Here is a 60948-nt window from a genome sequence, read left to right on the forward strand (position 1 = left end):
TTACCTTTGGTTTTCTGTTTTTCCAAAGTTCATAAGGTCTTTTCTTTATAATGGGTCTCAATAAAACTCTATTTAATATATGACAAGAGGTATTAATGGCTTCTCCCCAAAGGTACTTAGGGAGGTTACTTTCACATAACATAGTTCTAGCCATTTCCTCTAGAGTTCTATTTTTCCTCTCCACAACTCAATTTTGTTGTGGTGTCCTAGGTGCAGAAAAATTGTGAGTTATTCCCTTTTTACTACAAAACTCATCAAATAAATGATTTTCAAATTCGGTACCATGGTCACTTCTAATAGCTATTACTATAGTATCTCTAGCATTGGTTACTTCCTTATGAAATTTTTTAAATACTGAAAAAGCTTGATCTTTATGTGCTAAGAACATAACCCAAGTGTATCTAGAATAATCATCTACAATGACTAGACCATATTTATTTCCACCTAGGCTTGTTGTTCTGGTTGGTCCGAATAGGTCCATGTGTAATAATTCTAGAGGTCTAGAGGTAGAGACACATTTTATGGATTTAAAGGAGTTCCTAGATTGTTTGCCATATTGACAAGCTTCACATATTTTATTCTTTTCAAATCTTAGTTTTGGCAAACCTATCACAGAATCTCTTTTAACTAGTTTAGATATTGTGTCCATGCTTGCATGACCTAACTTACGGTGCCATAACCAACTAGCATCATTGTCCTTAGTTTCATTAACAACTAAGCATGGGTTGTGTTTGGCAAGATCCTCAAGATCTACAACATACACATTCCCACGTCTTATTCCTTTAAAAACTAAACTATTATCATTTGGGTTTGTTATGATGCATAGTGATGGTTTAAACATAACATTATAGCCTCTATCACATAATTGACTAATGCTTAATAAATTATGCTTAAGACCATCAACATATCGAACATTATCAATAAAAGTAGAAGGGGTAATTTGAACTTTACCTATACCAATGATGTGACCTTGGTTATTGTCTCCAAAAGTCACAGCACCTCCCTTCTTAGCTTCAAGGGTGAAGAATTGATCCTTGTCACCCGTCATGTGTCTTGAGCAGCCACTATCCAAGTACCAGCAATTTTTGTTGACCTTGGCTGCAAGACACTCCTACACAAGCAAATCATGTAATCTTAGGTACCCAAGTTTTCTTGGGTCCTTCATGGTTAGTCATGTTGGTTCCTTTTGGAACCCATACCCTTTTAATTTTTTCTTTTATTTTTCCTTTTCTATAATTACACACATTTGCCTTATGTCCTAATTTTTCACAACAAAAACAGGTTATTTTCTTAGTTTTACTTTCTCCTGCTTTAACAAAGAAGTTACTAAGAAGTTTTTGCTTATTTTTAGGTTTATATCCTAAACCTGCTCTATTGAATACTGCACGTTGACTATTAAGTATCATATTTAATTTTTCAGAACTATAAGTAAATTTCTCAACCAAAGGTTTGTATTTTTCAAGTTCTTTAGTTAGAGTTTGTTTTTCCGTTTTTAGAGTATTCAAGTCTTTTATGAGATTTTCGTTTAAGATTTGTTTATTGCTTTTTAAGTTCTGAAATTTTCTTAGTTAGTTTTTCATTATCTTTACTTAAGGTGTTAGTTTTTTTAATTAAGAGTTGGTTGCTTGTCTTAAGTTCTAGATTTTCTTTGGTGATACAGTCCTTATCCTTAACTAGTTTATCATATTTATGTATGTAAGTTTGATTAGCTAGTTTTAGCTCTTTATTCTTAATGTTTATAGCCTTATATTCAATCATTAGTTCATTAAATGCATCATAAAGTTCATCAAAAGTAAAATCTAGATGCGTTTCGGATGTTACCTCATTTTCGTTGGCCATGAAGCAGAAATTGGCCTTTTCTTCTTGTTCCTCATCCGATGATGAAGATGATGCGTCGGAGTCCGATAAGGTGGTGACAAGGGCTTTCTTCTTCTTGTACTTGCTGCCCTTCTTAAGTAAGGGACACTCAGCTCTGATGTGTCCCGGCTTCTTGCACTCATAGCATCCAATCTCCTCATTTTTCCTTTCCTTACCTTTATCCTTGCGATAGAAATTTGAGGGGCCTCTCCTTTGATGATAGGACTTCTTGTGGTTGATGAATTTTCTGAACTTGCGCACAAGAAGAGCCTCATCATCATCTCCCTCATGATCTTCTTCTTCACTGCTGCTACTGCAAGACAAATCTTTGTTAGATGATGTAGATTTAAGAGCTATTACCTTTTTCTTATGTGAGGACTCTTCTTCGCTGTGTTGCTTCATGGTTAGCTCGTGAGTCATTAGGGATCCAAGGAGCTCTTCAAGTGGAAGCTTGTTCAAGTCCTTAGCTTCTTGGATTGCCGTCACCTTGGCTTCCCATGACCTTGGTAGACATCGAAGAATCTTCCTGACAAGCTCACTGTTAGTATAGTTTTTGCCAAGGCTTTTTAGGCCATTGACAATGTCAGTGAATCTAGTGAACATGCAAGTGATTGTTTCATTAGAATCCATTTTAAATAGTTCATACTTATGAACCAATATATTTATTGTGGAGTGATTGATTAAAACCCCATTTGATTTTGATGAGCTCAAAGCATTTGAGTATATCTTGTGATTACTAATGAATTCAATTGAGTGTTTCAGTGAAAATCCTGTCCAAGTGTCTCTAGATTTGGTTCATAGTATTTTGGATAAGTTAAAAAGTCTGCTGAACCAAAGTCTGAGACTCGAGTCGACTCCCGAGTATCACGAGTCGACTCCAAGCGTATCAAGTTCACTGGCACGAGCTCGAGTCGACTCCAGACTAGTACGAGTCGACTCCGACTGAGAACAGAAAGAAGAACAGAAAGCCTCATCTCAGAACCTGTCAACGAGTCGACTCCTGAAGTGCGCGAGTCGACTCCAATGATCAACGAGTCGACTCCAGGGTAGAAAGAGTCGACTCCAAGAGGTACACAAAGAAAAGTCATAGAGCAGTTTTCGAGTCTGAGATTCGAGTCGACTCCCAGACAGCTCGAGTCGACTCCAAGACAAGCTTCACATCAAAAGGCAGAAGACCAACTTTCGGAAACTGAGAGCCGAGTCGACTCCAAGGAAGTTCGAGTCGACTCCAAGACTGGATGAGCCAAAAGACAGAGAATCGGAAGTTCGGGCTCTGAGATTCGAGTCGACTCCAAGGACAGTCGAGTCGACTCGAGTGGACAAAATTCAAAATTGGATCCACGGACTTCAGTGGATGAGCCGACTCCAAAATTGCCAGGTCAGCTCCAGAAGTTGGCAAGTCGACTCCGAGTCAAGACGAGTCGACTCCCAGTCGTGACGGCAACTTTAATTCAAATTTGGAACAGTTGCCGAGTCGACTCCGGAAAAGCTTGAGTCGACTCCCGCTACAGCCGAGTCGACTCCTGATCGCGCGAGTCGACTCCAACCCACCAACGGTCATATTGTCAGGCTGCGCAGAGTGTGCAGAACGGGCAGAAAAAGGCAGTGTAACGGCTAGTTTCCGTGGGGGTTGGCTTAAATAGCCACAGAAGACTGTAGCAAGGGAGAGAACATTCATTCCACTCCAACTAATCAAGGATTCAAGCTCTGCAACGTGCTCTTCAACGAAAAAGGGAAGATCTGCATTTACAGCTCCACCTACATCTTCCCAGCAATTAAAAGCCTTCTCCTCCAGCATTCAAGTCGACTACACATTCGAGAGGAGACCGGAGTTCAAGAAGCCATTCCTCTACTTCAGCTTAAAAGCGTTTGAGGGCTTCTAAACTCCTCTTTTGATTATATTGTTTTACATCTGCTTTTGAGAAGCTTATTTTCCTTTCTTTCTATAACTTGTATTTACTTGGTTCAATCGGGGGATTGAATCAAGGGGATTAAGGTTGGTTGGTGAGCCAAGTTAAAACCAACGTGTGTAAGGGTTTGATTGTGAGCCCGGAAAAACAATCGGGGTTGGTTCTAGTCGGTGAGCCTGGGAAAACCGACCGAGTTCGTTGTGAGCTCGTAAAACAACAAGTTTGGTTGTGAGCTTGCAAAACAACCAGCTGTAATCCAAGGGGGTTATAGTGAATTCCCAAGAGAGACTTGGGAAGTGGACGTAGGAGCAAGGGGTAGCTCCGAACCACTATAAAACTCTGTGTTTGCATTGGATTGTCTCTTCTCTTCTTCCTCTCACATCACTCACAGCACTTAGCATTAATTAAATAACTTGCAATAGTTTTTAATTAATCATCCTTAAAGTTTTAAATATCTAAATTAATTTAAAACCCAATTCACCCCCCCCCCCCCCCCCCCTCTTGGGTTGTCTATCTGGGCAACAAGTGGTATCAGAGCCAAAAACTCTTCCACTCAAGAGTTAAAAGATCAAAATGACAACCCCATTTGGATCTTCTCACATTGAGGGTCAGTCCACCCAAAGACCCCCTTTCTTCAATGGATCCGACTACTCATACTGGAAGGCTAGGATGAGAATATTCGTCCAAGCCCAAGACTATGAGATGTGGACCATTGTAGTGAATGGCCCATACATCCCATCCACATATGTAGAGGGTGTTAAGGTACCCAAATTAGAAAAGGATTGGGATGAACATGACATGAGGAAGGCACAATTAAACTCTAAAGCTATGAATGTGTTTTATTGTGCCTTAGATAGAAATGAATTCAATAGGGTCTCTACTTGCAACTCTGCAAAAGAGATCTGGGATAGACTTGAAGTGACCCATGAGGGCACGAATCAAGTTAAAGAATCCAAAATTAATATATTGGTTCATAAGTATGAACTATTTAAAATGGATTCTAATGAGACAATCACTAGCATGTTCACTAGGTTTACTGACATTGTCAATGGCCTAAAAAGCCTTGGCAAGAGCTATACTAACAGTGATCTTGTCAGGAAAATACTTCGCTGTCTACCAAGGTCATGGAAAGCCAAGGTGACGGCAATCCAAGAAGCTAAAGACTTGAACAAGCTTCCACTCGAAGAGCTCCTTGGATCCCTAATGACTCACGAGCTAACCATGAAGCAACACAGCGAAGAAGAGTCCTCCCATAAGAAAAAGGTAATAGCACTTAAATCTACTTCATCTAACAAGGACTTGTCCTGCAGTAGCAGCAGTGAAGAAGAAGAACATGAGGAAGATGATGGTGAGGCTCTTCTTGTGCGCAAGTTCAAGAGATTCATCAACCACAAGAAGTCCTATCATCAAAGGAGAGGCCCCTCAAATTTCTACCGCAAGGACAAAGGTAAGGAAAGGGAAAACGAGGGGATTGGGTGTTACGAGTGCAAGAAGCCGGGTCACATAAGAGCAGAGTGCCCCTTACTGAAGAAGGGGAGTAAGTACAAGAAGAAGAAGGCTCTTGTCACTACACTATCCGACTCCGACTCATCATCCTCCTCATCAGATGATGAACAAGAAGAGAAGGCCAATTTCTGCTTCATGGCCAACGAAAACGAGGTAACTTCCGATACGCATCTTGATTTTTCTTTTGATGAACTTTATGATGCATTTAATGAGTTAATGGTAGAATATAAGGCTATAAATCTTAAGAATAAAGAACTGAAAATAGCTAATCAATCATACCTACATAAATACGATAAATTAGTTAAGGATAAGGACTTAATCACCAAAGAAAATATTGAACTTAAAACAAGCAACCAACTTTTAACTCAAAAGACTAACACCTTAACTAAAGATAATGAAAAACTAACTAAGGAATTTTTAGAACTTAAAAAACATAAACAAACCTTAGATAAGGATCTTACAAAAGAACTTAATGATCTAAAAGCAGAAAATCAAACACTAACTAAAGAACTTAACAAATACAAACCCTTAGTTGAAAAATTTATATATAGTTCTGAAAAATTAAACATGATTCTAAATAGTCAACGAGCAGTATTTAATAAAGCGGGTTTAGGGTATAAACCAAGAAATAAACAAAAACTTCTTAGTAACTTCTTTGTTAAAGCTGGAGAAACTAAAACTAAGAAAATAACCTGCTTTTGTTGTGGAACTATAGGACATAAGGCAAATGCATGTGACTATAGGAAAAGTAAAATAAAAAGGAAAATTAAAAAGGTATGGGTTCCAAAAGGAACCAACTTGACTAACCATGAAGGACCCAAGAAAACTTGGGTACCTAAGATGACATGATTTGCTTGTGTAGGAGTGTCTTGCAGCCAAGGTCAACAAAAACCGCTGGTATTTGGATAGTGGCTGCTCAAGGCACATGACGGGTGATAAAGATCAATTTTTCATCCTTGAAGCTAAGAAGGGAGGTGCTGTGACTTTTGGAGACAACAACCAAGGTCATATCATTGGTATTGGTAAAGTTCAAATCACCCCTTCTACTTTTATAGATAATGTTAGATATGTTGATGGTCTTAAGCATAACTTGTTAAGCATTAGTCAATTATGTGATATAGGATATGATGTTATGTTTAAACCATCACTATGTATTATAACAAATTCTAATGATAATAGTTTAGTTTTTAAAGGGATTAGACGTGGTAATGTATATGTTGTAGACCTAGATGATCTTGCAAAACATAACCAATGTTTAGTTGTTAATGAAACTAAAGAAAATGATGCTAGTTGGTTATGGCACCGTAAGTTAGGTCATGCAAGCATGGACACAATAACTAAACTAGTTAAAAGAGACTCCGTGATAGGTTTGCCAAAATTAAAATTTGAAAAGAACAAAATATGTGAAGCATGTCAATTTGGCAAACAATCTAGGAACTCTTTTAAATCCATAAAATGTGTCTCTACCTCTAGGCCTCTAGAATTATTACACATGGACCTATTTGGTCCAACTAGAACAACAAGCCTAGGTGGAAATAAATATGGTCTAGTTATAGTAGATGATTACTCTAGGTACACATGGGTCATGTTCCTAGCACATAAGGATCAAGCATTTTCTGTTTTTAAGAAGTTCCATAAGGAAGTAACAAATGCTAGAGAGTCTTCAGTCATAGCCATTAGAAGTGACCATGGTACCGAATTCGAAAATCAATCATTTGATGAATTTTGTAGTAAAAAGGGGATAACCCATAATTTTTCAGCACCTAGGACACCACAACAAAATGGAGTTGTGGAAAGGAAGAATAGAACACTAGAGGAAATGGCTAGAACTATGTTATGTGAAAGTAACCTCCCTAAGTACTTTTGGGGAGAAGCCATTAATACCTCTTGTCACATATTAAATAGAGTTCTATTGAGACCCATTATAAAGAAAACACCTTATGAACTGTGGAAAAACAGAAAACCAAAGGTTAATTATCTTCATGTTTTTGGATGTAGGTGTTTTGTGCATAATAATGGGAAAGACAATCTAGGGAAATTTGACCCTAAATCTGATGAAGGAATATTCTTAGGTTATTCTACAACTAGTAAAGCCTATAGAGTATTTAATAAAAGAACCTTAGTCATAGAAGAATCTATACATGTAGTATTTGATGACTCTAGTGACATCTCCTCTAGTAAGAAAGTTAATTTTGATGATGATGTTGAAATACTTGAGGAAAAGATAGATGAGATGGGATTACAAGATGATAATCAAAAGTTGATTGAAGGAGAATCATCAAGCCAAGAGGCTATTGTGGATCATGGGCTAACAAAAGCTTGGAGGTATGCTCACGGGCATCCTAAGGAACTCATTCTAGATGATCCATCTCAACCGGTTAGGACTAGAGCTTCACTAAGAAATCTAAATAACCATCTAGCTTTTGTTTCACACTTTGAGCCCAAACATATAGAAGAAGCCGAAAATGATGTAAATTGGATAAATGCAATGCAAGAAGAACTAAATCAATTTACTAGAAACAAAGTGTGGGATCTAGTAGAGAGGCCTTCTGAATATCCAATTATAGGTACAAAATGGATATATAAAAATAAGCTAGATGAAAATGAAATTGTTATAAGGAATAAGGCTAGACTAGTGGCAAAGGGTTATAATCAAGAAGAAGGCATAGATTTTGATGAAACCTTTGCTCCCGTAGCTAGACTTGAGGCTATTAGACTATTATTAGCATATGCATGCTCTAAGGATTTCAAACTATTTCAAATGGATGTAAAAAGTGCATTTTTAAATGGGTATATAAATGAGGAAGTGTATGTAGAACAACCTCCTGGTTTTGAAAATCATCAATACCCTAATCATGTGTATAAACTGAACAAAGCACTTTATGGATTAAAACAAGCACCTAGAGCATGGTATGAGAGACTTAGTAAATTTCTATTAGAACATGAATTCTCTAGGGGAAATATAGACACAACATTATTTTTGAAAAAGCAAAACAAAGATATGTTATTAGTACAGATTTATGTTGATGATATCATTTTCGGTGCTACTAACAATCGCCTCTGCGAAGAGTTTGCTGATTTGATGCAGAGTGAGTTTGAGATGAGCATGATGGGAGAGCTGAACTACTTCCTCGGGCTTCAAATCAAACAATCTGAAGGAGGCATCTTCATCAATCAAGCAAAATATGTCAAGGAGATGCTCAAGAAGTTTGATATGGAAGGAAACAAATCAATCGGCACCCCCATGAGCTCATCATGCAAATTAGATCAAGATGAATCAGGTAAATCTGTAGATCAAAAACTTTATAGAGGTATGATAGGATCTTTACTATATCTTACTGCAAGTAGACCTGATATTATGTTTAGTGTTTGCATGTGTGCTAGATATCAGGCTAATCCTAAAGAATCACACCTAGCTGCAGTTAAGAGAATTTTTAAATACTTAATAGGAACTAAGAACATTGGGCTATGGTACTCTAAAGAATCTAGCCTAAACTTAATAGGGTACACAGATTCAGACTTTGCTGGATGTAAGCTTGATAGAAAAAGTACCAGCGGGTCGTGTCAGTTTCTAGGAGAAAACCTAATCTCATGGTTTAGCAAGAAACAAAACTCGGTTGCATTATCCACTGCTGAAGCTGAATATGTGGCAGCCGGAAGTTGTTGTGCTCAAATCTTGTGGATTAAACAACAATTAGAAGATTATGGCATTAAACAAGATAAAATTCCCATTAATTGTGATAATACAAGTGCCATAAATCTAACTAAAAATCCAATTCAACATTCAAGAACTAAACACATTGAGATAAGACATCACTTCATAAGAGATCATGTATTGAATGGTGATGTGACACTCCAATTTGTTTGTACTGATAATCAATTAGCAGATATTTTTACAAAACCCCTAAGTGAAGAGAGGTTTAGCGTGCTTAGGAGGGGACTAGGAGTGATTGATCCATCCTAGTGGGAGTTTCCACTAGATTAATTGATTTTGATGATTAGAATGCGGTTAAAATAGAGTTTACATTCAATGATCATCAAATCAGATCCCAATTAGGTGATTTTCCCTCATTTGGCACGGTTATAGCATGACTTTTAGGTGCGTGCCAAGGTTAGAGACGACTCGAGTAAGTTTCAGAGCCGGCTCCTAAGGGGGAGTCGACTCGCGCATTTGCGGGAGTCGACTCGCAAAGATGGCAGCTGAGGGGGAGTCGACTCGCACATTGTCGGGAGTCGACTCGAAGTCTACAGGCGCATAAGGAGAGTCGACTCGCGCATATTCTGGAGTCAACACGAGGTCGAGTCGACTCGCGACTCAGGGGAGTCGACTCGCAGTCGGGATCCGACTTTTTAACCCTAGGTTTGTCGTTTCGCAAACACTTTTCTTTCAAGCCGCCACTGTTCAAAAAGCCCTAGAGCCGACTCCTAGGTCTTCCCCGATCGTCTCCAACCTCTGTTCGGTCGATTTTTCACCGGTTCTTAGGATTTTCGTCCGTTCCTAGGTCGTCTCCGGTCCGTCCCGAGTCTCCTCCGTCGACCTTTCTCCGTCCTCTAGGTGTTTCTTCCCGTTTAGGTCAAGATGCCTCGTAAGACCGTGGTTAGGAAGAGGTCCCGTCCCGAGGCCGGTCCCGAGCGGCGCTCCAAGGCGCGGCACGATCCCGCGAGGCAACCACTTCCGGCTCGTTCCCCGCCTAGGGCGGTTCCCGCGAGGCCATTGGCCGGGAAGGTCGTCTCCACCGGGAGGTATGTCGATTTCGACTTCCTCTCCCGGGAAGGGTTCACCATAGGTGAAAGACTTAGGGTCCAGAGCTTAGAGTTCTTCCTTACATTGGACCTCCCCACATATCCAGGGCTCGTTAGAGAGTTTTACGGTACCGTCCATCGGAGAGATGGGGGTATCAAGGGCACAGTAGCCGGTGTCCCTGTGTTTGTCACGGAGGATCTTATTGGCCACATCCTCCACCTTCCACTAGTTGGGGTGGCTCCCGCACACCCTGAGGATAGAGTTGAGGCCCTTACGGTCGTCTTAGGGCATCCACCTCAGTCCCCCCTAGACGAGGTATCTGCTAGCTCACTTCCTGTTGAAGTGAGAATCCTTTTGAGTATTCTGTCCAGGTCTGTCTTCCCTAAGACAGGAAGATTTGATTTTGTAAATGAGAGGGACCTAGCTATTATGTCTTACATTCTTCAGGACACCCTGGTCAACTTCCCCAAACTCATATATCGGTATATGTGTGAGCCCCTAGATAGACCTAGGCTCACCCTCCCATACGGCATGATTTTTACTCTTCTCTTTAGGGAGTACGAGATTCCCATTCCTGAGAGGGAACCCTCTCGTGCATTGCGATGGACAGATCGCTTGTGTACGGGGACCATGCACAGGATGGGGTTTCGGAAGAGAGAGGGGGTATGGGTTAGGAAGTCTACCCTCACCGCTCAGACCACCAGACCTTCACCCAGTCCTGAGCCCGATTCAGACTACCCAGACCTTCCAGACCATCCAGACCTTCCATCCACTCCTCCTGCTCCTACCACCTCCGCCGGACCTTCCTCCTCGGCACCACCCTCTATGGCGGTCCGGATTGATCCTGAGCAGCTCTGGGAGCTGCGACAGGAGATAGTCAGAGAGGTGAGGGATGAGCTGCTTCGGGAGCTCCGAGGTGCGGTGCCTGCTCCCACTCCTGCACCCGTATCTTCTCAGTTGGTCCCTTCCTTGACAGCCGTGACTGACATGACGGCTCATGTACGGGAAGAGATCTACAATGTCCGGAGTTTGGTCCAAGCCCAGTTCCACAGCATGAGTGAGGTCACGAGCTCCACTCGACAGATGCGAGAGGAGATAGGTCGTGACATGCACACCACCACCGAGGGGGCCGAGCGCTTGGCGAATGTACTCATCGACAAGCTGGACGCACTTCAGACATCGGTGACTGGGCTTCAGGCGTCGGTGACAGAGCTCTCCACTACACATAGCAGAGCCACCACGTCTATCATCACACAGCTTGGCCATGTCACAGATGCAGTCACCCTCCTCATGGAGCAGAGCCGATTGAGAGGAGGAGCACCATCCTCGAGAGGAGGAGCCACATCCTCGAGAGGAGGAGCCACATCCTCCAGAGGATGAGATGCATCATCGAGAGGGGGAGATACATCCTCGAGGGGGGGATCTTCATCCTCGAGGAGACCATAGATGTTCTTTTTGCTTTGTTTTGTATTGCTCTGCTTTACGTATTGTATGCTCAAATGTATTCACATTCATATCAATACAATGAGTAGACATCTTATCTTCATTTCTGTGCCATTTGATGATTGGTTGTGCCATTGATTGTGTGTGATTACCTCCTTTTTGGTATGATGACAAAAAGGGGGAGAAATATGTATACAATATGTAAAAGGAGAGAAATATGGATGAAATATGTAAAAGAAATCAATGGAAATCAATAAAGGAGAAATATGGATGAAATATGTAAAAGAAATCAATGGAAATCAATAAAAAGACACACAAATTTGTTCTAAGTGGATTCGGTACCTCGAGGCTCATTATCTCTCTTTTGGGGCTCCTAATGGAGTAATCTCCAGAATCTATTCAAGGAATATTCGGAGATTAGCTGAATCCTACTCAAGAACAAATTGACAGATTTTCCCTCTAAAAACAAAAAATTCAGTTCAAAAACTTCAAAGCATTAAAAGGAAATTCAGAGAATCAAAACATAGTTGAATGCATATGTTGAGGGGGAGAATCTGAATTTTAATCAAGCTAAATCATTAATGACATATAAGCCAAACAATTGATTGCATAATATGAAGGCTTATATAATTCCAAATGAAAGGGGGAGCTTTAACTCCGAAATTTGCTGTTTCACTCCTTTCAAACTTGGATAAATTAAATTATCAGACATTTGAATTCATTTATGATTTTTGTTTCATTATTTATTGAGCAAGTCATTTTACATATACTCAAAGTTTTGTCATCATCAAAAAGGGGGAGATTGTGGAGTGATTGATTAAAACCCCATTTGATTTTGATGAGCTCAAAGCATTTGAGTATATCTTGTGATTACTAATGAATTCAATTGAGTGTTTCAGTGAAAATCCTGTCCAAGTGTCTCTAGATTTGGTTCATAGTATTTTGGATAAATTAAGAAGTCTGCTAAACCAAAGTCTGAGACTCGAGTCGACTCCCGAGTATCACGAGTCGACTCCAAGCGTATCAAGTTCACTGGCACGAGCTCGAGTCGACTCCAGACTAGTACGAGTCGACTCCGACTGAGAACAGAAAGAAGAACAGAAAGCCTCATCTCAGAACCTGTCAACGAGTCGACTCCTGAAGTGCGCGAGTCGACTCCAATGATCAACGAGTCGACTCCAGGGTAGAAAGAGTCGACTCCAAGAGGTACACAAAGAAAAATCAGAGAGCAGTTTTCGAGTCTGAGATTCGAGTCGACTCCCAGACAGCTCGAGTCGACTCCAAGACAAGCTTCACGTCAAAAGGCAGAAGACCAACTTTCGGAAACTGAGAGCCGAGTCGACTCCAAGGAAGTTCGAGTCGACTCCAAGACTGGATGAGCCAAAAGACAGAGAATCGGGAGTTCGGGCTCTGAGATTCGAGTCGACTCCAAGGACAGTCGAGTCGACTCGAGTGGACAAAATTCAAAATTGGATCCACGGACTTCAGTGGATGAGCCGACTCCAAAATTGCCAGGTCAGCTCCAGAAGTTGGCAAGTCGACTCCGGGTCAAGACGAGTCGACTCCCAGTCGTGACGGCAACTTTAATTCAAATTTGGAACAGTTGCCGAGTCGACTCCGGAAAAGCTTGAGTCGACTCCCGCTACAGCCGAGTCGACTCCTGATCGCGCGAGTCGACTCCAACCCACCAACGGTCATATTGTCAGGCTGCGCAGAGTGTGCAGAACGGGCAGAAAAAGGCAGTGTAACGGCTAGTTTCTGTGGGGGTTGGCTTAAATAGCCACAGAAGACTGTAGCAAGGGAGAGAACATTCATTCCACTCCAACTAATCAAGGATTCAAGCTCTGCAACGTGCTCTTCAACGAAAAAGGGAAGATCTGCATTTACAGCTCCACCTACATCTTCCCAGCAATTAAAAGCCTTCTCCTCCAGCATTCAAGTCGACTACACATTCGAGAGGAGACCGGAGTTCAAGAAGCCATTCCTCTACTTCAGCTTAAAAGCGTTTGAGGGCTTCTAAACTTCTCTTTTGATTATATTGTTTTACATCTGCTTTTGAGAAGCTTATTTTCCTTTCTTTCTATAACTTGTATTTACTTGGTTCAATCGGGGGATTGAATCAAGGGGATTAAGGTTGGTTGGTGAGCCAAGTTAAAACCAACGTGTGTAAGGGTTTGATTGTGAGCCCGGAAAAACAATCGGGGTTGGTTCTAGTCGGTGAGCCTGGGAAAACCGACCGAGTTCGTTGTGAGCTCGTAAAACAACAAGTTTGGTTGTGAGCTTGCAAAACAACCAGCTGTAATCCAAGGGGGTTATAGTGAATTCCCAAGAGAGACTTGGGGAGTGGACGTAGGAGCAAGGGGTAGCTCCGAACCACTATAAAACTCTGTGTTTGCATTGGATTGTCTCTTCTCTTCTTCCTCTCACATCACTCACAGCACTTAGCATTAATTAAATAACTTGCAATAGTTTTTAATTAATCATCCTTAAAGTTTTAAATATCTAAATTAATTTAAAACCCAATTCACCCCTCCCTCTTGGGTTGTCTATCTGGGCAACATTTATTTTGGATTCTTTGACTTGATTCGTGCCCTCATGGGTCACTTCAAGTCTATCCCAAATCTCTTTTGCAGAATTGCAAGTAGAGACTCTATTGAATTCATTCCTATCTAGTGCACAGTAAAGCACATTCATTGCTTTAGAATTGAGTTGTGCCTTTCTCATGTCGTGTTCATCCCAATCCTTTTCGAGTTTGGGTACAATGACCCCCTCTACATAAATGGATGGGATGTATGGCCCATTTGCTACAATGGTCCACATCTCATAGTTTTGGGCTTGGATGAATATTCTCATCCTAGCCTTCCAATATGAGTAGTCAGATCCATTAAAGAATGGGGGTCTTTGGGTGGACTGACCCTCAATGTGGGAAGATCCAAATGGGGTTGTCATTTTGATCTTTGACTCTTAGGGTAGAAGAGTTTAGGCTCTGATACCACTTGTTGCCCAGATAGACAACCCAAGAGGGGGGGTGAATTGGGTTTTAAAATAATTTGGCTATTAAAACTTTTGTGGATAACTAATTAATGCTTTTGCGAGATGATTAATTAGTTTCTATGTGCGGTGAATGAAATGCGAGAGATAGAGAGAGACAAACAATCACAAACACAATGTTTTATAGTGGTTCGGAGCTAACCCTTGCTCCTACGTCCACTCCCCAAGTCTCACTTGGGAATTCACTATAACCCCTTGGATTACAGCCGGTTGTTTTCCAAGCTCACAACCAAACTTGTTGTTTTACGAGCTCACAACGAACTCGGTCGGTTTTCCCAGGCTCACCGACTAGAACCAACCCGATTGTTTTTCCGGGATCACAATCGAACCCTTACACGTTGGTTTTACACTCGGCTCACCAACCAACCTCAATACCCTTGATTCAATCCCCCGATTGAACCAAGCAAAGACAAGATGGAAGTAAAAAGGAGTAACAGAAAAACAGAGCTTCTCAAAAGCAGATAAATAACAATATAAACAAAAGAGAAGTTAGAAGCCCTCAAACACGTTTGAGTTGGAGTAGAGTAGGGCTTCTTGAACTTCGGGTCTCCTCTTGAATGTCTGGTCGACTTGAATGCAGGAGGAGATCTCTTTCAATGTTGGGAAGAAGTAGGTGGATGCAGTTAATGTTGCTCTTCCCTCTTTTCCGTTGAAAACCAGGTTGCAGAGATTGAAAGCTTGATTACTTTGAGTGGAATAGTTGTTCTCTGCCTTGCTACAGTCCTCTGTGGCTATTTAAGCCATCCCCCACGGAAACTAGCCGTTAGAGACCTTTTTCTGCCCGTTCTGCACACTCTGCACAGCCTGACAATATGTCCGTTGGTGGGTTGGAGTCGACTCGCGCGATCAGGAGTCGACTCGGCTGTAGCGGGAGTCGACTCATGCTTTTCTGGAGTCGACTCGGCAACTGTTCCGGATTTGAATTAAAGTCGCCTCTTCGACTGGGAGTCGACTCGACTTGACCCGGAGTCAACTCGTCAACTTCTGGAGCTGACTTGGCATTTTCGGAGTCGGCTCATCCCATGGAGTCCGTGAATCTATTTTTGAACTTGGTCCACTCGAGTCGACTCGACAATCCTGGGAGTCGACTCGGCGCTCAGAGCCCGAACTCTCGATCTACTGTCTTTTGGCTCGTCCAGTCTTGGAGTCGACTCGAACTGTTCCGGAGTCGACTCGGCTCTCAGTTTCCGAAACTTAGTCTTCTGTGTTTTTAGTGAAGCGCTGCCTTGGAGTCGACTCGAGCTGTCTGGGAGTCGACTCGAATCTCAGAGACAGCAAATTGGTCTTCTGTCTTCTTTGGGGTCGCGGTGTCTCGGAGTCGACTCGTGCAATGCGGGAGTCGACTCGAATCTCAGAGTCCGAAAAATGCTCTCTGACTTTTGCCTTGTGTACTGCTGAGAGTCGACTCTCACTATCTTTGGAGTCGATCTGCCAACCATCGGAGTCGACTCGCGTTCCACAGGAGTCGACTCGAATCTCAGGGTCGAAAACGCTCTCTGACTTTTCTGCCTGTAACTCCTTGGAGTCGACTCATACCTCTCCGGAGTCGACTCGGTAAACATCGGAGTCGACTCGCGCACTTCAGGAGTCGACTCGCTGACAGGTTTTAAGTTGTGTCCTTCTGTCCATCTGTCTGTTCTCAGTCGGAGTCGACTCGTACTGATCCGGAGTCGACTCGAGCCAGTGCCAGTGATTCTGATACGCTTGGAGTCGACTCGTAATATCTCGGAGTCGACTCGCGTCTCAGATTTTGGTTCAAACTGACTTCTTAACTTATCCAAAATACCTTGAACCAAATCTAGAGACACTTAGACAAGATTTTCACTGAAACACTCAATTGAATTCATTAGTAAAATATAAGATATACTCAAATGCTTTGAGCTCATCAAAATCAAATAGGGTTTCAATCAATCACTCCACAAAAGCTGCTGATGCGTTAAGTCGTCGAGTAACTCTGTGGTCCGCCATGTCTGTTTCCATCACCGATTTTGACAGACTTAAGCTCGATTACTTGTCTTGCCCAGATTTTGGCCAACTCTATAATGCCCTCGCTGATGGACAAGGACCTTTGATTGATGGTGTTTATCTTCAAAACGGGTACTTGTTCAAAGCTTCCAAGCTCTGCATTCCGCGAACTTCCGTGCGCGATTTCTTGATATGGGAAGTACATGCCGGCGGTCTCGCTGGACATTTTGGCCGTGATAAGACCATAGAAGAAGTTGAACGTCAGTTTTTTTGGCCAAGTTTGAAACGGGATGTTGCTAAAATTGTGGGACAGTGTCGCACGTGTCAACTAGCTAAGCACAAAAAACAAAATACTGGCCTCTACACTCCGTTACCTATCCCAGATCGCCCTTGCCTTGACCTTAGTATCGACTTCGTGCTCGGCCTTCCTCGCACGTTTCGGAAACATGATTCCATTTTTGTGGTTGTAGATCGTTTTTCTAAAATGGCCCACTTCCTCCCTTGTTCCAAGACTTCTGATGCCTCTCGAGTAGCCAAGATTTTTTTTTGATGAGATTGTTAAGTTATACGGTCTACCGAAAACTATTGTATCCGATAGGGATGTCCGCTTCATGAGCTATTTTTGGAAAACCTTGTGGCATCTGGTTGGCACCAAACTTAAATTTTCTACTGCTTATCATCCTCAAACCGATGGTCAAACCGAAGTCGTCAACCGAAGTCTAGGTAACCTTCTGCGAAGTCTAGTAGGGGATCACAATCGTAACTGGGATTCTATTGCCCAATTTGCATATAATTCGTCGGTCAATAGGTCTATCGGGATGAGTCCATTTGAAGTGGTCCATGGTTATAAAGCTCGCAAACCTGTAGATCTCCTACCTATGTCCCCCCATATTCGCATTTCTGAGTCTGCACATACATTTGCACAACACATTCATAATCTGCATCAGGAAATTAGCAAGCGCATTCATATGAGTAATGCTCAATATAAGCTACAGGCTGATTCTCATAAGCGAGATAAACAATTTCAAACTGGGGATTATGTTATGATACGTATTCGGCCTGAACGGTTTCCATCTGGAACCGTCAAGAAACTGCAGGCTCGTAGTGCTGGGCCCTTTCGGGTATTGCAACGAGTGGGTACTAATGCTTACGTTCTTGATCTTCCCTCTGATTTTGGTATTAGCTCCACTTTTAATATTGAGGATTTGGTTGCTTACAAGGGCCCCCTTTCTATTCCTACTGATCCTTTCGCTCAGCCTTCACTTGAGCTTGATGATACTCCTATTCTTGATTCCATACCATCTCCGTCCAATCTAGCTTTACCACCAGCACAAAAAGAACATATTGATGCCATTTTAGATGAGCAGACTGTTTCTACCAGAGATGGGGGTGTTCAGCGTTTCCTGGTTCGTTGGCGAGGACGCCCGGAGTCTGATACTACATGGATTACTCGTGCGGAGTTACAGCGCATTGACCCAGATCTTTTGGAGTACTACCAGAGTCATTCGTCGGGGTCGACTTCTTCTTACCCGGGGGGAGTTGGTGCGGACACGAGTACTGGACTGATTATTTTGCAGGATCATGGTTGTCGCAGGAAGACGGTCCAGCCACTTTCGTTGTGGCTGGATTGATTGATGTCATTTTTATTATTTATTTTATGTGGGTAGGATTAGTTTGCATATTGTCTTTTGAGGGCCTCTTTCAAATTGTTTTCTTCATAGGGACTTATTTGTTATTTGGTGGCCCTATATATATAGGGCATGCATTTGCTTAATTTTGGATGAATAAATTCCAGAAAATTAGCCCTCTTCTTCTTCCTCCTCCCCTCCTCTTTCTTCTTCTTCCCCTCTTCTTCTCCTCTTTCACGCTGCCTTCCATCTTTTACATCCGTCCTGCATCATTATGCTTCTTTCAATATAAGTGCAATTAAATATAAGCAAATAAATAAGTAGGTTATTTTTGATAGGAGTTACTATGTTCATATAATTGAATTTGGCCATATGCTGAAGCGTAAATGAATTTCATTGGTAGGACATTATATCACCTTGGAGTTTTTTATCTAGTAAATCTATTGTACAAGCTGGTGAATCATTGCTACTTATGACATTCTGGTTACCGAACCCTCAAGCTCCATTTTTGCTCCTTGTGCCACACTAAAATCAATTAACCTATACTAATTGCATTTTGTTGGTAATAGTTGATTAGTGGTTAAAGGTTAATGGTTAATGCTTTCTTTTGGTATAAGTGCAATTAAGTTGTAAGCAAATAAATAACATCTTCCTCGCAGCAAGATTCCTATTGTTGATAAGTCCACTGCCCACATGTGACTTTTTTTTTTTTGGGTGAAAATAGGAGGAAGGGATAGAAAACCTCACCCACAGAGCATCCCCCACTGGGCCTCCCTTCTACCAGGAAATGTTCAATGCAGGCCGTAAGTTTTCACATACCCTCCCCGACTCATAGGCTCCCCTTACTGGGATCAACACTCACGTGTGAGTATGTCACCCTAGCGCCATCTTGGTACTAGCGGATCAGTAGCGCTTCTACCGAAAGCGTCCAGGCGTGGAGCATCTGGTCCCCGAATTTAATCGACGCCCGTGCATTTCGAACCTGGGTCACTCCGGTGAAAACAAAGTTTCGTTCCATGTTTGCTACCACCTTGGTGGCACATGTGACTTTCTCTGATATGTGCTGAGCATGAGTTCACAACTCAACAAATCTTTTATAGTAGTGAATGCCATCGACACGCTCACTAGAGTGAACATGCATACAATTCCAGGAAACTCCATCTTGCGAGAAAGCCCATTTCCTCAAAAAACTAACTCAGCTTCATCCAAGTTCCAATCCTTGCTGTTCTCATTGATAAGAGCATTGTTAATAGAGATATAGGAATGGAGACCCAAGAAATTGGCAAGTGAGTGTAACTGGTTGACATCTCTAGTGAGAGAAGAAATAACATAGGAGAGAGTGAAGCCATCTAGGCTGGGCTCGAGCCATTTAAAAGACAGGCTCAAATATCAGGCTCAGCCTAGGCTTAAAAATCAGGCTCAGACCCAACCAAAACCTAATTCACATCAATTTGGTGGTTCAAGAGGTCTGCTACTTTGTTACTAAAGAAAAAATGCATCAATCTTGCTATGTAAAAGGGGAGAAAAAAAATCTAATTCTGAAAAAAGTCAGGTACAAGACATTCAATGGATGCTGCACTACCACGTTATCCGTAGTAGATCATGACGCACAAGAAATGTATGGAATAAAAGACGAATCAGCAACATATTTAATGTATTTATGAGAGCTTAGGATGTCCTTTTCAAATATTAGCTTAGTTTCTAAATAAATTTCCCGAAGGAACAATCAAGTAATAATGATTAACACAAAGCATTAATTGATAATGAATAGGCATTATCAATCGCAAAAATAATTATAAGATTTACTTACCTCTTAATTGTAACTTTCACATAGGTCAGCATCTCCTTCAATTCTTCTGGTTGAGATAAAACTTGTAGAATTGTGACTAGAGAGAACTAATAAAATCATGAGGAAAATGCTAGCTACAAGAATTATTATTTGATGAATCAAAAGTTGTTTGTATGGTATCCGAAGATTTGGCCAATAAACATCATATAGTTCTGGAGCCTGGCTTGTGACCCAGAGCATGGGGTTTGATGATCGAAAAACCTGTGAAGAAATAACTGCAGCATATTGGGTCTAAAAAAAAAAACAAAAGCAGCTAAGCATTCCTGAGTAGGAAAAAGAAAAAAATAGTCCAGCATTCACAATAATTTCTCAGTTGCCTTTATATAATCACTTTATGTAGGGGAAAAAAATGATGATAGTTTTCAAAAAATACATGCTACATACTGTACTTTTCTATTAGGTTTTGAAGTTTAGGAACATATTGTTTGAGTTTTCTTTTCTTTTTTTTGTTTTCAGGTGTGATAGAGGAAGAGAAAACCCCCTCCCAAAATTTATTGATGCAAGTATTTATGTATAAGAAACGTACAAAAAGTGGCAAAATGAAGGTACAAAAGGGTTTGTTGAGGAGATAGCATCAGAGGCCAGAGAGTGGGCATGAGTTTCTTATAGCCATCCAACCACTTGACTAGATGGATGTTTTTCCAAAGTATTTTGCAAAAAATGCATGAATAGATGAGTTTCTTTTGAGGAATATGCTCGAGTTTCTTCCATGCCAAATCTGCCAGCAAAGTGTCATCACCAACTGATCTAAATCCTTCTAATTGTGGATTGAATTTTCTTATTTCTTCATGTTGTCCAAAGGGTATTTTTTGTTCGCATACCATATAAAAGTCATCCTTCATGTCTTAAAATATGTAGAAATAATCCATTTTTATGCTCGAATATTGCATAACTTATAAACTGCTAAAATATGTAATATTTGATTTCTTAGCATTTTTAGTGGTACAATAAATCTTTTATTTGAAGTCCCATTATTGATTTTGAAATAGAGAGTCCTCTTGTATGAAATAAAGTACATTCTCTCTCCCTATATATGTTGGCAGTACACTATAAATTTATTTATTGATAAATATTTTAATCAAATAGATCAGTAGCTTTGTAGAAACTAATATTTATTTTTAACAAGTTATTTTAATATTCTACTACATCCCTTGTTTACAATTTTCTCTGCCGATCTTGTAAGTTGCTTGGTTTCTAATTTTCCAATCACATGCATCACATATGCTTAGTACTTATCCTTTTTAAATATAATAATTTAGTAACTTTGTAATGAACCAAGCATCAAACTTTTGAGAAATCATGGAGCACTAAAAAGAGACATAATATAGGCTTATTGGCAATGAATCAATCAGGACCGTTGGTCTCCTTAGCCTGTCATGCCATCTATTCAGCTAACGTGTCCAGCAGGAACGAAAATAGACGACAAATAATTGAATAAAGAATGTAATCTTTTAATTGTAAGAAGGCCGGTTGGCTAAAACACACGGGGGGGCAGTTGGCACGTGTCAAGAGACAAGTGGGCTTTAGAAGCTTACAGGCTCCCCTAACCGTCCACGCTCTACGCGACACCCACCGTCCATCACATCTTCATCGCAAAAAAAATGCTTAATTTATTAATAATTTTTTATTTTCCGGGACTTTTATTACGGTTCCCGTCGTGGGCGGGCAAAGGGCGGAGAGAGCTCTCTCTCACAGCGGGCCACGGTCAAAGACGGAGCTGGAGAGCTGAGGGTCCGTTCCCCCTGTCAGTTAAAAAAGGAAAGCAGGAAAAGGCTCCGATATCTCTACTCTCCGTTCCGACGAACCCTAGGTTCCGTCCCTCCTTCCCTCCCCTCCTTTTCCTCGATCCTGATCCCTTCCTCTCCAACGATCCGTATTCCGCCATGGGGTTGTGGGAAGCTTTCCTCAATTGGCTTCGGAGGTGAGATCCGGGAGTCGCTTGGTTCTTTTACCCGCATTTTCAAGGAAAACTGATTGCTGTTTCTTGGATTCGAACTTCGTTCTGAAGTTGGGTTTGTTTTAGCTTTTTATTTTTTTTTGTGCATGTGGGGATTAATTTGGATGGTGATGTGGTAGTTTTGATGTGCAGGCAGGGGACGGAATTAGGGTTTGAGTGGGATGTTTCGGGTGTTTTGGTTGTTTTTTGTTGCAGTTTTGTCTGTTTTATTGTTTAATTGGGTGAATTGGTGATGTCAAATGGCATGGGGCTAAGAGGATGGGATGAAGGAAAAGGAGGAAAATTAGATGTGTTTCTAATCATTTTTTTGTTAGTTCTCTTCTTATGTGATTTGATTGTTATGGTGGGATAGAGAATTCAATCAGATTAAGGTCAAAAAATGGGGAAAGTTCTAGCAAAGCTCGGAAGATAACGATATATCATTGTCACTTTTTTGTTTTAAATAAATGAATTATATTGCATAATTAGTTGATATTTTTATGTTCATCGACTTGCTCTGTTCATAATTGATTTTTGTTAGTTGGAATTAATTTTCATGAATATCTAATGAAGTGTTCTTGTGTGTTTCATTTAACAATCTAGCCTCTTTTTCAAGCAAGAAATGGAGCTGTCTTTAATTGGACTTCAGAATGCAGGGAAAACTTCACTCGTGAATGTCATTGCAGTATGTATATTTGGATGCTTGCTTATATATGTTCAAGTGCTAGTGGAATGTATTCTGACATTAATTATATTTTGTTACTTATGCAGACTGGTGGATATAGTGAGGACATGATTCCTACAGTGAGTGATTTTTACATTTGGGGGAGCACCTTTAGTTTCTTATTTCATAAACCACCAGCTTTTGTGTCCTAATATTATTCATGCATTGGTTCTTTAGGTTGGATTCAATATGAGGAAGGTGACAAAGGGAAATGTCACAATAAAGTTGTGGGATCTGGGGGGCCAGCCTAGGTTTCGGAGTATGTGGGAGAGATATTGCCGTGCAGTATCTGCCATTGTGTATGCTTTTTATCTTAAATTTGTTGTTGCCTTACTTTAGCTGTTGATATATGGCTATGCATCTTACTTGTTGCATATATGACCTACTCAAATTACTCTTTTGCACGTAGTGTTTTGTTCTATATTATTTATACACTGCATATAGATATAATCGATGACAATGATATATCCTGATTTTTTGTACGGAATTCATGTATGTGCAATTCGATTTATTTTATTATGTTGCCTGGGATGAATCTTTTGATGATTCAGTGAGCATCCTTCGACGGAATATGTTGAAAAGAAAGCAGGAATTTCCTATCAGATGTCTCAGATTTACCTGTAACTGTTGTTAGCTAGCACGTTTGCTTGCACTACATATTGCATTTTTTAAAGCATGTGGGTTCATTCTGTTTTCTAGAACTTTGAGTTTGTGAAACTTAATGTAAATTGTATTTGTGCATATCATTTGGCATGCTTTACATTAACATAGGTACTCCATTGTTCTTGATATCTTCTGCACTCTTTGATGGTTGTATTATATGGCACAGATCATGTTCTATTTGCATTCAAGACACCTTTCCTGAGACTGTCAGAATGGTCCTTACTGTACAAAATTTAAGTTCATCCAGAAACTGGTCTGAATATTTGATTTATTGCAGCAGTTATCATGTAATCCTTTTTTCATCAATTTTCCACAGCGCTAGAGATCTCATTTTGGAACTGTTGCATCACATGTCTGTCATGCAAAATACATGTCAACTGGTTTGTTAATAATATTCTTTTTTAGATAATAACTGTGATCCTGTACATGTAATGTATGATACAAATTCTGTACAAGGCTTTCCTGCATGTACCTGTAGCATGGCATCTCAGGTACATGGTCTTATCTCTATTATTACAAATTGTACACTGTAATCAAATTTGCAAAAGCTGTAAATTTGGTCGTGTTAACTTTCTTTTTTCCCTAATAACATCTCGGATTTGGAATAACTTTAGACCTTAGCTTAAGAAAGAGTAGTGGGGTCTGTATGCTTGGGAAGCCTGATCCTGTTTTTGTTCAAGCTGAAGTAGGTTAAGAGATAATGAAAGTTATTCTTTCTTTTCTTTGTAGTATATGTTGAAACTGATGTTACATAGAAGGCCAGTTTTATAAAGCATTTCTGCGGTAAAACCCTCTCCCAAACACTCATGCCACCAAGGCTACTCGTTTCAATCCATATGCAAAGCTTATTCTCCTTTCTTTTTGATAAGATAAATTTAATTATGTATTTTAACTATCACTTGTTTAAAACAAGAAAACACTACATGCATAAGACAGTTGGGGTCCAATGCATGAGAAACCAGTGCTCCCTGCCACAGAACCCTGCCAAATGCATATGCAACAAAAAGTTTGGTATGCTTTTTTGCTTCTTATTCTTTTCAAAGAAGCTTTGCTAATTGTAAGACAAGTTATTAAGGATTGACAAGACATTCAAACTATGAATAAGTTCACTGAACATTCATTCTTGATAATTTGTCACATGATGACATATGAACAAATGCATATGTATCAAAAACTGTGGTGTGCTTTTTTTCCTCTTATTCTTTCCGAAGAAGTCTTTCTAATTGCAGTTCAGGTTATTAAGGGGCCATAAGATATTCAAACTATGAACAAGTACACATAACACACATTCTTGACAGCATTTATCACAAGACGGCATCAAATTTATTGGACAATATCATTGAAGATAAGCTAAGAGGGTTCATCTGTCCAATGGTTATATGCCTGTAAACTCATCTCTTATTTCAAATATGAAGGAGAAAATATTACATATCATTCTCCATAATCATACCATCTTTTATTGACTCTTCCCGATGCAATCTGTTTCCCAACCAATACTTATCATTGAAAAAGCTTCTCTTTGTTGAGTAATGACTTGAGGCATTATTTTTATGATGGAAGGTAATTACATGAACATTATCAAGTCAGGTGAAAATGTTGGGAGTTAATGCATGCTGGGAAAATTTGCGGTTGTTGACAAATTGAAATTGTGCTTCCTGGGTAATTGGGTATACATGTTTAACTCATTGATATCTCATGAAGTGAAAGTTATGTGTCTTCTTGCCACAGACTATGTATTGAACAGGAACTCTTTAGTTCTATAATTTGGCCTTTTTTCCTTAGTCATGAAATTCTTACTTGTCCCTATAAATAAGCCTCATCTTCTTCCTTCTTCAACCATCAGCCTATTCTTTTTGTTTTAATTTTATACCTCTCATCATTTATTGGAAAGTTTTTGCCCCCTACTGCCCATGTATATCCTATTTCAGACTTTTTAACACACTAAGTTGAATGTCTCTTTGATCAAATGATTTTACAACTGAATGAATTGTTCAATAATACCATTTTTTGCGAATATTTTGAATCATACGTGAATCACTGTTAAACTATTCAACACCCGATGCTGTTCTCTGCTTATTTCATGCATTACACATGTTTTTGGAACCTTTCAGAGTCATTTTTTGTGCTGATCTTTGATTTTTAAGCTCAAGTCTGGGTGAAATCTTACTTAAGAATATTTGCCTTTTATACTCTTGATCTTCAAACAGTAGCCACATTTGTTTTGGAACTTTTCTAGCACCTGGTTTTGCCCTTGAAAAAGTGATGAAATGGAATCAGAAGAATTCATTGGGTCCCTTGGGCTACCTATGGCTGTGTTGCATTAGTTGTGCTTAGGTGTGACTCCATCTGCACAAATTGTAAACAAGTTTCCTAATGCCAAGGCTCAAGCTTTGTTCTTTACAATTCTTGGTTTGGGCCATAGCAAATGTGTTTTATGATCAAAAAAAAGTTTGAATTTTGAAGAGCAACATCGTAATGGATGAAGTTGGAGGCTTAACTAAAAGTTGGAAACCCATTATTTTCATGTTAGGTTATTTTGCAGTGATCTGTTTGGGCATCTTTGCATATAATAAGTGGTGAGTGATGCATATTACATCTAGTCTATCCTAGTTTTGCTGCATTTCTTCTTGTTTAAAGACTTTTTTTTGGTTCCTGTAAACCTTCTACTTTGAAAAAATCATGGGACAAAATAAGTCTGTGGTGGTATCTTTTCCCATGCTTTTCCTTATGATATAGCTATTGATGCTAGAACTTTATTTCTTACTGCTTTCATAATTCTGTTATAGATTGCTTAGTCTTCATTTCGGTGCCTTAAATTAAAATCCACCCTCCCCTGCAGTGGCTTCATTCTTATCAATGAAGATTTGAAGCTTATATTTCTTGTCACATTACCCTCTTTTCACACTACTTGTCTCTTTGTTGTACTTTTAACTGTCTAATTCCTAGATATGCTACATGCCAACATCATCATCATCTTCTACACCCACATGTTCACACATTTGTTGATAAACTTACTTTCATTTACCATGTCATGCGGCAATTAGATGAGTCATTCCAAAACTATTATGTAATTGAGTTTGGAAATATTTTTTGGGGTTTATCCAAGACACTACTACTGAAAACTCATCTGATATATGCTCTTGTTATATCTATTTCTCATAAATGATTTTTTAGTCTGACTAGTCATTTAATTCTTCATCCTCTCAATTGTTACTTCTTAATTTTTGGGTGTAGGTATACTCAAATTTGACATGATCATGTTGCAAGGCTGAGAGGTTTTTGTAGATTTGCTCTTAGGGGCTTTGTTCTATATGCGAAGGTGCTTGGGGTTGGTGTTTTTAATCCTTAATTGTATATTTTCTTCTTCCCTTGCTTCCTTTCAAATTCGGTATAAGGGACAGGAAGATCCATCTGCACCTTTCTTTCTCATCTTACACGTTTGTCTTTTCCAACCAACAGTATTATCATACATGGCTCTCATTAGGATCTGCCTTAGTATTGCCTTTCGGTTCATCTAGAGTCCAAACTGCGAAAGAAGTAGTTATTTTTACTTGAGTGTCAGAATTTTAAGGCTGTTATACCTTGGAAGGTTAGCTTTTTGATGTCACTTGGTAAGCACGTCAGCTTCTTCTTTTCTACATTCCTTTGTCCTGCTATTAACATCATTTTCATCATAACTGATATAGCTAAATCTCAAATTTAAGGCTCCACTTCTTGAGTATCATCAAGATGTAATGGTGCCAGAATCTTTGAGATCCTTTTGACTTGGTCAGCTTCTCAACATTTGAGATCCTTCTGACAGCTTTGACTTATTCTAGTTTCTGGCTCAGCTCAGTTTATGTGTTGCAGGCCTACTGGAGCACAATGTCATATGTCCTATAAATTCAAAATCCCTTCACGTGGTATCTTGGAAAATACTAAAATAGTCAGGGGAAGTGAGCGTTGTTTAGCTTGGCTTATCTTAACAAAAGCCTTGGGCTTGGCCCCTTTCATTTTTTTCTTGTTTGCTTTTCTAGGCTTAGGCTCAGCTGGCTTATGTGACTTGGCCTACCTGAGTACATTATCATATGGCCTATATTTGAAATCCTGTGGGTTAGTATGTTAGAGATACTTAAATAGCTACACCTTCAGTCATGAGAAAATTTTAATTTTGTAGTATACTAGGATTTCTCTAGCTTTTAGCTGTACATATTGTATAGTGTCTATCTTTATCAAACTGGTCTAAATTTGTCAATTATGTCCTAGTTCGACTTGGATTATTTTTTCTAATCAAGCGTGCTCCATGGCTTAATATTTGTTCAAAACTTAAACATCTTATTTGAGCTTGGCCAATGAGTTAAGCTTGTGTGCAAACCATTCTAGCTTGCCTCATTGATACCTGATAAAGATTACCAACTTAAGTTCAAAACCAAGTGCCGGATCAAAAAAAGAAAAAGGAGAATGTTAATTATTGAAATTTATTTTCCATGCTTAAACATTTCTATTTTTGCTTATGCTGTTATAAGGATGCCTTCAGGTTAATGAAACACAATTGTAGACTTACTTCTTTTAGAAGTCTTGCTAAAAAAATTATTAATAACCAATTAAAACAAATGGAAATAAAGAAAACAAAAAACCTTGATGATTACCTTTTGACATTCATCCCAAGTGACATATCTTTTGAATACCGTCCACATCTTCGGCCAATTCATAATCTTGAGTTTATGAATATAGTTCGGCATCTCCAGGTTGTAAACATTAGCTTTGTCCTAAAGTGGTAGTATCCAAATATTCTCAGTGATGGGGTAAACTTGCGGTGTATAAATGATGTGAGCAAAATTTGCCTAGATACTTTTTTCTTCACAAGCATTTTCTGAGGAGGTAATTATTCAGTTTTACCTCTTGCTGTATGAACTATCTACTTGAATATATTGATATAGCCTTCATGATAGGCAAGGTGGCATAAAAAGCACAATATTTTCAGGGTAAATGGCTTATGTCTCTTTGTTTCTTCAAATTAAATTATGCTTCTTAATATGGGCATGTGCAATGAAAATGTATTGTGCCCCTGCCCTAGTAAAAAGAGGGGCTTGGAATGTCTTGAAGGGCTAGGAAAGAGGAAAGAAAAACCTGGTATAACCTGGGTTTATTTATGAGAAAAGATTGAAAAAGACTTGTGTTGAGGAGGATGTAGCCTTGATAACAATGAATTGCAACTAGGGGTTCATAAGAGCCATGTACGATAACTGGAGTAAAACTTTTTATGTTGCACACGTGCATGTAATGCTTTGTTCTGCTATATGAAGGGCTAAATTAGCTTACATAAATATCATTGCTAATTTGGTATGATAACAGCTTGCCGAGGGTGCTTACAATAATACTCTTCTTTTGTTGGATGCACACCCTTATGAGATATTACTTTCTCTCTGAACATCTTTTTAGATAGTGGGCTGATGGAGTGTCTCAGAAACACAGCATTTGTTAAGATGTTGGTTGTAGACTTTACTAATCATTCTATAAGTGCGTCTACAGGAATAGTTGATGCAATTAGAGATTTTGTTTGTCACTTTGGTAAATGTGGTCTATACATGCATTTGTATATTTGCGAGTTTTTCTATGACCATGACCATGAAGCTCTGTCCCAATTATTTTCTTCTTCTCATACCTCAGATGTAAGGTGAACTGCTTTCTAATATATTTGTGGAATTCCTCTTATTTTTGCAGGTATGTTGTTGATGCAGCAGATCGCGATAACTTGCCAATCTCAAAGAGTGAACTTCATGACCTTCTAAGCAAGCCATCATTGAGCGGGATTCCATTGCTGGTCCTTGGAAACAAAATCGATAAGCCTGAAGCTCTGTCTAAGCAAGGTTTGACTGAGGAGATGTAAGTAACTAAAATTTACCAACCCAAGAATATGGTTGTCCCTGAGGAAGGTATAAAACAAATTGATCAATACAAGCTGCTGTGTTTCTTAATCATCATTTTCTGCATTGCAGGGGCCTGAAGTCTATCACTGACAGAGAAGTTTGCTGTTTCATGATCTCATGCAAGAACTCAACGAACATTGACTCTGTAATAGATTGGCTTGTGAAGCACTCGAAGTCCAAAAACTGAGGATATAGCCTTGTGGTGCTTAGATTTTCCCTGTTTTCTCTGGGCATTGAGTTGTTGTGAGTTCTGCACTTGGCTAACTGGGGTTCTGATCTTGTAATTGCTGCCAACTTCTTATGTGCTGAATGGTTGCCTGGGGAGTGGGATGATTCCTGGGGTTTGTGCAAAACACTTCATGATATCGAAACTTGGTGGCTTGTGCTTTATGTCCTTGTAGTGATTTGTGTGAAAATATATCTATCTTTGCATTTAGACAATAAACAATAAATGATTTCAATTGTTTTCTGAAGAAATTAATTCTGGATGGATTCATTCATTCTGCTAGGGATTAAGATACAGGCATATATAATCCTACATTGGCTGCAAACCTTATTTCGCTGCGAATACACATGGTGGGTTTAGGAGAGTAAGCCCTGATGGGTGATACGATCTCGACCTCGAGGTGGAGCACCATATTTTTCGACCGAGGTTCCAGCACCTCAGGAATAGAGACCTCGGTTATGGCCTCGGAAGGACCTGAGGTAGATCCTCTCTTTGTCTTCTTCTTTTGAGGGGTTTCACCCCTAGATGTCATAGCCGCTCTCTTGTGTATAGTTTTGCGAATCAACGGTAGGTCGGTCTTCATAGCTGCACCAGTTGCAAGCCGAGAAGAACGTTAGACAATAAAACTTAAAGACAAAGTGAAAAGATAAAAATATTCTAAAAAAATTTACCCTGAAGGTCGGCTGGGCTCAAGCCAACGTTGATTAGTATCTCCTCTGACAACAATTCTTGCAGCGAAGGAATCTTCGATTTAAGAAGAGTATCTAATGATCCTTGATTATCCCCAGACAATTGTGGAGGTCGGTTCAAAGACTTCGAGGTGTCCTCCATAGGGTCTCAAACCACCATAGTTGCTCAGAAGAAACAAAAAAGAATCTCTCCTTCCACCCATGAATTAAAAAAAGAGTATCTCGAATCAATTGATGGCCCTTTCAAGGAGAAAAATACCACCAATTTCTTTCTCAAGGATGCCTTTTTAATTGAAGCATCCTCGGAGAAGCTGAGGCATGGATATTGTGAAGAAAATAAATGGCAAGAAAACCTACGATGACCCACCAGGAGTTCGAAACCAATTGGGTCAGGATGAGGCTATAAACTCTCATCAACTAGACGATGAAAAGGTGGAGAGGCAATCTAAGCCCGGCCCTGCGAGTTTCCTCATACAAGTCGAGCTGAGGAGGAGGATTAGTCACCTAGTCCTTGGGACTGGCGAGCTCAAAAGTGAACTCGAGAGGAATGAAATGTTGAGCTCGGAGCAAGTCCATCTCCTCTTGGGTGAGGACTGACACCTCGTATTTCAGGCTAGAGTGGACTTCGGTCTCAGCCTCATTGGGATGTGAGGAATGCTGAGCTCGAGGACATTGGTCGAACGACCAACTCCTCGCTGAGATCTCAATCTCAACCTCGCTCATGGTGTAGAAAATAAAAAAGACAAAAGAGGAAAAGAACAAAAAAAGAGAAAATCCGAGCAACCAAAAGCGGAAACCCGCTGGTGATCGTCAGAAGAAATCAGGCGGACGCCGATGCCGGAGGGAATGAACCTTGCCGGAGAAAAACTTAGGAGAGAGCTCGGGCTGTTGGGGAGGTTTGCAAAAGATGTAAAAAGTGCAAAAATGAAGGAGGAGGTTACCCTTATATAGGGGTGTGAACGGTTCTTTCAAGATTCTTTCCCTCCGGCATCGGCGTCCGCCTGATTTCTTCCGACGATCACCGGCGAGTTTCCGCTTTTGGCTGTTCGATTTCTGATTAAAGTAACAATTCGACTCCTCGAGCTGATTTAACTTCGTGTTAGCTCAGGATATGGCATAAGTGATTCAACCAAATCACCACGTTAATAGCATCTCGGGAACACTCCAGAATAATGACGTCTCAGGACAGTCATGATATGATGGCTCTTTGAGAAGATCAATCGACACATTAAAACTCCCTTTTAGATGCTTTGTCCTTGATCAAGATAGCGATACGACTTTCATCACCCAAACTAAGATAAAGTTCGGCCTTAGAAGTTTAAGGCTAGTGATAGAAAAAATATTAGACATCTCGATCTCGGATTAGACCGACTTCCTTGACCTCGATATTAACCGAGGTGGACAACTTCGGTAAAAACCGAGGTGTCACTCTACTTGTGCTAATAAAGACCGACAATTATGGCCACACTGTAATCAATGCACAATCGGCATAGTTACCGCTACGCGCTGCTCACGCAAGATTATTTCATGTTGTTAACATGCAACCGACCATTATCTTGCAATTAAAGCACATCACGCCAAATCAAGTAACAGATCAATATTCTACTCTATATAAAAGGGTGGCCTGGGAGTCCTCAGGTAAGCTCATTTTTGGAGACTACACTCTATAAATTTTTGCTTTTCATACTATTGCTTTACTATTCTAACTTAACCATTGGAGGATCTTCCATCGAAAATTTTTCGATAAGTGGACTTCTTGCATGTTAGCATTGAAGGCGACAAAATTTTTTTCATCTCGATCTTATCTGACCTCATTTAGCTCGATTTTCACCGGCTTCAAGCCAAGCTGAGTGCCGTCCAAGCCTCGATACAGCATTTTAGTGGCAACACTGGTAGTAGTAAAATTTTGTTTGGTTAAAAGATTTTTATATGTGGGCATGAGTTCAATGCTTGCTATCCATGATGCTACTATCCTCATGTGAGTGCAACCAAGTACCAACCAGAAACCGGACACTGTAATGCCTCAGTTAGTGAGACGCGTCTATCAAAATTTAAAAATATTAATTAACGTCATCCATCCAAGATGGTGCAATAACGGACAGCAGAATCCTGTAATTGGCTGAAGCGATCCTAGAATCCGGCAATTAACTCAAACAATCTGAGCTAATTATAGGGTTTCTTATCCCCGAAATTAGCTCAAACAACCTCCGTCATTGAGCCAAAATCTGGTAAACCAAAAACCATGACTCGAGTCAGGGAAACAAGAGAGGAAGACCCAGTCTCAGATAATAAAAATTCGATACGCAAAGCCAAAGGCCAAGTGCTCTGGCCCCAAAGAAAGCAGAAGCGGCTCAATGGATTTAAATATCTCAAGACGAACTCACTAATAACAATAATAAATATATTTAAAAATTATTTAGGGGTTTTAATGCATTTATAGCTTTAATAGCTATATAGCAAAAAGTCTTTAGGTCAGAGTCTTCTCGGTCATCTGAGAGTTGAGCCGAAAGGGTTCAGCCTCCATTGCCAGCGATGGGACTGGAAGAAGGGAGGAGGCACTTTTAGATTCTCGTTATGTTTCGTGCTTTGAGATTCTCGTGTAGATGATGCGGCACTTTTAGAGAGTCCTTTGTGTGATGCATCGTACAGGACCGCCTCTGGAAATTTTATTCCTCCCAGTGAGCGCGGAGCATGCCTTCTTCCCCATGGCGCCCTCGCTCTCCAAAACCCTAAGACTTCACCGACTTCTCCTCTCCAAACCCCGAAACTGGGCACCAGCTCTCCCTCTCTCCGCCTTCTCCGCCTCCGAAGCAACTCTTCGACCACCTCCACCACCACCATCATTTGCATCCGTAGCAGGTCCATCCGCATCCCAAGCTCCAGGTTCGCTCTTCTCCATCTATTCCTCTCTCGAACTCCCTCGACATCTTCTATTGGAATCCATGTCTCCTTTATGCTTCTCAAATGGCCGTCTCTTCATGATCCAGAGAAAGAAAGGGGACGATGGTCCAAATTGCTGCTCTTCCTCCCCGGTGCTATCACTTTTGGCCTTGGAACCTGGCAACTTTTCCGCAGACAGGAGAAGGTCACATTCTTTATGTTTTATTTGGATTTTGTTGAATTTTATTTAGATTAGTTTGTTATGATTTATAAAGACTCTCTTTTGAGGTTCTGATTGATCTATATATACAACGCTGTCATTGTTCTTATTTTTTATTTGTGGCAGATAGAGATGCTGGATTACAGGAGGAAAAGATTGGAGACGGAGCCTATAATGTGGAATGAGATACATTCTTTGGATCATGACGTAGCTTCGTCGGAATTCAGAAGGGTTATTTGTGAGGGTTATTTTGATGAGACCAAGTCTATTTATGTCGGCCCTCGTTCTCGAAGCATCTCTGGTGTAACTGAGAATGGATATTATGTCATCACCCCTTTGATTCCAAGGGCAACTGATCCTGGCAGGTAAGTCATCTTACTTTCTATCTCTCTTTTTTTTAATTTTATTAAGAGAACCGATTTCACTCCATTCTGTTTATCAAGCCAAATGCGTTTTAGATTCTATTTCAGTTTGAGGTTTGCTTGTAGTATTTTATGTTTTATAGATTTTAACAAAACTATGTTTTTTGTAATGAATGACATATTACCCTTGTTAAGGTAAACTATGCATAGTTAGTTTTGAGGAAACATAAGTCGTTGCCTTTCCATTCCACCATCTTGTTAGTGTTGTCATTGTCCATGCAATCTGCATACCACCCCTTTTGTTCCTTTTCCATGATGCTATGTCTTTGTGACAACTATAAAGTATTTAGAAAACTTTTGTTAAGAAAAAAATGCAAGATGAATAAACATCAGTTGTTGTACAAACATTTCTTGATTTCATGGATTATTATCTCTGTACATGTCTCAGCAACAATCATATTCATCTCTTTGGTTTAAGACTGCCTCCCAAGCACTGGGAATTTATATTGAAGTTGGTGGCAGTTCCACCATCCATTTTCCAGTAGTAATTATCTTTAAATGTTTAACACTCCAATGCCTCCTAATCTTGTCCAAGTCTCTGTAGCCATTTGCTCATAATATCTTGAATTTTGTTGAGTGACTGAAACTGCAAAAACCATTTTCTCTTATCAGACTTGTAATACTCTTTGCATTTGATATGGATAGGATTCCACCCTTGTGTATTGCCTTTCATCATGACTTTCTTTTATCATCTTTGTAACATGTTCCAATGACCATCATCTCTTTACTCACGACTTTTTAGAGTCTTGTATTGATGCAGTAGTATGGTCCCAACATCCATGCTCTAACAAGGATTATCCTTAACCACCTAACACAAAGAAGAATCTTTATCATCAATATTGTTAAGATCAAGATCAAGTCGTAAATCGCCGATGCAAGATTAGATTGGATCGTAGATTGTAAGATTTTTTCTGATTTATTTTAGAACCTTCTAAATATGAATACGATGCGGCAATTGAAGTATGGATCAACTATAAAGTAAATGTATGGAGAATAGAAAGCCGTACGTAATACAAGTCTAATTTTGACCAATATAGGCCTATATATAGCATGTCTAATGAAAGAATATTTTGTTTGGTTATTCAAGAAAATTATATATGATTTACCAATTTAACTATCCTTTTAGATAAAATGTATTAGGAAAAGACATGGACTAATCTTTAACATATGGCTGTAAAAAGACAAATATCCACAACTTGTTTTTTGAATTCCATGAACTCCAACAAAATACTTGCTAAAATTTACTTTTCAACACTTAGTTGATAAGTAATTTAAAAGCCATGTAGTCACATAGGACCTACCCATGATTTAATAAGTAATTAGCGTAATCAAGCTGGATTTGTGATCCAAAGGAATGTATAATTCATTATGGATCTAAATCTTTTGATCCTACATTGATCCTGATCCAAGGATAGGAACCATTGCTTAGGCCCATTTTTATCTAGATCATAAGATCTGATTATGAATCCTAAGGTTTTAGCAACACTTTTTATCATCTCCAAGCCTTGGCAGCCTGTTGCTCATAGTATCTTTGCAGTCATCTTCGTATGACTGGTTTGTTTATTGATTTATTGACAGCATTGAGTTTTTTTAGTTAATTCTTTCTTTAAGGTGAAAAGTATTTGCTCTAAGAGAGAAGCTAAGCTCATTTATAGCATTTTCTCTTACATGCCAATTGATGCTGGAATATTTTATGCTTCTAGGAATATTTATTAATTTAAATCACATAACAGAAAATATATTAAGTTAAAGTAAAGCAATTAAATCAAAGATTTTGTGACTGCATAAGTTAACTAGCTGACAACCTTTCTGTTTATCAAGATTTTTTTTCCTTTTGATGTGCTTTCTATGAACCATATATGACTCTCTCTATATATGTATGAGAACATACAATTCTATTGATTTTTAAGAATTTTTCTAACTCAAGCTCATGCCTACCCATGGCAACCTTGACAATATATGCAGCAAGTTGTTTGCAAAACCAATTAATTCTAATTATTGGACTTGTAGCAGGCTTTGGTTTAAAGTCTTTGAAACTTGGTTTATGTTGAAGGACTTGAGGTCCAAGATGCTTGAGCTATGGTCTAGGATGCTTTTTGGGTTCAGGTTCTCATAGACGACATGGTTATATTGGATTGTTGGGATACACAGTGAAGCCATGGAGGTCAGAATAAATTCAATGACTTATAAGTGAAAATGAGTTGAAACTCCAAGACAAGAGTTGTGCTTTCATGCTAGTTGAGTTAAAACCTGAGGTTTTGAAGGTTGGGAAGTAAAATAACTGCTTTTATACTTTTGCTTGTGTTTGGAGACTTGATGATCAAGATGTGTTGAATCTTCTTTATTTTCTTCTCTAAGACAGTTGCATGTTCAATGGAAGAACAAAATAAATAAACTCTACAATCAACATATAAATGATCTTGATCCAATAAAAATGTCACTAAAATATGAAACACCTCTTCGCACTCTTTCTCTAGCAAGGGATTCTTTAACTATTTGCTCCCCCAAAAATATGATATTTAGACTTAAACCTAGCAAGGTCTTGTAGAAGTGCTGAAGTACCAAAATTGGTTCCTTACCAGTTACCAGTACAATTTGATATCCTTCTGACATGTGGTACGCCTCTTGGTGTCACCACAATAGAAAAGGCAGTGATATACTATGTCTTGTATGGCTTGATAGCAAGGTCATATTTATCTTATTGCCATACAGATGGAGTATGGTATGACTGGTATGGACATTGCTACTTATATCCTTGGTCATGTTCCTCATGGAAGAAAAGGGGCATGGTTTCGCTTTGGGCTTTTTCTATTAGATCGAAAAATTACATTGTTAAAATTTTTTTTTCAAGGTTACTTCAGTTTGAATCAAATATTCAAAGGTCATTGCAGGTTTAGTTTTAGGATGTTGAAGTTATACTGTGGCTTTAGAGTCAAAGTTTCAATTTCAAGTAAGATTTGCCAATCTCGATACCGAGTACCATACCGGTCTTCTATTGAATTAGTACAGTGCTATCCTATACCAACAATCGATAGCGTACCGGTATAGTATAGGTTCATCATTTTTTATTTTTTGATTATTATGGTTATTTTACGGATCTTAGAAATGTGATTTTTAAGTTGTTTATTGTTATTTTATTTTATATTGGTCCTAGAGATTATATGATTGCTTGATGGTTGCAATTGTAATAAATAAATATTAGACATTGCTGCTGCTTGACAGCGCCATAATTATTCCACATAGTATTCAAAGCTTGCATCTTCCTTAAAAGATTTTATCCAGTTAAAATGAGGCATGAAAAATTAAAAAGGTGCACGAACCTAAGAAGAAGCTTGTTGGATAAAGCTTCAGCAGCAATCACTCATAGTGCAACAATTAGAAGACATAGAAGTGACTGAGAGCATGGAAGAGCTTTGTAGCTAGAAGGGCACCCATGGTGGAAGACTTGTGCACCTAAAGCCTTGGAAATAGTGAACCTTCAACAATCAGTTGGTATATCACCTTCACCTGAGCTTAAACTTGGTTCCATATTTTGATCAGTAATGATCTTAAATGGATGATGTACTATTTGAAATCCAAATAACATAGAACCATGATAAATCAAGTAAACATACTGTGTAGCTAATACCATGTTGATAAGACATGTACTAAATAGTAAATATATGTCTATTATTATTACTGATTAATACAGGACTGGAAGGAGATATTCGGCTATTGCTTTAAGTTATATAATGCTTGAGTTACATTTCCACAATTAATATGTATTAAATATAAAATTCCTGGAATACTTACTTTTTATTTCTTTGTTGGAACCTTACCAATTTTAGTTATATTATGGATCCTGTGTATTGAGGAAAATCAAGTTGGATATCAGCAATCTTTCATGAATTGCAGCAATTACTAATTATGACCTTTTAGCATGGTCTTGATTAGATAAAATAATTTTTTCATTCATTGAATTTTCTAATATAATTTTTTAATAAATGTTTTGTCAGCCTGCAGCTGCCCATTCTTGTTAACAGAGGATGGGTCCCTCGGGGCTGGCGGGACAATTTAGAAGAGTCGCAGAATGTTGAGAGAGCTTCAAATTTAGGAGATGCCAAGCAGACTCAGAAAAACGTTTGGTGGAAGTTTTGGTCTAAGAGTCCTGCAGTTTCCAAGGTTATTTTTCACTAACTTATTGATTTATTTGTGACGTTAATCTAGTTATTTGTTTGATCCCAGAATGCCTGTATTAATGTGATATGGTATGCCTATTGACAAACCTGGCCTGAGATTTGATATCTGTTATTGGGTTTCAAGCACATCATGTTAATGTACATCATATAATAGCCATTCTTTTATAATTTTTCTTCTAAAAATAAGAATAGGTTATTCTGATTACTGGTAATAAATAATTGGACTTTTTGGATCCCTAGGTCTTGTGCAAATGCTATTCCCATCACTTGGCTGAGAAGCATGAAGGAGAGGATAGAGGCAGAGTGCAAAGCATGTAGCTGAGTGGTTTATGGTCCCAATATCCCCATCATAAAATCTTGGGATTGCTAGTTCAGTGGCCTTTCCTCTTCTTGTCCACTTTTCCCTCCCTCACACACCCCAACTGGCCTCTTCTTCCCAGCCCTTGCCAGACTTGTGGGAACTTTACATAGATTTAGCTGACAATTACCAAAACAGCCCCAAAACCTACAATTCATGTTGTCGACATGGTACATATGTTGTATAATATACAGCTAAATTCAATGATATTCTTTTTCCCCTAGTATCTTATTGCATCGTTATCTAAATTTTGCTTAAATCATATCTTATTCATCACACATACAAGGGATTCAAATCTCGATGATTTATCCATATTGATAGCTGGCTGGCATGCTATGATCGTTTGTAAAGTGTACTGAGCGATACAAGGTCTCTATGGGGTCGATATACCTTAATACAATGATATGGTCCTCGTTTGGCTGATTCAGAGGCACACTTGCCCCTCCTGTACCTACTCAGGGCTGACACATAGCAAGTACACCTAGCATTTTTTTCGATCCTTGATACATAAATATTATGCTCCTACATGCATGTGTTGGTATGGGTGTGTGTATGTGCATTATCTGAAATGTCTTGAGGTTAGGTCAAATGCTAGGGAGGGGGAAAAGGTGTGTGCAATATATTGTCTGCTTATACGTGCATGTATCATTTGGTAACTACACGTCGTATATTTTGATGTATTCATTTCTATCACCTTTATTAGAGGGTGGGCCTTGGCGCAATGATATGGTTGCTGCATTGTGATCGGGTGTCATGGATTTGAAATATGGAAATAGCCTTTCCATATGCGGTGGTAAGGCTGCGGACATCTGACTCTTTCTAGACGCTGCAGTGATGGGAACCTCCTGCACTTGGATGCCCTTCTTTTACACACACACACATGTATATACCACCTTTAGTAATAAAGTAAATACTGATATTTGAGACACTCTGTCTAAAGTTAAGTTTTAGAAGCTGACTTGGTTATCCCAAATTGTAATTCCAAGTTTGCAGGCTGAAGAGCCTGCCATGGCTCCTGTAAGAGTTATAGGAGTAATTCGAGGAAGTGAGAAACCAAGCATATTTGTTCCAGCTAATGATCCAAACAGTGGCCAGTGGTTTTATGTTGATGTTCCCATGATTGCTCGTGCTTGTGGTCTGCCTGAGAATACCGTCTACGTTGAAGACATAAATGATGATGTTAGTGCAACTAATCCTTATCCTGTTCCGAAAGATGTCAACAGCTTGATACGTTATTCAGTCATGCCACAGGACCATCTTAACTATACAATAACCTGGTATGCAATTTATTTCACAGTCATTACGACATGCACCTGCCTTTATCTTCTGGTTATTCATTTTATTTATGTTTTCATCTATTATTTCAGGCACTTGATAAAACCCATGTCTGTCATTTCAAGCAGTAATAGTTTTGTATTAATAAAACACAGATATGTGTGTAAGTGCACATGTGCTTGCTCTTACGTTTTAATTGCTGGAGCAAAGTTCCAGGGATGTTCATTTTTAACGAAGCAGAATCTTTAAATCTTAAGTAGCTTGGATAGGGCTTGTAGATTATGTTTCATGACAATGGTCATTTAGGGACTTTTGGTGTTTGATTCAGGAAATCAAGATATCATAATTAATCAACCTCTCATATGCTCCTTTATTATGGAATAATTTGATTTTATTCCCTGACGTTATAAAGTTGCAGAAAGAAAGTGGGCTAGTCTTATGTGTTTTTTTTAAAACTTTGATTATTTGGTTAATTCCATTTGCTAATATCATTTAGAAAAGTCAAGTCTACTTGTACATTAATCAGATCAGGGTTTCTCATGCTTTATATCCAAGTGCACCATATGATGTCAACAAACTTAAAGATAAGAATATTTATATACGGACTTGGGATAAAACTTGTTTGGTGATGTTTGTTATTGACTTTCGAGTGTATATATTTATCTCAGTTTCTGTCAATGGAGAAGATCTTTCCGGGAGAGAGGATTTGGCTGGTGAGGGGGCAGCAACCTTTGAATCTCTGTTATAAACTAATGAGGGGTTTGAATTGGAGGTAGGCGCAAGGAGCACATTGTAGAGAAGGTGAGGAAGGTTTTATGTTTCGGCTCATGGCGAAAGCTTGCTAGGTGGGTCACAAGGAGGTGATCGGTCTGAAGAAGGGCTTCATCAAGCAACTGAATGGGACAATCTTTTCTGGTGATTGATAAGTTTCTAATGTGGTGATTGTCATGTACAAGGGTATTTGGCACCAATGGAAGATGAAGTAAAGTTTTGGAATTTTTCTTGTGATGGGGGATTTAATAAATTTAGTTCTAAAGTATGGGAAGATCATGGTCCAGATATAAGAGCCCTAGTGGAGCAGTAGCCGGGGATTTCCTATTGAAAGAAAGGGCCATTAAGCATACAACTTGGTAGATCTAGGTGTCAATCTCAAATTGAAGTGCTATATGCATGATTTGACTTTGGTTGTTGCTGCTAGGCCTTGTAGGTCTTTTTGATTGGATTCAATCTCAAATCTTCTCTGTTTTTAAGATCTAATTACACTTTGCTGGGCCCAATCAACCATAGGGTCCATAGGTGCATTGGTTTTCAGTAACTTTTTATTCTATATTTTAAGATATATGCAGTAGCTCTATGTTTAAGTAGTGTTAACAAGGTTTCAAGTACTAGTGCACTAATCAGATCAGGGTTTCTCTTGCTTTATATCCAAGTGGACCATCTGATGTCGACAAACTTAAAGATACAAAATTACATATGGACTAGATGCAAAACTTGTTTGGTGATGTTTGTTATCGACTTTCTAGTGTATATATTTACCTCAGTTTCTAGTAATGGAGAAGGTCCTTCAGGGAGAGAGGATTTGGCTGGTGAGAGGGCAGCAACCTTTAAATATGTATTATAATCTTGCTAGGGGTTTGTATTGGAGGTTCAAGGGGCATGGAATGAGCGGACTGTAGAGGAGGTGAGGAAGGTTTTGTTTTTCAGTTCTTTGCTAGAGCTTGTGAGGTGGGTCACAAAGAGGTGACTGGTCTGAAGAGGGGCTTCATCAAGCAACTGAACAGGGCAATCTATTGAGTCGTTTGGTAATTGATAAGCTTATAGCATGGTGATTGTCGTGTGCAAGGGTATTTGGCACAAATGGAAGATGAAGCAAAGTTTTGGAATTTTCCTTGTGATGAAGGATTTACATAAATGTAGTCCTAGGGTATGGGGAGATCATGGTCCAAATATAAGATCCCTAGGTAGCTTATAGCCAAGCATTGCTTGTGGAGTAGTAGTGGGGATTTCCTATTGAAAGAAAGGGCCATTACACACTGGGGGCCTTATAGGCAGTCATTGAAAGAAACGGCCTGGTCCAAATATAAGATCCTTTCGTAGATCTAGTTGCCAAGTCCCAAATTGAAATGATGTATTCATGATTTGACTTCTGTTGTTGCTGCTAGGCCTTGTAGGTCTTTTGGGTTGGATTTTTCTGCTGAGAAGCTTTGTATCTTTAAGATCTGATTACACACTGGGGGCCCCAATCAACCATAGGTGGGTGAATTGGTTCTCTGTAACTTTTACTCTATATTTTATGATATTAGGCAGTAGTTCTATGTTAAAGTAGTGTTAATGGTTTCAAGTGCCGACCAATGTTGGCTTGTGCTGATCAGTATTGGCATTGGGTTGGTACAGTTGGGTACCAGGCCAACACAGCGGAATCTGCTATTGGATCAGCCATTTTCGTTAACACTTTTCGAGTCCGAGGGACTATTGCAGTCCGCTGCATGGCACATCTCTTGTCATGCGGCATGGAAAGTGCTTTCTGGCTACTGGTGGGCATGCCTCATGCCGCTGACACTTAACTTTATGATGTTACAAAATAGTGGGCACTTGTTCCAAGCATATAAAGGATGTTAAATTGTTTGACACTTCAAAATGTCTGGCATACGACACTTTTATCTAATACAATATGTTGAAACCATAGTAGTTAACTAGCTGATGATACTTGATATTGGTTTTTTTTGGCATTGTACTGTATTTTAATAAAGAAGGTTAATTTCTGACTTTTCACTGTATGTATGTATATTAAAGTCTCACTTGGAATGCATGGAAGAGTCAACATCTAAAAATGGTATCTCCTTACCTGTGTCAGGTACTGGTTGATACAGCTGGACACTGTGTCTGAAAGTACCAAAAAGTGCAGCGCAATGTCCAAGTGTAGTGATTATATGAGCAATTAAGGCAGGCAATTACAGTGTTCGTAAGTACCAGGGAGTGCACTGTGATGTCCAAGTGCAGTGATTTTATGAGAAATCAGGGAAGGCAGTTTTTAGGGATAATCAGAATTTAGTTGTGTGGAAAGCAGAATTCAGAATTGCATTATCAGAGACACCTGTAAAGACTATTGCAGTGGAAGGTACACTTAATAGCAAAAGACAAAATAGATTGAGGAAAAGATCTTTATTGATCAATCCAACTTGGAATGGTGGAGCCCATCGATGCTCTGAAAATTAAGGGTCTGCTACAGGTTAAGGAATGTTTTGTGGTGATCTTGTGGTGTTAATGGTCCTTGAAGTGTTCCAAACTAGAGAAGGGGGGCAAATAAAGGCAGGAGATGTCTCTCTTTACAAGAATGGTCCCTTCTCCTGGGAATTGAAGGATTATTGGAAACTGAAGAACTGGATTAATGATGGACATTAAGGGGAACTTTAGACAAGGAAATTCGACAAAATAGAATTTGTATATCTAGAGAATTGACATGTTATGACTGTTGGAGATAAATTCAAAAAAAAACAGATAACTTTGTTGATATGTGCAAAATATTTGACAGCAACAACAAAAAAGGAAGAAGGTGCCAATTCTTCCCTAAAACTATACCTGTGGTGTTTGGACGTTGGAGTATCATTTGGTTTCTGGTCTATGGATGATGAGGCCAGGGTCTAACTGCTCTTGCTGGACCATTATGCTTTCAACTCTGATATATACAAGAGTGATGTGATTGTGTTTACTCACTTTTTGAAAGTTATTCAAACTTCTGGAGGATTCCTCATGGCATAGGACAAGATAGACAAAAGCTTCAAATTCATTGAGAAGTTAATCGTCGCTTGCATCTATATTTTCATCCACAAGTTTTTGATGCCTTAATTTTGAAAAGAAACAAAATAAAATCATTTGTTTTAAACTAGAACTGCTGAGATTTGGTGCTTCATGTGCATTATTTCGTTTGTTTCTTTGTTTTGTCTTTTGGCATATGTATATCATTATGATATAATATGATTATTTTATTTTTGAAACTTTATTCAAGTGATGTCACAATTCATTGAACTATAAATGGTGCACTTGCTTGATAATCACCAATTTCAAGTTTGTGATTATGCACAAACTGTTGAACCTTTTCCACATATAATTGTTATGGTCTGCTGAGTTTTCTTTTTCAAATTTTCTTAAGGTTCACAAAGTTTTTTTTTATGAAAAAAAACCTGTGTCTATCTATTACTTGAATTTGTTCTTCCATTTCTGTGGAAGAGCAAACCAGTTTGCCTAGGGAGGCCTCTTTGGATGCTGAATAGGAAGACCTAACCTTCTTTCTGGAATCTGAAATCATTTTTTTGTCATGCATTAATCTTAATTAGTAAACAGCCATTTAGCAGGGTTCTGTAACATTAGGGTCATCATGCAAGAGACATGAAAGTAAATCAACTTCATCAGTTGTGAATATTCATCTGTGCATGTATTTTTCTTTTCAAAACACAATAGCTTTCCCATGAAAGGTCATGTAGAGACTTAGCTCATACATCAAAAGCAGTGTTGCATGGATATGGATATGAGAATTGGACACATGTCGTTTGACTCGGCAAGAGATAAAAAAGAGGATACAAGGATACAGAGAAAAAATATTTTCAACTAAATTATATATTATTTATAAATATTGTACAATTTTATTTTTTAAAATTTTGTATAAAAGAAAATATTAGAAGATATTATTTGTTAGGATCTTTCAGTATATGTGTTTCTCAAACTTTTTAATTTGATTAGAGGTACTAAAAAAAGGGTATCTCTCAAAGTTATTTCAACATCTATGTCCTTAACCAATCTCTAAAAAGGGAAAAAAATCACTTTTAACATATTTATGGTGGGTTGAACTCATTATTGGAAGAGTCAAATTTTCCTTCTATTTGTAAAAGCTGAAATAATAGAGAGACATGTGCCCGGGTTGAACTCATTATTGGAAGAGTCAAATTTTCCATCTATTTGTAAAAGCTGAAATAATAGAGAGATATGTGCCCGATACATATCGCATTCTTGGAGCCAGACACAAGTGTCCATGTAGCACAGATCAAAAGTCTTGTTGTACCTTATTCACTAAGAAAATCTAATAAAGAATTTGATTGAATTTATGTCAATATCTGAAGATGTGGTTTGGGGTTGTTTCTGTTTCTAAGACTCTTCGTGTAAACCTACTAAATGTTAACCAGATCTGAGCTATTCAAATCTGATCTGACACTGATAATGTGTCTTCAGGTACTCTCTCTCAGCTGCTGTAACTTTCATGGCTATCAAGCGAATAAGGCCAAAGAAGATAAAGAGATAGCAAAATGTTGTTATACACATGCTGTCAGGCGTTTCAGTGACAAACTTTATCATACTCTTTTCAGGAGAGTATTTTTGACGACCAACAAAATTAGTTCCTGCAGTTAAATGGTAATTTGTCACATTATACCACAGAGCAGTCTCCTTCAGCTGTAATGTAATTCAAACATGAAAATGTTTCCCTTAATTATTTGCCTCTTTTTCGTTTTGGAAGAAGCAAGTTAATTTGCTGTATCTCTTTTTAAGATCAAATCATGAAAGCATATGTTCATGCTTTGGTTGCATTTTTGTAAGTTCATGTGATTTATGTACATTATTATTTCAGCATATTTGTTGAAGCACCAATCCTGTGGTCCTTTGAAGAACATTGCAAAAAACAACTTGCTCAAATGCCTCTGAAAGTATCATTCAGGTTATTATCTGGCTTTTGGAAATCCTAGAGTTTACCCATTGGAAACAATAATACATAAGATTTTTTGCAGTTAATCAACATATCAGTTTCATGAATGCTATTCCCTGAACACTTGATCTAGTGGTATCCCCATTTTATTCTAGGCCCTAAATTTTTCAATATGTTTTTTTTTTTTTTAATTTAGATCTTTGCAGAACCTCTTTCCAAATATAGGTTGGCAACATAATGACTATTTCAACCAATAACCTGATCATTATAGTTTGGTTCATGGTCTTTGTGGTGTAGAAGTTAAAATACTTTTTATTTATAAAAATTAAATTCCAAAAAAATTGCTTTTAAAGAATTTTTTTTTTCTTTTTTGCTTGTCTGTACTTCATCTTCGGTAGATTGTTTTGGATCCTATATGGTGGTAAATAAGGAATTGAGAACAGAAGCTGAAACAAATACATGCCACTCCTGTGGAATAATTAGTCAGAATGTATAGCTGGTATTCATTGGAATAATCAATTGAACAGCTAGAATAGTAGGGAAACAAACTATGGCTTGATAAAACACTCCATTCCGTCCATCATTCCTACCTTTCTCCTTTGCCTGGCCAGAGTTGCAAGGTTGTTAACTTTAACCCTATATAAACAAACCCGTAATCTAATTTTGCTAAAAACTGTTTGACCATTATGATTGAGTTCGATGAATTGTTAAGGATTTTTTTCGACTTTTTGCTTTTGTACCTTTACAGTTATCTAAAAAATATATGAATATTCTGACAAATATGCTATTTATATTTATGCCCTCACTAATTATTTCTTTTGTATATGTACCTTTATAAGTATCTAAAATTATATAAATACTTTTATAAATTTACTACTTATATGTATATTCTTATAAGATATTTGTTTGTGCACGTGTGCTCTTGTAAATTGCTTCTTTTTGCATATATGCTTTTATCTTAACTTAATAAAGAAAGACATACAAAAAGAATTCATTTATAAAAGGATGAGAGTATATGTAAACAAATAGTAAATTTGTGAGAGTATATATACAGAAAAATAATTTATAAGGATATACATATAAGTAACAAATCTGCAAAGGTATCTGTGTAATTTCAAATATTTATAAGGATATACATGTAAATAGACTAATTGATGGGGGTCTAGTTGCAAATAATAAATTTATGACGATAGACATACAATTTCATATATATATATATATATATATATGAAAAGAGAACCCTTTTTTTCACCTTGTAGAAATTCTAGCTCTTTTAAGGGGCCAAGGAGAGCAATGGCAACTAACTATATAAACCATTTTCATTTTTTTTTGGCAAGTGCAATAATATACCATCATTCCTCTAAGTCGTTTGGTTGACATCAGTTTGGTCTCAATCATCACTAAAATATTTTAGAATGTAACGTGTTTTTTTTCTATAACTTAAAATGTAGGGCTCGTTTGGTTCACGGGAAGTATTTTTCCTTCTATGAATATGATTCCTGTGAAACAAATTTCTAGGAAGAGGATATCTAGGAAAGTACTTTTGGCATGTTTGGTTGACAATGGGAAAGTGACAAATTTTCAAAGTGCTTATGTTTGGTTAGCCATCCACTTTCCTAGAAAAGTTATGTATAATTTCTATTATGCCCTTAATAAAAATTAGGTCTTTAATGCCTCTTTAATGCTGAAGGGCTTTTTTGAGAAAAAGTAAAAATGGAGTGATTTCCGCCTCATGGGAAAGTAATCTTTCTATGTTTCTCATGGGAAAGACTTTTCCATGAAATGTAGGAATCATATTTTCATGGGAATACAACTTTTCCGTCTCTCTCATTTGAAAACTCCAACCAAACAAGAGACATCTCATTACTTTTCCATTGACCACACTTTCTACTCTTCTTTTTCTGCGAACCAAACGAGCCCATAATGTCTTTACCGTTTCTTTGAAACAAGTCTAGTGAGAGAAGCTTTCGGTATCTTTCCTATTAGCCGGCGAAAATGAGCTAACCTGTAGCATTTCCTCTGTCCTGCTAGCTTTCTATTCCCTCTTTTTAGGGGTTGACACCGTTGGCTTGACAAGAACTAGCAAGTCTTGACTTCCCCGTTCCAAAATTCTAAAAAATGATGGAACTTTTTGCTTGAGTTGTTGATGGTTTTAAATAAAAGAAATGAAACAAATACTGATACTTAAGCTAACAATGGATCAAAAGCATTAATCTATCCATTATTCAACTGATTTTTTTTTTTAAGAAACATCATGCTACCGTCTACTTGACTCGTTCAAGTTTGTCTAAGATTGTATTTCTTTTTACACAGGTAGATAAGATATTCTCGAGACTAATGCATAGTCAAGTTGCAGTCAAATGGAATGTACTAGCAGTTTGTTTGCAAGGTCTATCTCCTGGTGGAGAGACTTGCAATCAAAACAACTCTCTTGTCATAAAGTGGGGCTGTAGTGGTAGCTGGGGGAGGGCTACCTCCCATTATGTGTCCAAAATTCTCTACAAGCCTCAAATACATAAAAATAAAAGAAGATTAGGAATCATGACTAAATGACACTCCAAAATTTCAAATATCTCACTCTATTTTCATTTACCAAAACGAATCAAGATTCCATATATTAAACATGTTAAAATGATTGGGTTTGTCATAACTAGCTACGATGAACCATGAACGCTACACAATCCGCCCAAAGATACAAACTAGGAAGCTCGAGATGTCCTTGAGCTGTTTGTTTTTTTGATGGTAAAGGAGGCTAAGTAGATAGCCACGCAGCATTTATTGAGGATGAAAAAGTATTTACATAAGTAGCAAGCTCAAGTGATCAGTTACGTAAGTAGAACAATGAATACTAAATGGGAGAATATTCAGCATTAAGAACCTAAAATGTGTAGGGCCCCATAGCAATCTCATTGTTCCTTCATTCCTTTATTCCCCTAAGCCATGAGCCAATTGAAGTATTTGCCCATGATACCAGATTTCCAGTGTAATAGAAAGAACTTCGTGCCAAGCTTCTTGTCATCTTCCATTACTAGAGAACCAGAAAGGTGTGAGGAGGGTTTAAAGGTTAACCAGATGATTGGGAACATGCCTCACCTTAGTCCAAATAGCAGCGAAATCTGCAAGAGCGCTGTGTCTACAGATTAGCGACCAATCACTGAAAAGTATGTGGTGCTTCAGTGACAACTGGGGTAATGGATCTATGCCAGGAGCTGCTTTTAAGAATTAATAGTGGGTATTTCCTGCTCGCTGCGTATACATCTCCAGCTGTTAGCAAAAAGGAGGGCAAAAAATAAGCATCTGTGGTGCATTTCAAGTAGGATGGGATAACTACTATTCTCTCGCTACTATAGGTGCAAATAGGTCGGATCGGATCGGATCATAACTTCGACCCAATCCGATTTCTTATTCAGATCCTAATTTTGAATCCAAACCCAACCCAATAGAAGATTGAGTAGGGTTAGATCGGATCCATGGCTACAATTTTTGATCCAATAGATCATTCGGGTCGGGTCGGATCTATGTATAATCTAGTTCCAACCCAAAATATTTGGGCCTGGTTCGAAGCTTGTTCGGATAGATTTATGTCTCTTGCACTAGTATTGCTTAATGAAATTTTTTTGGAAGGGTAGCTGGATTCTTGGTTTTGTGCTTTGTTAGTGTTATAGCTTTCTTAGTTTTGGTTTGAAGCAGTCCGGCATGAGTTACTTTCCTGCTCATCACTACTTCCACTTCTTGAACATCCATTTGATTGACATAAATAGGCCCCCATTGTCACTCTTCACTAATTTCTGTGATGTGGAAGAGGCCAAGAATGTAAAGTCAATGCTTTGGTGTTGAAAATAAGATTACGAGTAACCAGTTCATGCTTTCTTAGGTTGAGCAAGGGCCTAAGAAAGGAACAATGTATTGAGATGGAGGGATCAGTAGGCCATGAGGACTGCACCATTGGGATTTCGGAACCGGTGACCGGGAAAGTCATGATGGACATTGGGATGGAGATTGAGAACCAGGTCTTGGAGTAGGCAGCCGCCTGGTTGGAGTTCTCCCATTCCAAATCCACCCATAAGTCTCTGGTCTTCTGCGGCCACTCATTGAAGAAGTGGCGCAGAGGCCTCTGGCCCTCCTCCTGCTCCCTCTCCACCTTCAGAGGCCTATCCAGCTTGAAATCAGCCCCTAGAACAAAGCAGTGCTGCTGCTTCTCCTCTGCGTCCCTGCCACAGTGAGAGTAAGTGCTCTGCCGCAGGGCAGAACTCCCCTATTTGGTATCTCCGAGTGAACTCATCCCTAGTTGCCTGAACTGCCATGAGCTCTCCTTCTCACTTCCTGAGGCCTGTGAAAAGAAGCAGTACTCACCCACATCCTTCATTCCATGACAATACCTGTCATTCCGAATTCGGATCGTGGGATTCGAACTTCAAAATTCTTCTAAAAATTAAATAGATCGAGTCAGATCGGATCCGAATTTAGTAAACTCAGATCCAATCCAAAAAATAAAATGGGTCCAATTTTAAAATCCGACTCAGCCCCAAATGGTCTTTACATTAACGTAGGCAGTAACAGTTCAAAAGCCCCTTACAGTCAAGGGGGAAAGGGGGATCACATACGAAGAATATGCCCAATTAGATTACAAACTGCTAATGGGATGCAGGACTTGGAGTAAGATATTTTGAAGTATCCATTTAAACTTCTGCTCCAACATTTAGCTAGATCATTTAAAATATGTAGATGAAGTCAGTCTTAGTGATCTTCAGATCTTTCATAGAAAGGCCACCTCTATCCTTAGCTAGTCAAATGAACATTCCAGTTGACATGGTGGTAACCATTCCTAGTATAACCCTTATCACGTATAAATTTTCAGAACCCAACCGGCTTTGTCAAGAATAATATCAGGGATCCAAGAGCATGTAAGCCAATGATTAGAAACAATATTCAAAATATTGTTAGCCAAAAGGTAATTCTGCCCACCCAAGATAAACTATTCGACTTCCATCCAGCAAGCTTAGCCTGTATTTATTACTGGAAATCAGCACAACTAAGCCTGCCATCAAAAATATTTGCACCTAGATGCATAGAAGGGAAAGGGCCAATCTACATGCGAGTCCTCTAGACACCATCCTTTGACCCGTGCCATATAATTTCTATAGGAGAGCTCTCTAGTGCAATGGTAAAATTGCTTCATCGTGGTCTGAATATTAAGAATTTGAAATATGAAAGCAGTTTCCCTATATACAAGAGCAAAACCGTATATCTTTAACCCTTCTCAGATCCTACAATTATTGAATGGGGTACCTTTTATATAACATCTTATTTGGGTGGGTTGTCTATCTAGTATGGTTGTACTAGATCTAATCGTAGACCAGTGGATCCAAAGCTCCTACAGGTCTCCCTTTGGACCGTGTCCAATCCATGATTGTATATCTAGATCAGATCAGCTCATTTCAAGATATGTCCTAGCCTCACCAGCACGTAAGAGGAAGATTAAAGAACTTTCATATTTTGGCCTTTTCCTGTTATTTTAAGTCGAACCATCCTCGATCATTTCGCCGTATTCATTGTCTGCCATCACAGAGGAAAATTAAAAACTTTTCATCTTTGTTACCAAACGAAAAAAAAAAAAGAAAAAAAGAATGAGAGCTTTCATCCTTTGGCCTTTTTCTGCCATTAAGTCAACCATCCTCTACTATTTTGCCGTATTCGTTGCCTACGATCACAGAGGCTTCCTGGAGACAAGAGGCAAAGCTCCTTCCGTAGCTCTCCCAAACTGATAAGAGGATTGATCCAGCCGAGAGAGAAGATGGCCTCTACTAGTAGAAGAAGGAATCGCCCTGCAACCAAATTAACGGAGGATGTTGTGGCCGAGATCCTCTATCGACTGCCTGCGAAATCCTTCTTCCGATTCCAATGCGTCTCCAAGTCATGGCTCGCCCTCACCTCTGACCCTTTCTATCAGAGCAAGCTCCCATGCACTGTGTCCGGTCTCTTCTACAACGTGAGACCTGCACTCCCCGACCGGTCGCCATTTCTCTTCAAGAGGTCGACCAGCGCATACATCAAACTATCAACCGTTTGCACGCTTGAACCTACGCTCAGCTTCTTGGCACCTCCTGAAAATATTCGGATCGTGGACTGTTCCAATGGTTTGATTCTCTGCAGCACATGGAATCCACGTTCACTTCTCTCTACATACTTTGTCTGCAACCCTGCCACTAAGAAATGGGCTGCTCTCCCTGAACGTTTTGGAAGACTTCGAAAACTAGTGCTGGCTTTCGATCCCCGACGCTCGCCTCACTACCATGTCATTCACTTCAAGAAAAGTCGGGGATCAACCGAGCTTGAAACTTATTCATCCAAGACGGGGAAGTGGGGCGAGTGCCAACCACTGTGGGACAACGATTCCGTTCGAATTCTCCGCTCACCGGGGGTCTACCATGAAGGAATTATTTACAAGTTAGCTTATACTCACAACCTTCTCATGGCAGTTTATCTTGAGAGAGAGGTTCATCGGAGGATCGAGCTACCAAGTTCCACGGACCACGGACACATGAGGTTTTCCCTTCAGAACCGATGTATTGGGCTCTCTGGGGGTTACCTGCATTATGCCCATAAAGGTAAAACTGAACTGCAAATTTGGGTTCTCAAGGATTTAGATAATAACCAATGGATTTTGAAGCATCGTGCTGATATCAAAACCATAGTTGAGATGAATCAAGGTGAGATGGCTCTGCATCAGTTATCCCCGTTTTCCATTGGCTACTTTGATATATCGGCATTCCATCCGGATGGAAATATTGTCTATCTACAAGTTCTTCGTAAACTCTTCGCCTACAACTGGAACAATGCTCGCTTGGAAGAGGTTTGTGCCTTCGGTCATGGCCGCCTTCTAGGTCTTTTTGTCTATACGCCTTGCTTTTCGGATTGCTTCAGAAATGATGGTATTTAATGCATTGGTGATGATGGATATTATGCTTTCTGTTTGCTAGGATTTGCAATAAGGGTTGCAAGATATCATAATTAATGTATTGTATTTTTCTACTATTTATGTTTTTTCAGTTGTCTGCAGTGTGAAGAACTTTCTGGTTTGTATGATTTGAACTTATCTAGTTTTCTTGTTTTAATTATTGACATATTCCAGAGTTATGAGTTCTAAAACACGTAGTTGCTGCTCCATTTTCGAATTCAACATGCTTGTGTTATTATTATCCTTCATATTTGTTAAACATTTACAGTAAGATGCTGCTTTTCATATTATTTCATGCTTCAATATATTATCAGGGTCAGTCATGCTTCTATATATTAAGCTTTTTACACTATCACGATTTGCCCCACTCATCTAATCGCATTTGCCTTTGATTTTGATTTAGAAGGATGGATTTATTTACCCTTTCACTGAATATTTTGCAATTAGAGAAGGAAAAAGATATTATTTATGGGTTGTTTGGAATCCTACAAGTGGAGCCATATGCAGCTCAAGTTGCAAGTGCAAGCCAATTCACTTGTTTGGATGCCTATAACTCAAATTGCATAATAAGTTGAGTTACTCGTTGGGTTGCAACTCCAAGTTATCTTGTAGTAAGTCGATTTGCAATCAAAATAGCTACGAAACAAGTTAGAGCCACTTGAGTTGGTATCTTATTAAAAAAAAAATCTTCTCCTCCTCTTCATATCTCCTCCCTAGCCTTGCTCCTGAGTTCCTTCTCGCCACTGCCTTCAATGCCACCGCGAGCTTTTGCTACCTTCGAGAGGCTACCATTGCCTCCTTCTCCTCAAACTTCATTGCAACATGTCTCTCCACCTCCTCCTTTCTTTCCCTTCCCTCCTCTACCTTCGGGAGGGCCACAACCACCTCAGATCTCCACCGTGTCGCTCTTCTCTTCCTCCTCCTCTACTACCTCCTACTCCCTCCGCCCCTCTCTTTCACCTTCTCTGATCTCCTCAATGCCTACACTGCCTTCCACACTTAGGCCTCGTCACTTGCGGCTTCGATACTAACTTCATATAGAACACTATTATCTCCATGTATATCGAGTGCTCCAACTTGGCATCCGTTCACAAGCTGCTCAATGAAAAGTTTGTCAGAAATATATCTTTTCCCAAACTCTCCTCCAAGCATAAGAAGTGAGCATCCTTATAAGTCAACTATATTATAGCTTAAGTTGCAATACGACTTAACTTGTAGTATAACTTCAACTACAGAGCTCCAAAGAGGCCCCTAGAGTGACAATTTTGGAAGGAAAGAGGGAAGAGTCGAGCCCCTGCCATATTCCTCTCTTTCACTTCCTTTAACCTCTTCGGATGAACGCCCACTCCCCTCACCTTCCATAAGGCCACATGTCATGTTCAACATTAAAGTAGCCTACTAAAATTTGTTCTAAAATGGGTTTGAACCCTGGCCATGTGTATGGCTCCAAAAAACACCGACCACCCAACCAAAATTTTAAGCATCGAAATACATTAAATTAAAGGGTTTTTACAAATTATTTCTTAAAATCTTGTTTATTTGCCTAGTAATCATTGTCCTTTTCATATTTATATAAAATCCTTATAAAGTTCTCCATTTATACAAATCAGTTCTTCCGCTAATCTTCATTGACCAAACCTAGTTAAGAGTTTAGAAGGACAAAAATGCTCTTACCTTAACCATGAATGGTTCTTAAACTTGGTCTCTTCTTTCTCACTTCATCTTCTTCCATACTTTGCCCTCTTCTCACTCAAGACGGGGCTATTTTGGGGACCATCAGTGTAGGGGCATAGGTTAAAGGGATCGGTTAAATGTGAGAATCGGAAATGATTATAAGTAGAATATTTTGTTATCATCTAGTTAATACAAGGGATGCATAAATAGAATGTTCCACTATCATCTATTATTTACTCATCCAATGGTTTCCGTGCGTGAGACCATGAGGGTGTATGATGGGATGATGACTTTGTAGGCTTTCCTCGTCATCATTCACAACAAAGAGTAATGTAAAGACCTGTGCGAGTGTGTATTTAGTCCCACATCAGTTATTCACTGGATAGATCTTGGGTACTTATACAAGATCAAAGAATTCAAATAATACCTTTTGGCTAGCCATTTTGGGTAAGATCCTACATTGTTACAAATGGTATTAGAGCGGACCTAGCCCATAACCTATATGGACTAGGGGACACTGCGACACGGATCCATTGGGATTGACCACGAGCTGATCTTGGTATTTGTGATTAGATTTGAATGGATTTGAATTCTTAGCCTAACGAGGACGTCAGGGCTTGAACGGAAAGAGTATGGGAGGACCCGTGCGGGCGTGTGTTTAGTCCCACATCGGTTATTCGCTGGATAAATCTTGGGTACTTTTACAGGATCAAGGAATCCAAATAATACCTTCCGGCTAGCCATTTTGGGTGAGATACTCGGTTGTTACATTTAATGAGGTAGATATTTGTACAATGTCCTAGTTACGCTTTTTTCTCTTTTTTGTGGTTTAGAGTCCTGTTGTAAAAACTCGGATTTTTGGGCTTGTGGGCCGGCCCAGAGTAACTGGCCCAGCCCCCAACCCAATTTCTGTGGGCTTGTGGGCCTGCCCGAAGAGGCCAAGCGCAGCCTAACCGTGCACAGTGGCGCGATTCAGGCGGAAGAGTCTTCTTCTCTCCTCCGATTCTGATAGGGTCGGAGACCTCCCGAGAACAATCCAAGTTTGACTTGAACTCTAGAATCTCGGGTATTTAATTCCCCTCCCCCTCCTTGGATTTTCTCCACTAGAATGGTCGAGAATAGCCACTGATTCGAAGCCCTCTTTCTGAGCTTTCTTCCTCGATTCCTCGTCGAAAAGAGCCGACGGAGGCTTTGCCAGATCGAGGTAAGAATCCTTAATCCTCTTCTCCTTCTCCGTTGTCTTGGCTTTTGTTCACATTGAATTAAGCTAGCAAATCACCGGAATACCTTCCAAACCAGGGGTTCCCTGTTTCGGCATCCTTCTTCTGAGTTTCGCTGCCACCGACTACCGGATTCGTTCGAATTTCGCCGTCGTCCAGGACTCCTGAGAACGTGTGGCTGCTAGTTAGGGAGTTAACCATGGTTCAAGTCGAGTTGCCATGGATCATACCCTATCTTTTTTGAGATCTTCTTCTCTTCTTCCTTGTGCTGGCTGGCCACTATCACCGGCGAGGCAGCGGACGATGGGCCGCTAGTAGAGTTAAGAAACAGCTCACGATGTAAATCCAGCAATTCAAACCAATAAATAAATAAATATATATATGTGTGTGTGTGCGCGCGCGCGCGTGCTGATTCAAGTACAGGGACTTTTTTCTCTATTGAAGACTAGCTAACACAATGATTTTGACAAAGATTTGTGTAGGTCAAATCCAACCCATATTTGATTCAGCTCCAAAACTTGAACACAGGTCTAATCAATAACAATCCTACATCAGATTAGGTTTAATTTGTTTTGAAAATTAGGTCGAGAATAATGCAAAAATAACACCAGGAAGAGCATCTTGCAAAAATAACCCCATCAAATGCAGTGTCAGCAAGAGGGTTTTTTTTTTTTCTTGCGTCCAAATGTTGAAATGGGTAGTTGGAAAGTAGTCACGGTGGGGTGCATCCATTAGTCTACGCTTTGGCCTGTGCTATAATAGCAAAGATTTATAAATTTGTATAGGAAAGATTTGCTGCCATTGAAAGAAAGCTGGATCTGGGCGAGTTCGGTGGATTACAAATCACAAGCTCCACAGCCCGTAGAATATCGACACCCCCTGCCAATGGTCCACCCTATTCCTTACCATGTGCATCGTAATTGCAAGGATTTGTGGATACAGACACAAGTCAAGCGGACTCAACCCCTCGGATTAGTTGAACATGAAACTCTTTGATTAGTTAAATATGTTCTTCAGATTTATTTCGCTTCAAGAATTTTAGTTCTTGTGAATATCTCTGAATGATGTGGTGCCGTATAGTGATCCAAAAATAGCCAGTTAACTATCGTACATCTCATGATTACATTTGAAAGTTCTAATAGAGAATGCTGCCCACATCAGCTACCGTGGCATGTGTGGATTAACAGAATATTTTGTGAAGCCTTGAGAAGATTCTAGGAGATCAATTTATGCAACATCCTCCGAGTCAGAAACACACTAAAACAGACCTGCTTGGTAATGAGCCGGAGAGGTGGAAGCAATCAGGTCGGACAAGATACGCAGAGGGGAGTTGATGGCCCCTGCCCTCCGTGATATGATATAAATTGGATCAAACTGAGTTCAGATGTTTCCCACAACCAGTAGAGAACAATTTGAGCTCGTTACCATATATATTGAATTTCAAAAAGGATGCAGAATTCATCAAGCTGCCTTCTTACAATTTATCAGAACTAGAAACACAAGCCTGCCCGAAAACATTTCAGGTGATTTCACTGCTTTTGCAGCTTGTCTCGCATACCAACAATCAGGCCAAAAATAAAGTCATCAAAAGAGGCGTAGAAGATGATGGTGAGTGACCATCCACAAGTTTACCCAAAAAAACAGGGCCATCCACACATTGAGTTGCACACCTCCACCAGCAAAAAGAATAAAGCAGGGTAGAGAGTGCCCATACAAAAGCATTAGCTTCAATCCTTGATCTGACCTTGGTTTTCCACTTTCCCAGCTGTAATGGGTGATTAGATATCTGAGTAGAAAACTAACCCTTCAATAACTGCTTGCAACAACCATGGTCGACGCCACAGAGCAAATCAAGCAGGGAAGAATTTGGCAAACCCATTGTCTGCTGCATTCATGTTTTATTTACTGTCATATTAGCATACCCAAACACAGGTTTGCAAACCAATAGCATGCATTCATGTTTTATTTACTGTCATACTAGCATACCCAAACACAGGTTTGCAAACCAATAGCATGCTTCTACGCAAGAAAATCAATTGTTCATAGATAGCACAACCAACAAATCGATGACAAAATTGACATCACAAGAAAAATCAAATAAAAAACTTAGAGAAGCAGTCAGAATTGATTAAGCATATTTCATTATAGTGCTCCAAATAAATTAGTTTGGTCACCAATCAACTCAAACAGAAAATGCAGAAAGCAACTATTACCTATCAGAACTACCACAAGTCCATACCATCCACTCTATCAATGGCTGGCATTTATCTTCTCAAAAAAGAACCATTTCTAAAAAAGCAAAACTAGAGCCACATTCTCTTAGGCCCCAACAACTTCTGGTTCACCTTCCATGGGGACATCATCTGCAGGCCTCTCAATCTTAACACCCACATCCTCCTTGTAGTCTCCATGAACCTGCAAACACCAATAGTCAAAAGAATTAGACAACAATGTAAGCTTTCTACTCAAGCTCCAAATAAAATGGCATTCTACAATTGCAGTGGCACAGACAGAGACTGCATAGAGAGAACGATAATGAGTACCTCCATGAGCTTCCCCAGATCAAATTTTGGGGCCTTCAGTATCTTGACCTTCCGAATGAACACATTCTGAAGCGGGTAAATGCTCGTTGTAGCTTTCTCGATCTCCTTCCCAATGACTTCAGGTATAAATTTCTGTACAAGGTCTTTGAGATCACATGACGTGGCTTGGTTGACCATAATCTCTCTCATCTTGCGGCGTATCTGAATATAATACAAAAAATGAACTATTACACTTCTTTTTGGGTAAACTTATTACTACTTCATAAAGATAATGATTCACATATAACTAGGGTTGAAGCCCAAAATGTTATTTACCTGCCGGATCTGGCTAGTTTGAGCATAGCAAGTGCGCTTGACCTGATTTGGACGTCTCTTGGTAAAGCCAATACAGAACATCCGCAATGTGTAACTATCAGTGGTCTTCACATCAACATGAGCCTCAATAAGAGTCTGCCACTTCCGCACTAACGACCTAAGCTTGTCAGTCGTAAAATTCATGCCCTGGAAGGGATAATTATAAGGAGATGAATAACAAAAAATATTGCAGTTATGAAGCTACCACCCAAGTAACGCACATACCCAGAAGTTTGTGAGGACATTTTTCCCTTGAACATCCTCTGCACGAAGCCGGATCTTTCTGTAAGCCTGGTCCTCATCATTCTGAAGGTCCGCTAAAGAAACTTCGAACACTCTGTGCTTCAGACCCTCAGATGCAATCTGGATAATGAGGGGACAAAACAGTTTAAACATGACCAACTACCAGAGAATAACAAACCAGGCATGTACATGGCAATGGAAGAGACCTGTCACAGGTGTGAGTATCTAGATGATTGATTCCTTAGGGAATCATAAGAACAAAATTACCCTAGATGTGTATCACAAAAATAACATTTATACACAAGACTGATGTGTGCAGTGATGCACAGATCATCTCAGATCATCTCAGATATGGTATTTAAGAAATCACAGCCTGCTATAAATGACAGGATGTCAATAATTACAGTACTTATTTTTCTAATCCAATAGGAATCTGTCTCTGAAGTTGCTAATTGGCTACATCAAATGAGATTCAAACCAAGCCTGAGCATAACAAGACAAATCAAAGTGTGTTGAAATCTCTCAGAGTAAATATATATATGCATAGACAAACAGACAGAAATACAAATTATACACCAACCAAGAACACCATTTTTAAAGAAAAAAAAATCTCCCACAACCAGCCCAAACCCTCTGCATGCCCAAAGTGCACAAGCACACCCCTAGAAGATCAGAATGGCCTGTCCAAGCCCCTTATCTCATATTACTACACAAACAAATCATACAGCTTCGCACACTGTTCTCATCAGGCACAACCACATCTCATGCGAGATTGCATCTTGACATGGGAACTAGACTCATGGTAAACATAAGTAACTTGAACTAGTACAGGTGAACAAGCAGTGAAGAAAGGATCTCTAGAAAATTGGGGATGCAAAAGCTCATACAAAAGCTTCAACCACTAAGCTAAACTTGTTATAAGAGGAAAAAAAATCTCACCTATTTGGCAAATGGTTTATTAATTAATTCTTTTAGAAGTGCCATTCTAATGTCATAGATTTCAAAAAACAGAGCTACAAGTGTACCGATATTTTAATTAAGCTCAGTCACCATAAAATCTGCAAGCATGAATGTCAAGAAACAGATTGGCAGAGTGAGCATGAAAGCAACATCCAAGGTAACCATCCATACACAAAAAGTGGATCATCCAAATTAAAATTTGCACGATCACAACAACCCATATAATTACTCTTGCTCACAGGGTCATTCATCTGCAAACCCCTGTTCCACTAGCATGTCTAATTGCCTGTACTTGAATTTGCATGAGTGCGAGCCTGCTGATGTCTTGCAAGCAAAAAAGCAACCTGATTAGAGCCTATGTGAGAACAAAGTAGTCCCACGGTTCTACCATGTTCGCTTAATCAACATTATATCCCGCCAAAAATGCAACCCATAACATCTTCCGAAAAAAAATATCAAAAAGATACCTACCAAGTATGGAAACGAAGTAACCATCTGGAATTAATTCACCCGCCAAACGAAGTACAGAGCTTTCATGAAATTATAAATAAACTTAAAGGAAAAAAAAGAAAAACAGATAGGCAAATTCAAATGCAAACAAAAAGAACCTACAGAAGAAACAAGATCTGAATGCTCAAACATCCTATCAAACAATTTGTGCAAAAGATCGATGCCAAGGACTCACGGCTCAAGTTATAAATCTTTAGACTGAATCCAAATATCCTCATTTCACAATCTCACACCGTTCTTTGTTCTCTTTCAACCAAAGACTAACTTTATAATTAGGTAAACGCTAGCAAAAAAAAAAAATTTAGACATCTTCAAGACTCAACACAACAAAAACAATACACACAGAAGTAGCGGAAGAATATTCTATGAACAACACTAAAAAATATCAATCAAGCACGAAAATAATAATGACTAACCTTGGTACCCTGGGTCCTTGAGACTAGGGTTTTCCCGATGTTCCTCACGTTGAAGACTGAGGGCGCCTTGATGTCGTACCAGTCCTTCTTCGAGAAGGGATCAACACTGCAATAGATTAATCAAATCATAATTGAGCGATAAAAAGAGGAAAAATAGGAAAGGAGTTGATATTAACGTACGCCTTCTTCTTGCCCCCCTTCTTTCCCTTCGAGATCCTCTTGTTCTTGCTGAAAGGATCGGAAACGGATATAAAGAGATGAGAGATTGAAACACAAAGCGAAGAAAAATAGAGGAAAAACGGAGGTAAGGATCGCATCCTCACCCGACCGCCATGTCTGCGGTTGCTGCCGCTGCTCCTCCTCCACGATAGGGTTTTCGGCGCCACGCAACGAGAAGGGCGAAACTCCTTGCCCTAGAACCCCCTCTTATAGCCGCTAGTAGGGCTGCACGGGTCGGATCGGACTCCCCCAGACCTTACCCGGTTTCATATTCGGGTGGGGCTTTTGGACCCGCCCCAACCCCTGAGCTGATCAGGTCAGATGGGGTCGGATCAACCAAACAAACTAAAAAAAAAGACAAAAAAAAAAAAAAAAAAATCATGTGGATCATCCAAATCGGGTCGGGATCGTATGATCCAAATATAACCTAAAATATTTGGATCCACGTTGGACCAATTTAGCCGGATTTGCCATTCCAATCAAATTTTTAGTTGTTCTTTTTAAAAAAATTTTGCATAAATATCTTTCTAAAAAATTTAAATTTATATAAATATCTTTTTAAAATTTATATTTATTTTTATCCTCATAAAATAATATTTTTACACAAATGCCTCTAGTATAATGGTTCTTCTAACACTATTAATAAAAATTATATTTATTTAAAATAAAAGAGAATTTTGTAATTACTTTTTTTGTCTCCATCGTGATCGTCTTATAAATATTTTT

The 60948-nt window shown here is 39.1% G+C and overlaps 4 protein-coding genes across 6 annotated transcripts; 3 read left to right on the plus strand and 1 right to left on the minus strand.

Moving 5' to 3' along the window:
• Window positions 1-21591: 21591 nt before the first annotated feature.
• LOC103717775 (ADP-ribosylation factor-like protein 8a) lies at window positions 21592-29575 on the plus strand. Its single transcript, XM_008806286.6, has 6 exons — window positions 21592-21874; window positions 22493-22574; window positions 22661-22693; window positions 22791-22912; window positions 28980-29141; window positions 29255-29575. Exons 1-6 carry the CDS (start codon window positions 21837-21839, stop codon window positions 29370-29372), a joined length of 555 nt encoding a protein of 184 aa, XP_008804508.1. The 5' UTR covers window positions 21592-21836; the 3' UTR covers window positions 29373-29575.
• Window positions 29576-32585: 3010 nt separating this feature from the next.
• On the plus strand, window positions 32586-45070 carry SURF1 (Surfeit locus 1 cytochrome c oxidase biogenesis protein). 3 transcript variants are annotated; one of them, XM_008806287.6, is made up of 6 exons: window positions 32586-32983; window positions 33088-33185; window positions 33327-33565; window positions 37618-37783; window positions 39152-39435; window positions 44657-45070. In XM_008806287.6, exons 1-6 carry the CDS (start codon window positions 32737-32739, stop codon window positions 44724-44726), a joined length of 1104 nt encoding a protein of 367 aa, XP_008804509.5. In that variant the 5' UTR covers window positions 32586-32736; the 3' UTR covers window positions 44727-45070. The 3 variants fall into 3 exon arrangements, with proteins under 3 accessions (XP_008804509.5, XP_088557221.2, XP_008804510.5); XM_088701095.2 differs by lacking the exon at window positions 44657-45070 and adding an exon at window positions 42288-42512 and having other exon boundaries at window positions 32606-32983; XM_008806288.6 differs by lacking the exon at window positions 39152-39435 and having other exon boundaries at window positions 32606-32983.
• A 5346-nt stretch (window positions 45071-50416) lies between these two features.
• On the plus strand, window positions 50417-52177 carry LOC120107256 (F-box protein At5g07610-like). The gene has a single exon (XM_039120466.3). The coding sequence runs from the start codon at window positions 50920-50922 to the stop codon at window positions 52063-52065; it is 1146 nt and encodes a 381-aa protein (XP_038976394.3). The 5' UTR covers window positions 50417-50919; the 3' UTR covers window positions 52066-52177.
• Window positions 52178-57101: 4924 nt separating this feature from the next.
• Window positions 57102-60474, minus strand: LOC120105057 (small ribosomal subunit protein eS1). The gene is made up of 7 exons (XM_039117121.3): window positions 60327-60474; window positions 60184-60231; window positions 60004-60109; window positions 58100-58237; window positions 57836-58021; window positions 57521-57721; window positions 57102-57392 (listed from the first exon to the last, which is right to left on the minus strand). The coding sequence occupies exons 1-7, from the start codon at window positions 60335-60337 to the stop codon at window positions 57297-57299; spliced, it is 786 nt and encodes a 261-aa protein (XP_038973049.3). The 5' UTR covers window positions 60338-60474; the 3' UTR covers window positions 57102-57296.
• Between the last annotated feature and the right edge of the window lie 474 nt (window positions 60475-60948).

Source organism: Phoenix dactylifera, chromosome 7 (assembly GCF_051530095.1).
Source record: "Phoenix dactylifera cultivar Ajwa chromosome 7, Ajwa_hap1_PhDact_Kaust_v1.1, whole genome shotgun sequence".
NCBI classification, from domain to species: Eukaryota; Viridiplantae; Streptophyta; class Magnoliopsida; order Arecales; family Arecaceae; genus Phoenix; species Phoenix dactylifera.

Coding starts and splice junctions, on each gene's coding strand:
- LOC103717775 (XM_008806286.6), top strand. CDS start 21,837: ATGGGGTTGTGGGAAGCTTTCCTCAATTGGCTTCGGAG. Junction 22,913..28,979: donor CGTGCAGTATCTGCCATTGT/GTATGCTTTTTA, acceptor TTATTTTTGCAG/GTATGTTGTTGATGCAGCAG. Junction 29,142..29,254: donor CAAGGTTTGACTGAGGAGAT/GTAAGTAACTAA, acceptor TCTGCATTGCAG/GGGCCTGAAGTCTATCACTG.
- SURF1 (XM_088701095.2), top strand. CDS start 32,737: ATGCATCGTACAGGACCGCCTCTGGAAATTTTATTCCTCCCAGTGAGC. Junction 32,984..33,087: donor ATCCGCATCCCAAGCTCCAG/GTTCGCTCTTCT, acceptor TTCATGATCCAG/AGAAAGAAAGGGGACGATGG. Junction 33,186..33,326: donor TTTTCCGCAGACAGGAGAAG/GTCACATTCTTT, acceptor TATTTGTGGCAG/ATAGAGATGCTGGATTACAG.
- LOC120107256 (XM_039120466.3), top strand. CDS start 50,920: ATGGCCTCTACTAGTAGAAGAAGGAATCGCCCTGCAACCAAATTAACG.
- LOC120105057 (XM_039117121.3), bottom strand. Junction 60,110..60,183: donor AAGGGGGGCAAGAAGAAGGC/GTACGTTAATAT, acceptor AATCTATTGCAG/TGTTGATCCCTTCTCGAAGA. Junction 57,722..57,835: donor AAACTAGCCAGATCCGGCAG/GTAAATAACATT, acceptor TATTATATTCAG/ATACGCCGCAAGATGAGAGA.